Here is a 69,489-nt window from a genome sequence, read left to right as displayed (position 1 = left end):
TTGGAAGAAAGTTTCTTGGGTTATCTTAATCCTTGGTCGTCTGCTGGTTTACAGCCACTGGGAGATCTTTCTGACTTCAGCAGCGGGGCAGGAAAACCAACTTGGGAGGTGACTTAAAGGACCACCCTTCCCAGTTGGGGGAATTGTAAGCAGGACTCTTTATCTCGGCAAAAAAGCACAAACTTTGCTGTCTTTTGCACTTGATAGAAATTGTTGTGGATCTCGCTCACCCATGTGCCGCTTTGGCAAAACATGGGCCAACGTTCAGGATTAACGTGCGCATCTTGTTTTCTCGCTTTTTTTTTGGTCAGGTGATAAACTCCACCAATGGCGAGTTGAACATTGACGAGCCGCCAGGAGTCCCCTCCAATACCCAAATGGCTGAACGTACCGAGGTGGAAGTAGTGGAGGAAGCTAAGTATGTTTGCCGCACAAGCAAGTTTCTCTTTATGCTGTCTTGTGTGTGTGAAATACGTTTTGTGGTTTCCCTGTGTTTGATGCCTACATCCATAACCTGCCCTCAAACACTCCATTTTTCTTTTTTCTTTTCTTTTGCATGATAGTCACAACAGTGCTGGTGATGTTAGAGCTTCTTTTCACCTGCGATGCCTAGATAAACGTGATTTTTGACCCCAGCATGTATTGCAAATCGGACAGAAGTCATTCAGAAGGATATGCAAACTGGCATGTTGTAGCTTTCCAGTAAAACTTCCTCCACCTAAGAGGTTTAATCTGTTTTTAGTGCAATATATACGTAACTAGCTTAGCTTTTGCCAAGGGATACAAGCAGCTTTTAGAAGCCAGGGTTCCTTTTACCCTCTCACACTTAAAATCTGAGGCTGTGTGTGTTTGGTCTGTAACATGCTTGCAAAAAGTAAATAACCTTTGGGGGGGTCACATAAATCATCTGCTGTTTTGTCAATCACTTGCTGTGTGTTAGAAACTGTGTACTGGTTAGGTGCTGAAAAATAAGTCTGGTGTCTTAGCCGTTGCTTTCAATCTCTGTCCTCGGGTTGTGTTCTTCACAAGCTGTCACCTCTTCACAAATCCTGATGTGGGGTCTTCATCCAGAAAACACTGGTCCTTTCCTTTTTTGTTTCATAAAGAAGCTTGGCATGTGCCTAAGGAATCATTATAGGGAGAGGAAGTCCATAAAGGGTTTTGTGTGCTCAGGGCATGAAAACGTCTTCACTGACTCGGTCTGCAAAATCCCTCAGTGATCCGAGTAGCACTGAGCGGGCTTGGTGGCAAGAATAATCCTCAGTCTTCTGGGGAAGTGCGGAAGGTGGCCTGAAACGATCCTTACCTGCATGCCGAAGCAAGTAGTATCTGTAATCTAGAACTGGGCTTCAGCACAGAATCTCCAGCTGGCTTGCCGTTGCTATATTCCTTGAGGATGGTCTTCCAAAAGCCTCCAATTTCATCGCTAAAAGAAAATCTTTATAACTACCTTGAGCTTTGTAGAGTTGGGCAGAGGGGGGGATTAGTGTTTTAAAATTAATGGTTGGGGCCAATCTAGCGCTTGTCCTTTCCTGGTTTAGGGCTTAGCCAGCGTGGTGTAGTGGTTAAGAGCAGTGGTTTGGAGCGACAGAGGCTAATCTGGTGAACTGGATTTGTTTCCCCACCCCAACACACGAAGTCAGCTGGGTGACCTTGGGCTAGTCACACTCAGCCCCACCCACCTCACAGGGTATCTGTTGTGGGGAGGGGAAGGGAAGGTGATTGTAAGCCGGTTTGAGTCTCCCTTAAGTGGTAGAGAAAGTCGGCATATAAAAACAAACTCTTCTTCTTAGTGTTTGTCCATCTGCTGGCAGACAGTCTTTTCTGTAGGCGGAAGGGGGTCATTTTAGGTGTTTTAGGCTGTGAGATTGTTCCCATAGGCAGGGTGTCAATATTTGCAAGGAACGTTTTTCCTAAAGCACGCTACTACACAAAAAGGGTTTTAAGATTATTCTTAGCTCTGACAGTGTAACATCAGCTAAGCTCAGTTGAGGTCACCTTCCTTACAGCAAGGCCAGACAATTAAAAGAATCAAGACATTCCCCAAGCAAACTCTACTGTAGTAAACGTATTGCTGGACTTCAGCACAAGTTATGCAACCTTACTCTGAATTAACTCTCCATAAATCCGTGCATGCATGCAGAGGATCAAATCGGGCTGTAACTTTTTATGTATTTATGAGTTTGTGTGACTTGGACACTAAACGTTGCATAGCCAAGAAACCCATGTTCAGTTTTTATTTTTAATCAGGGCATGGCCTTCCTGTTCAATCACCCCCCTGCTCTTTTGGGACTGCAGATCAGTGGTAGAGCACCTGTTTTGCAGGCAGAAGATGCCAGGTTCAATTCTCCGGCGTTTCCGGTTGCAGGATCTCTCAGGCGGCAGATGTTGGGAAAGATCTGAGATCTGGCTGTTTCGGCCCTTTGCTCATCAAATCCTCCCGATGATCCTTTGGTTTTCCTTTAGCGTATTCCTTCTCTATCCCTAATTTCACATCTTGTTCTGCAACTCTCATCCCCACTTCTTTGCCACTTGCTGAGGCTTCCTCCTGCCGTGCCCTGCCCATCTTGAGCAACTTAATGAGATTAGTGCTGCTGATCATGAGGGAGGGACTGTGGCTCAGTGTTAGAGAACCTGCTTAGCATTCAGAAGATCCCAGGTTCAATCCCCGGCATCTCCAGTTAAGGGTCAGGAAGTAAGTGATGGGAAAGACCTCTCTACCTGAGACCCTGGAGAGCTGCTGCCAGTGTGAATACACAAGTCTGACCTTGATGGACCAAGGGATTCACTATAAGGCAGCTTCAAGTGTTTATATACTCCACTTGACCCTGCCACCACTACGCTCATAACTGGCATGGGCTTAGTATTCCATCTCTATCCTACGTCTGTAAATCCGGGGTAACTGGGATGACTTCCTTTTCCTGCCCTTTGGATGCTAGCCTGCCCCCCTTCCGTAGTTCCGAGATCTGCCCCCTTTTCTCCTCTGCTCCTTAGGATTTTAAAAACCCTTATCCTCTCTTTGTTGGCTCATTCCTCTAGAAAAGCATAGCTCCAGTTATGAAGAGGTTGTTCTCTCTCATTCCATCTCACTGAATGTGTTCTTTTCTCTTTTCTGGTCCTTACATGTTACTCTCTCCATCTCTGCTTCTTTTTGGTCCTCACAAAAACCTTGTTGGCCCCGCTCTCCCACTTAACTCTTTCCATAGTTCCTCTGCCATCTCTGTCCTCTCCCCCTGACTGTAAGCCCCCCCGCCCCCCAGGCAAGGAGTCTATTCCTGCTGCCTTTTCGTGTGCATAGTGCCGTCAAGTCGCACCCGACTCATGGCGACCCCTTGTGGGGTTTTCAAGGCAAGAGACTAACAGAGGTGGTTTGCCAGTGCCTTCCCCTGCACAGCAACCCTGGACTTCCTTGGTGGTCTCCCATCCAATTACTAACCAGGGCTGACCCTGCTTAGCTTCTGAGATCTGACGAGATCAGGCTAGCCTGGGCCATCCAGGTCAGGGCGCTGCCTTTTCAGCTCATGCTAAAAGCTAAACAGCAGGTTGGCTGTGGTTGCAGTAAGTCTGACCACTCCCAAAGCATTTGGGCCGGCGTGAGGGGAGGACGCCTCCTCAGATAACCAGCACTTTTAACTTCCTTCCAAACTGGGTGTATAAGGAGAGAGTTTTGTCCAGCTGCTACGTCCCATCAAAGCCCTAGGGCCTTTTCATCCCTTCTTGGCAGCTGTCTTCAGTATTTCCTTGGAAACTTTTCCAGGTACGTGCTCTAAACCAAAGGTTTTTGGAAATCTCTTCTCCTCCCATGGCCAACACCCCTTAAAGCTCACTCCCTTCAGCAATGAGATTCTGGTGCCCCGATACAGTTTTTCCATGGGCTGTCAGGAAAGCTCAGTCTCACTTTTATCTCTGCAACCATCCTGTCACGGCATTTCTCCCAGGCCAGCTCCCAAGCCAGCTGCAAGAGGGGCTGTGGCTCAGTGGTAGAGCATCTGCTTGGCATGCAGAAGGTCCCAGGTTCAATCCCCTGCATCTCCAGTCAAAGGGACCAGGGCTAAGTAGGTGATGTGAAAGATCAATGCTTGAGACCCTGGAGAGCCGCTGCCAGTCTGAGTAGACAATACTGACTTCGATGGACCGAGGGTCTGATTCAGTAGAAGGCAGCTTCATGTGTTCAAGAAGTTCAGGTGGGACCAGACAAGGCCAGGTGGATCTTGGCAGGCGGCTACAGATGCGGCGCTGCATGCTTGCATGACTCACCATGCCGTGCTTCCCCATCTCACGTCTGAACGATAAATGGCTCTTTCCTCCTTTTTTATGTGTTTTTATTTGTCTTTCTTTCCTTTCCCCCCCCTCTTCACATTTCCCTGTAGCTGCCTGAAAATACTCAACTTGTGGTGAGTCGCTCTCTCTAGTCCACGCAGAAGGGGGAGTGAATCAGAGTAGGTGATGGTTGGCCAGACTGGAGCCCAGCCAGTGATGGGGGGAGGGGGAGGGGGGACTTTGAAGAGGAGGCCTCCTTAAGGACAAGAACCTGTTCTTGCATTTGGCCCTGTATTTCTCCCTCTTTTTAAAAAGAACAACAACATAGACTTTAATTTGTGGACCAGCATCCCAGAAGATCCTTGTGCTGTGGTAGCAGCTGCTGCCAAAACAACGTGTTTTTTAAAATCTGTTCCACCAATCAAATCTCCAGTGGCTCATCAGAAGCCTTGCTGGGCAAAAGCCCCACCTGGCCCCACCCAGTTTTCTAAAAAACAAATGGCAGGAACCAAGAAAGGTGTCAGTGGGCACCGTGGCACCCACAGGCACCACATTGGGGACCCCAGCTCTGACCACTGGGCGAGAGTTTGGCAATTTCTCTTCAGCCTTTGCATTACCTGGCACTGAGTTTTACTAGCAATATTTGCAGTGACTGATTAGCTGAGGTCAGCAGACTTGCTTACCTTGGTATCACCATGGCTGGGGAGGTCCGCAGTATGTGAACAGAAAGTCCTCATGAAGAAAGCAGAGGGGCTGTGGCTCAATGGTAGAGCATCTGCTTGGCATGCAGAAGGTCCCAGGTTCAATCCCCGGCATCTCCAGTTAAAGGGACCAGGCAAGTAGGTGATGTGGAAGACCTCTGCCTGAGAACCCTGGAGAGCCGCTGCCAGTCTTAGTAGACAATGCTGATTGGGAAGGGCTATGGCTCAGTGGTAAAGAATCTGCTTGGCATGCAGAAAGTCCCAGGTTTAATCCCTGACATCTCCAGCTAAAGGAACTAGGCAAGTAGGTGATGTGAAAGACCCCTGCCTGAGACCCTGGAGAGCCGCTGCCGGTCTGAGCAGACAATACTGACTTTGATGGACCGAGGGTCTGATTCAGTAGAAGGCAGCTTCATGTGTTCAAAGAGAACCTCTAATCTGTTGCTTAACTTAGGATGCAGATCCAACGGGTGGACGCAGTCAGTCGCCTTCCTGTAATGTCCTGCGGTTTTGGGGAAGGAAGGTGGCAGTCTGTGTAGAAGCCTCTTAACCACAGGAGGCAGGGTAGCTAGTTGTTGGGGGAGGTCAGACATTGCATCGCGAGATCCACTCAACCTGTCCTGATGCAGTAAGCAGCAACTTCGTAGCTCCTGCCATGTCCTGGCCTGCCTGCATGAGTAATTTTTTTTTTTTTAAGGGGGAGGAAAGAAGCCAGTTTTGTCCTGTGGGAGGAAATGGTAGCCTTTTTTTTTCTGGAGAGCCAGATAGATTTGTGGAAGAGAAGGATCTTCGGAATAACTGGGATTTCATAACAAAGCTGCTCAGGTCTGTTTTCCCTGGTCCTGGACCTCGACCCCACCGAGGTCACAGTTCCGGTTCCTGGTCTTTCTGTCTCCAGGACGTGATGCCAGGTGATTTCTCGCCATGTGCTGTTTAGCGGCACGGTGGGTTCTAGATCTGGAAAGTCCACAGTCTTAGGCCATCATCTGGTAACATTGTCCAGTGCCTCGGAATGGGTCCCCCTTCCTTTTTCCCCCCTGAAAGAGAAAAAACAAAATTGGTTTTGTTAGATTTGCTATTTGGTAAAAAAAAAAACTATGGGATAGGGGCTGTGGAACACGTGGGGGGGGGAGCCAGCGTGGTGTAGTGGTTAACAGCGGTGGTTTGGAGCGGTGGACTCTGATCTGGAGAAACCAGGATTCCCCGCTCCTCCACATGAGCGACAGAGGCTAATCCGGTGAACTGCATTTGTTTCCCCCACTCCTACACACAAAGCCAGCTGGGTGACCTTGGGCTAGTCACACACTCTCAGCCCCACCTGCCTCACAGGGTGTCTGTTGTGGGGAGGGGGAGGGAAGGTGGCTGTAAAGCTGGTTTGATTTTTCCTTAAGTGGTAGAGAAAGTCGGAATATGAAAACCAACTCTTCTTCCTATTATTATTCTGCTCTCACTTGGGTTGTCAGCCTCTGTGTGGCACCTGATCATTTCCTGCTAATTGATCTCCGGTTGGCCGATATCAGTTCCCCTGGAGAAAATGGCTGCTTTGGAGAGTGGATTCTTATGGCGTTATACCCTGCTGAGGTCCCTTCCCAAACCCCACCCTCCACCTCCAAAATCTTCAGGTATTTCCCAACCCGGAGCAGGCAACCCTAGCTCCCATCCATGAACTTGAGAAACACGATGTTAGAAGTAGCTTAACAGCAATTTGTTGCATGCTACTGTCTCCCCCTCTGAGATCTCCCTTGAAGATTCATTTTCTCGGTATTATGAAGCTCCCTCGGCCTTTGACTACTCAATCAATAGACTGACATTCCCAACTTAATCAAATTAATTTTGCAAATGCTAGTTTTCTGCAGTCTGTTACCGTGTTGCAACACCCAGCGTCATTGCCTGTCCAAGGTTGCACACTTGTGTGCCTTTATCAGTAGGCTTATAGCTTTCTCATGTAGTTGATCGTTGATCATAATTGGAACACTAATTCCAAGCTTGCTAAGGAGTACAGTGTCACAGGCATGACCGTTCGTTTGGGCTGAATGAGCCATGCCTTCATAGCCCTGTGCCTTGTTCATTGATATAAACTGTAGGCAGTTGGCTATTTTAAGGCTGATATGCAGGGCGGGGTCATACCTCAGCGGTAGAGCATCTGCTTTGCATGCAGAAGGTCCCAGGTTCAATCCTCAGCACCTCCAGCTTAAAGGATCAGATGGGAAAGACCTTAACCTGAGACCCCAGAGAGCTGTTGCCAGTCAGAATATCCAGTACTGACCCAGGCAGACTAGTGGTCTGACTCTATATAAAGCAGCTTTGTATGCATAAAAGGTAATTGCTGTATAGCGAGCTCTCAAGTTACCACTTCTTAACGCAGGGCTTTCCCAACACTGCTCGTGGCTAACCAGCAAGCTTACCATTTTGTCATGTAAGGGGGGGGGGAGTCACCTTGTGGTAGGTTGCCAACCTCCAGGTAGTACAGGAGCGAACCAGTATAATGAAGTGCAAAAAATATTTTTATGAGCTACTGTGTTTAACAATTACGCACAAACAATTACACATACATATTAACAAGAAATCTTATACATCAACTATACAACCCATCTCATGGATGGTAAGACAAGGAATATATCTGAACAAGAGTGCAATGTCTCTCTTGTTCAGATATATTCCTTGTCTTACCATCCATGAGATGGGTTGTATAGTTGATGTATAAGATTTCTTGTTAATATGTATGTGTAATTGTTTGTGCGTAATTGTTAAACACAGTAGCTCATAAAAATATTTTTTGCACTTCATTATACTGGTTCGCTCCTGTACTAGTTTCCTCATCGGTTGATAATAGTACAGTGGTGTCTATTTTCTCCCCCAACCTCCAGGTGGTAGCTGGAGATCTCCCCCTATACAACTGATCTCCAGCTGGTAGAGATCAGTTCACCTGGAGAAAATGGCCGCTTTGGCAATTGGACACTGAGGCATCGAAGCCCCTCCCCTCTCCAACCCCCGCCCTCCTCAGACTCCGCCCCAAAAACCTCCCGCCGGTGGCAAAAAGGGACCTGGCAACCCTACCTTGTGGTGACCCTTTGACCCCACTGGCCGTTGGTCAGCTTGCATTATTTATTTAGTTTTGCGATTTATAACCCACCCTCTCCTGCCGAAGCCAGGCTTAGAGCGGAAAACATCATTTAAAATACATCAATATAATCGAAAATAAAATTATCCACCTCTACCATAGCTGCTGTTGGCACGGGGGGTTATTGTGTGCAGATGGGGATGGTGAAGACAGGGGGAACGGGCATTGAAGAAGTGACCTAGTCTGTCCCGCCGTCGTGCACGGCTGTTTTTCTTGCTTCATTTCATGACGAATTCATTTCATAGGTGAAGGCCACCCAGGGTCCACTCCAGGCTTCTCATGAGAAACTGGTTTGTCGGGTTCTGTCAACCATCCAGCCCGTGTCATCTTTAAGTGGAGGCCATCCGTACAGCAATAAGCCACCCCTAGCTTCACGTGTGCCTCTCCCAGGGGTCTTACAGATCGTCTATATTAAGAGCTTCCTTCGCTTCTGTTGTTGTTTCATTTTATCATTGATTAAAAATACACCATGTCGAAACCTAGATATGTCGAGTTGTTTCTCTGCCATGTGTTTTGCGCCCCCCCCCCAATTAAACAAACAGCCCTAAACATCAAGGATTCAAACCATACATCTCTGTTTTGTAATGGAGAGTTAAGTCTTGTATCTGCATTTGCTTAATTTGCATTACTTTATTCCATCGAGATACATGGACTTCCTATGAATTCTTGAAATACTTTGACCAGGCCTGGGACGTGGGGTGGTTTTAGATGGCCATGTGATTAACCCATGAATAGCAACAATGGGTAGGCATGTTTGTCTGTCTGTAGCAGTAGAAAAGAGCAAGAGTCCAGAAGCACCTTAAAGACTAACAAAATTTCTGGCAGGGTGTGAGCTTTCGTGAGCTACAGCTTACTTCTTCAGGATACTTCTTCAGAAAGCTCATACCCTGCCAGAAATGTTGCTAGTCTTTAAGGTGCTACTGGACTCCTACTCTTTTCTACTCTCCATGAGAAGCAAGTTTTTGAAGAGCCAGTTTGCCAATAAAGAGGCTCCCCTCTCCCTCCTATAGGGCCAAGGGGCTCTTCTCAAGGGCATAGGACACGTATAGCAGCAGTAAGAGCTGCCCCCCCCTCCTGAAGCTGGACATCACCAGCATTAGGAAGTATACTTCAGTTCTGCCCTCTCTTTTTGATCTCTGTCTTCGCGGCCTCTTTTCTTTCCCACATAAGTCAACAGAATCCACTCGTTTCTGTAGGAGGGAAACACAGTCTCTTTAATTAACAACCACATTGCCCAGTGTCCCAGGTTTTTTTTTTTGTTTTTTTTTTGAACTTCCTCGTTAAAAAAAAATCGGTATAGATCGTATCTGTCCACAGATGGAGAGCGAGACATGCTAATATTGCCAGCGGTACATCTCTTGGTATTAGGTATAGAACAGGGGTGTCAAACATAAGGCCCGTGGGCTGGATCCGGCCCCTTGAGAGCTCTTATCTGTCCCACGAGCCAGCTGAGGCAGCCACCCACCCCCCCACTCTCGATCTGGGCTGGCGAGGCATGGCCCGGCCCAACCAAGTGACATTTATGTCATATCCGGCCCTTGTAGCAATTGAGTTCAACACCCCTGGTGTAGAGGGTCCCACCAAAGGAAACTGGCTGTTGTGATATTAATATTGCAGAGGGTAACCAGTTTTGTGTGCTGTCGTGCCAGCTGCTTTTCCTCATCTTGTCCGTGGATGCCTCTCGTCTTCCCCAGCCCTTTTTCCATTGCTTTGAATGGTGCTGGGGGACTGTTGCCACGGCTTGCTGTTTTTGCATGAACTTGACTGTGGTTTTTTCCTCCAGCACATTGGACGCACCTCTAGGCTGCATGCAACGGTGAGAGCCAGCGTGGTGTAGCTGTTAAGAGCCATGGTTTGGAGCGGTGGACTCTGATCTGGAGAACCATGTTGGTTTCCCCACTCCTCCACACGAAGCCAGCTGGGTGTCTGTTGTGGGGAGGGGAAGGAAAGGTGTTTGGAAGCTGGTTTGAGTCTCCCTTAAGTGGTAGAGAAAGTCAGCGTATAAAAACCAACTCTTCTTCTTCCCTTCCCAGTTTTGCTTAATGGCTCTTGGAAGCCTCCCTTAATGGCTCTTGGAAGTTTCCCTTAAGTGGTAGAGAAAATCGGCATATAAAAACCAACTCTTCTTCTTCTTCCCTTCCCTGTTTTGCTTAATGGCTCTTGGAAGCCTCTCTGCTGGTTTTTTTCCCTCTAGCTGGGAGGCACGGGTTGAGAGCTGCTGCTTAGAACAGCTTTTGTCAAACAAGGAAAAGACCAACCACAAGCCACAAATAAGGGGGGAGGGGAATCCTCGAAACACTCTGCTAATTAAATCCGTGTAAAGATGAGGGTTTGTATTTTAACCATATATGTGGGGTAATTGGGAGAGGGGCTTCTTGGTCAAATTTTTAGTATTCAGTATTTAGGCCGTTAATTTGTAATTTTTTAAAAATTTGTTACTCTTTAATTGATTATTTACATAACTGCATATTACCAAAATATCAGTGCAGGTACCTCCTTGCAAGGATTGATAAAAGAACACAATGTCTTCTACGTGTGGGGGCCTAAAATCGGACACAATAAAACCTCCCATTCATTGCTAAACAGAAAAGTAGTCTTTAATATTCTTTTTTTTAATCATTTTGGGAAATGAGAATACAGCGTGTTCTCTATGGCAATAACATACCAGAGTCAAAATAGCTTCCAAGAAGCAAACGAGTTAAAATCCTATCAGGGTTGTGGAAACTCCAAATGCGTAAGATGGGGTGATGTGGATTTTGACTGAGCACAGAGAACTTTGGGTTTCCTGTCGCTTTCTCTGCTAGTAGGAAACCTGTTTCACTTATGCAGAAAATCTGCTGTCTTTGGATCTGGACTGGAAGAAAGGGCCATGCAGCTGTGTCTTTTTAATCAAATATGGCACAGGGAGGTGGGAACTGTTGCCTCAGGATGGCCTTGCAAAGCTGTGTGTCTCAGCTTTGCCACTGAATTATCGGGGTGGGGGAGCTTTAATCTGATAGTAAACCTTTAGTGATCCACTTGTAATGAATTAAACTGGGAGGTAAAAATCTCTGCTGCCCCTATTAACTATGCTTTAGCCATATTATTACAAATGTGATGCTTTGTGCACTACTTTGAGAATTCCAGATCTCCACCCTAAATCTTATTTTGAGGCAGAGTCCTTTGTTCCTGATGTTGTGTGATCGTTCTGTTATTTTCCTGTACTCCCCTTCAGTCTCTTAACTGTATTTCTATAGCACAATAGCGGCCTTTCTCAGCATGCCACTCTCCTTGGCTGTGCTTTGGGGCACCACCTATTTCATCAGGATCTCCCAAGATACTCTTCTTTCATCTGACTGACCCTGGTAGTTTGTTGGCCTCAGTTTTGTGTCTGCAGGCATCCTCCTTGTTCAGACCCAGCACTCTGCTGTGTTAATTTATCGTAATGTAAACAGTCCCCTCTCTCTCTACAGCACTTAGTTTAAAGATGGGCCATTCTGCAAGCTCTCCCTGCCCCATGGAAAAACGTTCAGAACTCTGGGGGCTTTGCTGGTCATAGGCTGTTAGCTGCTTGTGGAAAATACTAGTCAACCTGTAAGCCAGAATGGTGCATGGTAATTCTTTGAGCCTTTGAACCGTCATTATGGGGAGTGTTGGGGCAACATGCCCCCTGTCCTAGTTCATTGATCATCGTAGGAGAGGGGGTGGTGGTAGTATGGGTTATGGGGAAGCACGTGTGTGACAGTATCAGCTCATCCCATCCCACAGTGGGGAAGGAGAGGGCTTGCTGGAAGCCCCCCCCCCCACGGGCCTTGTATTGATTTCCTCTGTTCTTTGTGCTGCAGGTGCTGCTGCTTCTATAAGAGGAAAAGGAAGAAGTCTTCCCAGCGCCACAAATGACAGGCGTCTCCTTGAGGTCTTTGGGGGACTTTGTTTACCTGCCGTTCCTGCCACGTCTTATTGAACGGGGCTCCTCTTGGGGAGAGGATGAGAAACGAGGGGCATCTTAAAACCAAAAAAAAGAGAAAAGAAATAAAAAAAGAAAAGAAAGAGAGGAAAAGGGGGCAAAATTCCAAAATAAACACTCAGGTGGATTCCCTAACCGGTCTCCCTCGCTCACTTGCCCGCCTGAAGCTCCTTTTGGGATCGGGATCGCATCCTCTCGGGCAATGGATGCCCTTGCTGGAAGGCTTGGCCGGCTGGCTGGCCGCCTTCCTTTCTGTACAACAGTTCAGCAAGGGAGGGGGGCGTTCCTGGTGAATGTGCTTTGTGGTTCCTCCTCCCTTTTTCTGGTTCTCTCTCTCTCTCTCTCTTTTTTTTTTTTTTTGGCTCTCGATGTGATCCCCCCCTATCCCACACCAACAGAGGAGCTTGATTGACTGCGGGGCCAAGTTGGTGGCGACGGTGGTGAAGGAAGGCGCTTTCACAGGGAAGGCGGAACAATTCCTTGTTCTCTGATTCGCTGAGACCAGGTTGCATCCGCAACTTAAGACCTGGTCTTCTTCGGTCACCTTCCAGCAAATTCCATGGCAGTAAGAGAAATTGCAATCTTCCAGTTGCCTTGATTTTACTGGTTTCTGTGATGTCTGCCTTCTTGGAACAGTTATGGAGAAGTTTCTATTGTTCTAGCAGGACTGTGGTGGTTGTTGCACTTTTTAATTTTTTTTAGCATTGTTGTATGCATATGGTGTAAGGGGTGGGTGGGTGTTTCCCGCCCCCCCCTCCTCATGGGTATGAATGATGACTGAACACACCTTCAGCTTGTATTCAGCAAGTGCAAAGCTCTCCTCTTCACTTAGTTTTGTCCGCACTGTTTGGATTCTCTTAGGAGCACTCTGGGGTTTCTAGAGCCTCCTGTTTTGGTCGTGCACCGAAGCTTACTTGAATTTTCAGCTGCCTGCTCCGGCTGTCAGTGGACACCCCCCTCGTAGTGGTTTTTCCCTCCATTGGTGCCTGACCTCGCTTGCTTGGAATTGTGGGAGCCTTTCTGTTGGCGCAGGGTGAACAGAAGTTGGGTGGGTGCAGAAATGCACAGACAGATTTTTACCGTGAGTGCAGATGGGGAAACTGGCCATTTTGGGTGGTGAGTAAAGGGAGCAAATCTACACCTGAGATGGGCCGTTGTCACGGCCCATGGCAGAGTCATTGTGTGCAGGGCGACGGCTTCTTAAAACATGGCCACCTTGCATTTGTTGAACATCTGCTGCCCCGCGCTGGAAGTTGCAGACTTTCACATTGCAGCTTTGGATACGGCTCAGGATAAGCGTGGCAAATTTGGGAGCTTCTCCAGAAAGGCCAGGAGTGTCATGGGTTGATATTGACTTGAGAAGGCATCTGGGCTTCCGCTCTACAACGTCAGTGTCCCGTCTCTGGTCAGCAGCGATGCAGCATTTGACTTTGCTTAATAACCTTTCTGGCGCCTCTGTGATCTTCCTGTGCTCGGAGTGCCGCTTAGGAACATATTCATTCTTCTTCAGCTATTGACCATAAAATTTACTCCTAACTGCTCCCATTAGAACGTTTCCAGTGCTGTTTGCTAAAAGGAGCCTTTCTTCCCACATTCACCATAGGAAAATCGTGGCCTGATCTTTTGAGAAGGGAGATGCGGAAAGCTATTAAGGAAGTTCCAGCCGTGTGTGAGTCGTCTCTGCCAAGTACAGTCGAATTAAACGCTAGTCTCTCCCAATCCACTGAGTGCCTGGCACTTGAAATTTGAAGGAGAAACTCTCCTTCCACTCCATTTAGGCATTCTTTTTTTTCTCCGTCAAGGAGTAACTTAAGACTTTCGCCCCTGTTTTGTAAACTCCTGTTTTAAACACTTCTTTTTTTGGAGAAAAAGTTTGGCTGTGTTTCATTCGACACCTTCACGACTGGTGGCTTTTATACAAAATCTCTTACCTGTTTTGCTTCCGGTCCATTTCTCCATTGCTCTGGGGATCTGGATTTTGTTTTTTAATGGTGGGAAAATTAACAATTGCATATATGCATTAAGGGAAACTTCATACTTTTTGAGCAGGCTGATGAATGTTGAAATGTCCATAACCTGTTTTGCCTTGTAGTTGCATGTTTGGAAAGATGTACAAAACAACTAGCTAGAGTGTGCTCCTGCAAGAATGCTCTTGGACTCTCAGAATAAAATTGGATGATAAGAAGTTCTTGTAGGAATGGGAGAGGTTTAATGCGGCCCAGATGGTTTCCCAGAACTCCCCTCTCTACCATTTCAGCCGGCAAGCAGTGGCATCAAAGCAGAGAATCTGCAAGATGTTGGCCCCATCCCATGCTAGCACGTGCTTCCGTTTGGAGCCTTAAGACCTTGTCTGTGACGCAGCCTTGGGGTGGGGGTGGGGGAATCTTACGCTTCCCCCCCCCGTCAGATGCTTCTTGCTCCTTTTCAGAAGAAATTGCTTTCTCTTCTTCCCTTCTGAGCTGTTTTGAATAGAGGGCCACAGTCCGCTATAGCACAACTCATTTTCTTCTCTCGACGCTGCCCCGATTCCTAACCGGTGCCGGCTTTGCCTCTGGTAATGAGGAATCTCACTTTAATCTTAATTCTCAGTGCAACTAGCATTCCCCCCCAGTCTTGTGTGTTTTTCCAAGTGACTAATGGCCATACATTCTACTTGATTAAGACTGCCCCACTTCAAGGTTTCCTGCAGGCTGACCTCTGAATATCTTTTGCCCTATGTGAAAATATCAGCAAATAGCACAGGGCAGGGATTGTTTTAGTCCTCTGAAAAGCTGGGCTTTCCAGGAAGTGCTTGTCCAAAATCAACCTGCTCTTTTGCGTTTGGAAAAGGCAGCTTATCGGTATTTAGAGCAGGTATCCCCAGTTACATAACTGGGGGAGGGGGGAGATTTTAAATTGGCCGTGATCCAGAGTATGCCAGCAATTAATTGCCTTTTCATATGGTTTTGGGACAGATTAATCTTGCTGCTTTCTCTTGATCTCAAAAAGTAACTCTTACGTGAGAGAAATGCATATGTTTTACTCTCGACAGCAGGGATTCTCAGCTTTTGTTTGACCTCATGGCTAGTTTGGAAACCTGACTCCTAATTTTCAACCCTGTTAAAAATAATAACAACAAACTTACTTCCAAAACTCTAGATCCCAGGGGCACTTGTTCTTCACTATATCCTGCCCAATGTCTTGTCTAGTTTAGAACATACAACTTCATACAAAATCTTCCCTCTTCGGTGGCTTACAAAGATTTTCGGGATAGAGGGATGAAGTTTGTTCTTTCTGCTTTTTGAGAAATTGATCCGTGGTGGCGGTCCATAAATCTGTGTTTCTTTTGAGCATATATACGCAATGCTCTGTAGTGCATAGCAAGCTCAGAGAGGCCCCAATGATCATTCCCAAAAAATTGTGTCTAATTTGGAGACTGTTTAAACTGCCAGTTGCCTACTTCTCCAAAAGATTTGTGCAAAAACACTAAGCCATAAAATCCCTGTCTTCCCACAACACTGCTCAAGCTTCAGAGGAAAAATGATGTGTTTTCCTGCACTGCTTCCCTAGCCTTTGAGAAAGCGATTGCTTAGAAAGGTTGCTTGCTTTCCATCTGTTTCGAGGAGCAAAAGATCCTCCTTCCTTTCTTCCTGGCTGTTTTGCATGGTGCCTAGTGGTTATGGGGCCTAAGATTACTCTGTACTTTGGCAATTTTTCAGACGCTGTGCTTTTTTGTTCCACCTGTGCCAGTAAGTGACTGGAATGGAACTTGGTTTCTCAACCTCCTTTTACATAGATGCAGCGTAAATGAAGGTGAGAACAATTTAAGATCTGTTGAAGTAAGAATCCGGTGTACCCTGTACTGCCACATCCACAAGAAAATGTCAGTATTTTGTATGCAGCTGTGTAAAGCGGGGGCCTTGGGTCTGTGGATGAGCAGTAGATTCTTCTGTATGCTTTTGATTTGCTACCAGACTTTATTATCTCTACCCACTTCTCCCATCCCTCAGTGTAAGGAATGCAGATGGCGGCACTTCACTTGAGTACCTCACCACGGAATTCAGTCTGACTCATTATCCTAGGATACTGCACCCATGGAGAATGCAGTTTCCAAGACAAATTGGGGCGTGTACTGAGCCGGCTGCCTTTCCCTTGTTCCCACACTTCCTTAGGAAACATCCGGCGCATGCCAATACACATTTAGGCCAGAAGAAGGCTTGTAACGGGCCTCTTTTGGCCTCCTAGGGCTGTCTCAGGAAAACAATCACTTCCTCCCCTCTTAATAAATGCTTTTCCAAAATACATAAACTGCTGCATGGTATCCCCATGAAATATGGATCCTGTCTTCTCTGGGTTGAAGATGCAACTTTGGTACTGATGGCAACCTGCCTTTTGCAAGCAGAGAGGAGAAACAATCAGTATGTGGACCAAACCAAATGCTGCATTTTCCCCCAGACAGGGAAATCGCAGTTTTAAGTGGCTTGTTCCCATTGGAAACTTTGCAAAGTATAATTTATTATGTCTTGTTTCTTTTAATGTAGGCCTTTGTGCTTTAAAAATGGGATGATTGGGGTAATGAGTGCAACTCTTGTTACTGTAAAAAAAATCAGCTGTGAATCTTTTTTTAAGTATTTGTGTGCACATGTCTGATTCTTGTTGAAATGCTTTTTGATTTTTTTAATGTTAAAACACGTAATGCAACGTTTTATTCATGTAATCCTGGCACTGTTCTTGAGACTCGCTCAGCAGTGGACATGAAGCATAGTATTTTTTCACATGAATGTCAGTTTCAAAAATGGGTTTCAACCAGGATAAGGGCTTTATACACACCGGGCAGGAGGGTCGTCTGGCGCTGGCTGGGGTTTCGTTTTTTGCCAGGAACTGGATCCTGCTACTGATCTTTCTGATGTGCCTGTTTTGATGGGACATTGCAAGAAACGTTGTGTACCTTGGATACCCCTCTCCCCCCACCCCCGATTTGCACCCTTTTAATGTAAAATAAAACATCAACTTTGCTCTGTTTAATGTTTGTGTCGTCCTTTTTATTTTGCATTTTATAAGACTGAGGAGGGCAGGGATTGGAGAGGGGAGGGACTTCAATGCCACAGAGTCCCGTTGCCAAAGCGGCCATTTTCTCCAGTTGAACTGATCTCTATCGGCTAGAGATCAGGTGTAAGAGCCAGAGATCTCCAGCTAGAATCTGGAGGTTGGCAACCCTATAGCTAAAGCTGTAATTTGTCCTTGTAATTTGCTCACGAAGTCAGCTGGGTGACCTTTCTTCTGTTAGACCTCTCTCAGCCCCACCTGCCTCACTGGGTGTCTGTTGTGGGGAGGGGAAGGTAAGGTGATTGTAAGCCGGTTCGAGTCTCCCTTAAGTGGTAGAGAAAGTCGGCATATAAAAACCAACTCTTCTTCTTCTAATGTGTGAAGCAATCCAGCGTCCCCAAATTTGCTATACTATAATTCCCGCTAAAGCTGTAATGTGTGAAGCAGTTCAATCCCACAATTTGTCATCCTATTCTGCCAGCTAAAGCTGTAATTTGTGAAGCAGTCCAGCGCCCCCTAATTTGTTAAAAAGGTAAAGGTCCCCTGTGCAAGCACCGGGTCATTCCTGACCCATGGGGTGATGTCACAACCCAATGTTTACTAGGCAGACTTTGTTTATAGGGTGGTTTGCCAGTGCCTTCCCCAGTCATCTCCTCTTTACCCCCAGCAAACTGGGTACTCATTTTATCGACCTCAGAAGCATGGGAGGCTGAGTCGACCTTGAGCCGGCTACCTGAACCCAACTTCCGTTGGGATCGAACTCAGGTCGTGAGCAGAGCTTGGACTGCAGCACTGCAGCTTACCGCTCTTGCGCAAAAGTTGGCCGATAGCGCTCGCCGCCTACAGGTCACCGGCGGTACTTCAGCAAACAACACGCCGCCGGCCGCGCACGGCCTGCTGGGCAATGGAGTCCACCAGCAGCCCTCTCCCTGGGGACCGCTCGGCCCAATCGTCCCCCGTGCCCGCCCCTCATTGGCCGCCGAGGCTGCCCAATCCGGGCCTGGAAACGTGGCAAATCCTTTGTCGCAGACCTTCCGGCAGTCCTCCCCCCCCGTCCCCAGGTGGAACGCACCAATCCGCGCCGCCGAGCGGCCTCGCCCCGCCCCGGGATGTGCCACTGCTGACGGGGAGCGGGGGTGGGGGGGTCTTGCGGAAGGGAAAAGGGGGTGGATGCTGGCGGCGCGGCGGGCACTGTGGCCGGGCTGGCGCTGCGAGCGGAGGAAGATGAAGCTGCTGGCGGCCGCGGCCTTGCTGGGGCTGGGCGGGTCCCTCCTGCTGCTCTTCTTCCCGGCCGCGCACGCGGAGGAGCGCAAAAAGGGCCCCAAGGTCACGGAGAAGGTAGGCGGGACGCTTCACCCACCCCCCTACCGCCCCTCCGGAGCGAAACGCGGCGGCGGCGGCCCCCCCCCGCCTTTCCCTTTTAAAAGATGCTCAACCTAATATACTTCCTGCTCTTGGAATCACAGAGTTGGGAAAGGGACCGCCGGGGTCATCTAGTCCAACCCCCTGCACGATGCAAAAAACCCACAACTACCTCCCCCTCCCACACCCCCAGTGACCCCCCCACTCCACGCCTAGAAGAATCACAGAGTTGGAAAAGGGACCACCAGGGTCATCTAGTCCAACCCCCTGCACGATGCAGGAAATTCACAACTACCTCCCCCCTCCCACACCCCCAGTGACCCCCCCTACTCCACGCCTAGAAGAATCCGTTGGAAAAGGTACTGCCAGGGTCATCTAGTCCAACCCCTCATCTAGTCCAACCCCTCATCTAGTCCAACCCCCTGCACAATGCAAAAAACCCACAACTACCTCCCCCTCCCACACCCCCAGTGACCCCCCTAGAAGAATCACAGAGTTGGAAGGGACCGCCAGGGTCATCTAGTCCAACCCCCTGCACGATGCAGGAAATTCACAACTGCCTCCCACACCCCACACAGTGACTCTTATAAACCGCCTTGTGTAACCCCCTCCCTAAAAATGGTCTAAAAGTATCTAAGCCTTATTGGCAAATCTCTAATTCTTTTTTCCCCAGAGAAACCTATTCGCAGTTTGCTTTGTGGCCATGCATTTTTTAAAACCCCACGCCTCCATAGCCCCAATAAACATCTCATCATATCTGCTCGGTTTTCGGCATCAGCAGCTTGAAGATGCAATCTTGGCTGGGACGGCCTGTATAAGTACAGTAACGTGAAGCTGCCCTATGCCAGCTCGGACCAGTAGTCCATTTATCTCAGTATTTTCTACTGTGGCACATAGAAAACCCTGACCGAAACATGCCCATCTGCCGCTGAGGAATCTCACCCAGGACCTGGTTTTAACTAAAAATGACTGGAATTGAACACGCGTCTTTAGCATGCAAACTTCCGAAGCTCTGAAAACTGGGCGCTTCCTAAAAGAGGGCCAAGTGCCAACTTTGATATTAACCTAGGAATCTGTTTCATACTGAGACGGACTGTTGGTATGTCTAGCCCAGCCTCCTCCCTGAAAAACTATTTGCATGCTCCCACTATAGGCGGAATAGACAATGAAACTAGGCCTTATACCGCACTAGTCAGATAATTGGGCAGTCTAGCCTACTCCTGCCTGGCGGGGGTCCTTCCCATAATCTTCTGATTGAGATTTTTCTTTCTTAAAGCTGGAGAAGCCAGGGATTTGCTCTATTGCCCTTTACACAGTGATGGGAGTTTTCTGGTAAAATTAGAATTGGGAAATTTTCCTGATGTCCTAAGCAAACATGATCTAATTTAGCACATTTCATTTGATTTAGGTGGGTGAGTAAACAAATTTAAAAATCACTGCAGGTTAATTTTATATGCCATTGAACAACAAAACTTGTACTAAAATATTGCTTTTGGGGAGGAAATGAAGTGTGCTTTAAATGTTACATTTGGACAAATTCAAAGCTTTGTGTGGAAAATATTTTTTATGAGAATAAGACTTCTTGACATTTAAAGGCAATATAGCATGTTCTTCCCTTATGTCATTTAATTTGAGCACACCCAATGAACAGTGCAGGAGAGCCCACAAATGTTGAAAACAGATAAAAGGAAGTATTTCTTCACACAATGCATAGTTAAATTGTGGAACTTCCTGCCCCAGGATGTGGTGATGGCTGCCAACCTGGAAGGCTGTAAGAGGGGAGTGGACATGTTCATGAAGGAGAGGGCTATTCATGGCTACTAGTCAAAGTGGAGACTAGACATGATGCACACCTATTATCTCCAGGATCAGAGGAGCATGCCCATTATATTAGGTGCCTTGGAGCAAAGGCAGGACAATGCTGCTGCCGTTGTCTTTGTTTGTGGGCTTCCTAGAGGCACCTGGTTGGCCACTGTGGGAACAGACTGCTGGACTTGATGGACGTTGGTCTGATCCAGCAGGGCTTTTCTTATGTGGCCATCCACTCCTCTGTTTCAACAGAAGCTAACTTTTATCCACAGAGGCCGCTGGCAGTGCCACCCTGAGCAGAGTTACACCCTTCTAAAACTGTTCCCTTCAATGGACTTAGAAAGGTTTAACTCTGTTTAGGATTGCACAGATATCTGAGCTGAAGGAAGCTTGTCACAGAAAAGGGGACGGGCTCTGCTAGACCATAAAGGGGGCCACCATGTGTTGCAGCCTCTGTTTTGTTCCCCAGGTTTATTTTGATCTGCGGATCGGGGATGAAGATGTGGGGCGAGTCGTCATCGGGCTCTTTGGGAAGACGGTTCCCAAGACTGTCAAGAACTTCGTTGACCTGTCCACGGGAGAGGTGAGTTGGATGCTGGAACAGACTCCTGAGCTGTTTGCCGCTGCATCTGAGTGTAGGAAAGGACAGCGGAGGCCAACGTACTGTCGGTGTGCAAACTGCAGCAGCCTTGAAAATGGGCTACAGCCAAGCGTGTGGAGAGGTGTGTCTGCAGAGGGAGCCGCTGTCCTGCTGCATGCAAAGAAATGTCCCCTCTATTAAACTAGCATCTCAGTGCTGCTTTTAAAATGGCTACAGCCTTAGCTCTTGTATTCCCCCCCTCTGGGATACCTTATTAGGCTCTTTGGGTCATAGAATAAGAAGCAATTTGTCAGGCTCGGATCAAGCTGATTCCCATGAGGGAGTTGTTTGCGTCAGTTACCTCCTTCTGGCATCCCAGCTAAAGCGCTGGGGCTCCATAGGGGCTGATGGGAGAAAAAATGGAAGCAGCCTGAATTTTGCAAGCAAAGCATCTCAAGTTCCTTTCCTCTGCCAAGCTTAATTTCTCCCCTCTGCCTAGATCTCCTGCCCTTTATTTGGTGCTTTTAAGCGCTTTTGACTCGGAAGCAGTTGCAGAAAGACTTGGCCTGGGGTGAGTATGGCACGACCCCAATAAATTCCTGTTCCCTCTCTTCTTTTCCAGAAAGGGTTTGGATACAAGGACAGCAAGTTTCACCGTGTGATCAAGGATTTCATGATCCAGGGAGGAGATTTCACCCGTGGAGACGGGACGGGAGGTAAGGCGTTGGCCCATGTTAGGCCTAAGGTGGTTACCATTTGTTTTTGTCCCTGCTACTGGGAGGTGGACAAGAGACTGTATGGGGATGTTATTTTGCAGCAGCGGAGGGCTTAGCTGCTTAACATATTGGACGCCCTGCGTTCAGAGCTCCCAGCGTTTAAAAAGTTCACCTACCAAGCACGCGGGGGCCTGATGAGAACTGGGGCAGCAGTGCAAGAAGAGAGGGGGCTTTTCCCATCCCAAAAGGGCCCTTGGGAAGCGGTTTGTCACATTGTGACAATGAATATGCACTGGGGTCATCAGGATCTGGAAGACCCAGCTTCGAATCCCCACTGCCACGGAAGCTTGCAGGGTGACCTTGAGCCAGTCATTCTCTCCGCCTTACCTACCTCACAGGGCTGTTGTGAACATAAAATGGAGAGAATGACATGAGCTGCTTTAGGTCCCCATTAGGGAGAAAGGCAGGGTATAAATGAAGTAAATTATATAAACAAAACAGTTTTGATAGCAAAACCACACAGTTGGAAGCATAGAATCCCTTTACCTTGTGCTGAGTCCGTGATTCGGATCAGGAGTTCAGAGAAACGCTGGGAACGGCGTATGCAAAACTCTTAATGTATCATGCAGCTGTCGATGAGAGCATCTCTGGAGCGTGGCTGAACAGGTGTCACTCGATCCTTACGAGGCTTCATGTTTTAAAATGTCATCTTCTAGCACGTGTCCACATGTGTTAGGAGAGGGGGCCGTGGCTCAGTGGTAGAGCATCTGCTTGGCATGCAGAAGGCCCCAGGTTCAATCCCCGGCATCTCCAGTTAAAGGAACCAGGCAAGTGGGTGATGTGAAAGACCCCTGCCTGAGACCCTGGATAGCCGCTGCCGGTCTGACTAGACAATACTGACTTGGATGGACCTAGGGTCTGACTCAGTGTAAGGCAGCTTCATGGGGATAGGCCATGGCTCAGTGGTAGAGCCTCTGCTTGGCATGCAGAAGGTCCCAGGTTCAATCCCCGGCATCTCCAGTTAAAGGGACCAGGCAAGTAGATGATGGGAAAGACTGAGACCTTGGAGAGCCGCTGCAGGTCAGAGTAGATAATTCTGGTTTTGATGGACCAAGGGTCTGAATCAGTAGAAGGCAGCTTCACGTGCATTCATGTGCATTGAGCCAGTAGCAAGTAATGCAGATCCGACAGGGCAGCCAGACCTGTTGATTTTGAGAGGATCTCTGGATCCACTTCTCTCTTCTTTGTTCTTAAATTACTGTCACTGCTCCATAGAGATGACAGTGACATTTCTTCCAAAACGGCTCCCTAAAATAGATTACTGGGGATGGACTTAACGCAGCTATTTTGCCTCTGCCCTTCCAAATGTCTTAATAGTGCCTGAATTTGCTTATGTTAACTTTTCACTTTTCCGTCCCTTTTTCCTTCGGCGTTGTGCGTGTCGCAAATGTTTGGGTCTGTTTTAATTTGTATCCTGCCTTGAAGGAAAAGGAAGAACGGCAACATTTAAACATCTCAAGTATATAAATAACCTGTGGCAATTTAGAGGCAACTAGAGGCTTCATTATGTTCAGGGTGATGTTGTTTTAAATTCCCCTCGGGGTCCTTTCGTTGCCTAAAATGGCCTCCTTCCTCACGCCGGTCTCTCTTCATCTTCGAATCGCCAACAGCCCATGTTCATGAGAACGGGCCACACAAGTTTGTGGCAAAGTGTTGGGGTAGTGTGTAAACCGTGTGTCCCCCACAGGTCTCTTCTTCAGACACTCTAATGATAATATTAGCTGGACTTGTGAGGTAAATTTAGTCCCCCCTTTCATTAAATATCCGACTGGACAAGGCAAGGCACAGGCCAAAGCAAAACGACGTGTTTTATTCAACAGGGGAAAAAAATAGGTTTGCAGCACAGTTAAAAGTGCTGCATGTGGGAAAGTCTGAGGTAAAATAAACTCTCAACTGCGATCGAGCAGTTTACAGCCTTTTCCCCCGAGGGATTGAATACGGAGGAGAGACTTTTCCTCAGAACTTTTACCTCACGTTAAGAGGTTTAACTGAACCTGGTTACTGAAAACGCAGGTTCCCTCAAACGGGGAAGGTTTCCCCTTTCACACCACAAGTCTCTGGTTCTCTGAAAGTGGCCCCACATTTGGTTCTTCGGGTTTTTACTAGGATGCTTTTGTCACCTAAAAAACCCAGCTTTTCTTCCTTAAGCCAACCCAAATCCTACCTAAAACCCCAATAAAAACCCTCACTAAACTGAGGCTCTTAATCCAGAGCCGCAAATCCCTGCCTGAGGGCGGGGGGGGGGGAGGGTTTGGCCCCTCCCCCTTTTTAAACGGAGGCTCGCCCACCCACCCCTCCCGTCCAGTGGAGTTCCACGGACCCTGATTGGCTGACAAGTCCCTTGGATTTGCATGAGGCTGGCCAAAATCGCAAGGATTGGTTCAGGGCCCCAGGGTGGGTGGGTGGGGGAGGCGGGGCTTTGGGGCTGATTGCCACACCTCGCAGCGTATTATATTTGCGCTAAGAAGCCAGCCCGGAAGAGAAGCAGGGTCGGCCCCGGTTAGTGCTTGTGAAGTAGTCAATCACTGTACTTTTGTGACTAGGTTATTAGATTTTGTGATTCACTAAAAAACCACGTTACCTTATATAACCGGTCACTGTAAGCGATGATACAGCGTATTTTGAATTGAAAAACAATTCCTTTTTATTGTAAATACTTCAGAAACTAGTAAATGAAAAGATATTTGCGCAATATAATATGTTACAACAAACAAATATAGATCTGAATAGAATACCGTTACAAATCAGTTACCAACCCAGTAACCAACCCATCAGTGTTGGTGATTGACTACTTCATTGGGATGGGAGACCACCAGGGAAGTCCAGGGTTGCTGCGCAGAGGCAGGCAATGGCAAACCCACCTCTGTTTGTCTCCTGCCTTAACCCTACCAGGATGCCATAAGAAGCTAAGCGGGGTAGGCCCCGGTAAGTACTCAGATGGGAGACCCCCGTGGAAGTCCAGGGTTGCTCCGCAGAGGCAGGCAATGACCAACCCACCTCTATTTGCCTCTTGCCTGAAAAACCCTACGAGGTTGCTATAAATTGGCTGCAACTTGACGGACACCATCAAGAAGCTTAACCCCCTTTGCCCTCCTATAGGACGATGGGACAAGCTGGGTTTTTTTTAAATCTCTCTTCTCTGGTTGCCAGGTAAAAGCATCTACGGGGAGCGTTTCCCCGACGAGAACTTCAAGTTGAAGCACTACGGGCCGGGCTGGGTGAGCATGGCCAACGCCGGCAAGGACACGAATGGCTCTCAGTTCTTCATCACCACCGTCAAAACCTCATGGCTGGATGGGAAGCACGTTGTGTTTGGCAAAGTCCTGGAAGGGATGGTAAGTGGGACTCTTCGGGCTTTGCCAGCATGGTGTAGTGGTTAAGTGGTGGTTTGGAGCGGTGGACTCTGATCTGGAGAACGGGGTTTGATTCCCCGCTCCTCCACATGAGCAGCGGAGGTTAATCTGGTGAACCAGGTTGGTTTCCCCACTCCTCCACATGAAGCCAGCTGGGTGACCTTGGGCTAGTCACAGCTTTCTCTGCCCCACCTACTTCCCAGGGTGTCTGTTGTGGGGAGGGGAAGGGAAGCTGATTGGAAGCTGGTCTGATTCTTCCTTAAGTGGAAGAGAAAGTCGGCATCTAAAAACCAACTCTTCTTCGAGCTGATGTCCCTGGGGCCTTAATTGGGTTGTAGCATGTGGCACGTGCTGTGGCGGGGGGGAGACCAGGTCTAACTAGGCTGGAAGCTGCTCCATTGGTGGAAGAGGGTGTCTCTGTGGGAAGGGTCTGCCGAGCAGCAAGGCCTCCCCCCCCCAGTTCCCCGGCGCTCTCTCTTCCTAGGACGTCGTGAGAAAAGTGGAGAACACAAAAACCGACAGTCGGGACAAACCCCTGAAAGACATCACCATTGTTGACTGCGGGACCATCGAGGTGGAGAAGCCGTTCGCCATCGCCAAAGAGTGACCCGGGCCCCCTTGGAGGGCCGGAGTCTCACTACCAAGGGCTCGGGGGCCTGCGTCTGTCCGGAGGCCTCGTAACATCATCCTCCAGCAGTGCTCTTCTGGCTGGGGGGGGGGGGGCTCCATTCCTGTCACGGTGACTCATTCCATCAGCTACTGTGGAGATCAAGACCCTGATAAGCTTGTGGGGGGGGGGTCTCTCTTTTTTGTGGGGGGGAGGGGGAAAGAAAGCACATGGACCAATAAATGCAACCGTTGTGTTTTTTTTTTTTTTTAGAACTGTCTGGTTTGGTTTTCTCTAGGAGTAGAGCTCTGCTCACAACCTGAGTTCGATCCCAATGAAAGTTGGTTTCGGGTAGCCGGCTCAAGGTTGACTCAGCCTTCCATTCTTCCGAGGTCGGTCAAACGAGGACCCAGCTTGCTGGGGGTAAAGGGAAGATGACTGGGGAAGGCACTGGCAAACCACCCCGCAAACAAAGTCTGCCTAGTAAACATCAGTATGTGACGTCACCCCATGGGTCAGGAATGACCTGGTGCTTGCACAGGGGACCTTTACCTTTTTAGAGCATGGCTAATGTTCCTGGTTCATAAGAGCTTATGCCCCCAAATGAATTGGTTTAGGCTACGGTGTTATGGGAATCTTTGGTTTTGGCTTCGGCAGACAGGCAATAGCTAACCGCCCTCCAGAATTTATTTTCCACGTAACCCTTGAGAAAAGAAGAAAACACTGGGGAACACCGGAAGCCCAGCCCGATAGCAGAAGCTAGTATCTGCACAGACTTGTGGGGGGGGGGGGGGACTTGAATCACTTCCACTAACCACGGGTCTTTCCAGTTCAAGAATTTTTATTGCATAGCCCTTCTGGTTAAAAGACATCATTTACTGCACTATGTGGGAAGCAGAAAATGCCGCCAGCTACAGTGATTCACGTGACGAAGAGCCTTAACGGTGTTAAGTTTGGGAAAGAGGCTTACCCCACACACGTTCCCCCCAGAAAAGCCTGCACCTTTCTGGTAGGTCCCAACCACAATGTGATACATTTAAAAGGTTCTAACCAGTGCATTGTTTTAAAAGTTTGCACCACCTGTGATACATTTAAAAGGTTCTAACCAATGCATCGTTTTAAAAGTTTGCACTACTCATCTTTCTTGTGCAGCTCCCAGCAGCCACCACAGTGGTGTGCAGGGCAGGAAACACGCTATGCGCGTAAGGATTGACAGAATTGCACTTTGGCAGTAGTGCATCCCGATCTGCCATAGGTTGCCGGCAGGCCTTATCTTTTAAGTCCCTCTTCCATGTGATGCAACGGGCCAGGCCTTAGTCAAAAGCGGCTGTTGGCTCCGAAGGCCTTTCCGGGGTGCCCCTTAACTGAAGGCAAGGGGTGTGTGAACAGACCCACAGTGTGCTCAAGCAGCTCTGTGCCCTCTTCCCTGGGAAAGTGAAACATGGGGCATTTTCTACCTTTGTCCCCGCACTACAACGCAACTTGCATATAGCACATGAGCCCACAAGCCCTTCTCCCTTAAAGCTGACATTCGGGTGCCCAGAGCGTGTGTGTCCCCCGTCTGAGGGGGTAGGTTGTGTCTGGTTCATGGTTTTTTGGAACGGTCCCAAAGGAGTGCAAATGATATCAAGGGAGGGGAAGAGCTCTAGGCAGGACCTGGCCAGTTCTTGCTAAGATCTTCACGTCCATGCTGAAGCCCGTCTCAGGTGTGTAAAGGCCCTGCAGCACTCCGCTTAGGATAACATCGGGAAGGAAATCTGGGGAAAGGAAAAGAAGAGGTTAATGGGGGGGCATACGGCCTAGTGGTTGAACAGCCAAGTTATGCAGCAGGAGAACCTCCTGCCTGAATCTCAACTCAAACCCACGTTTCCGTCTGCAAATTGGGAGTAACTGATCGACCTTGCAAGGCTGATATACTAACAGCTTTTAAAAATTTATTGTACTCTCATGTTCTTGAAGTTGCTGAAGCCCCTTCCATCTGTTTCATAGACACACCATGGATTCCTTCTCCCCCCCCCCCAAAGCAAAAGCTGCAAGAAATAGTAAATTCTAAATCACAAAAATAAAAATTGGTGTAAGGTCGGAGTGGGTGGGGCACATTTTGACTTGTCTGCAGCTCCCTGAAGATGCAGCTCCACACTTGTTGTTCTCTCTCTCTTGCCCACCCTCAAGTCCAGTGCGGAAACTGACCCACTGCTACTCTAGATCAGGGGTCCCCAAAATGGCACCCGCCAAGTGTTTTTAGAAAGTGGGCAGGGCCTGTTGAGGCTTTTGCCCAGCAAGGTTTCCGATTGGCTATGCAGATTTTTTAAAAATCACAACTACAGCACAAGGATCTTCACTGTATCCCTGAAGGAAAGCTGTCGCAGATATTTTATGGCTGGCCCGATCTTCGGCGGCGTCTGTTTTGTGGTCAATTTATAGTTGTGCCCAAGTCCAAACATGCCCACAAGCTCAAAAAAGCTGGGGACCCCTGCTCTAGGTCTCCCCTCCCCAATCACCCCCCAGCCTCTTGATGGAGGAAAATTTTTTCCTCTTGGCCTTACCTGTAGAAGAGGGGAGCATATATGGATCTCTGCGGTAGCTTATGACTGGTCGGTGGGAGAGCCGGTAACTGGGGCTGCAAGGAGACACCATAGATTTTGTGTCCAAGGAAGCAGCCACAGAATGCAAAGCCGCTCCCTTTTTACTCCCTGTTTTCAGCAGGAACCGGCCATCCCCAGAGTCAGATAGCACATGCTGCCCCCCTGCCGCCAAATGAGCAGACAAGACCTCTTGCTCAGCAGTCTACCCCCAAAAACGCGGGGACGGACTGGCACTCACCTGACACCTTGCAAAGCCAAATCCCCCAGGGAGCTGCAAAGAAGAATAAAAAAAGCCTGCCATGAGAAAGGGATGCTTTGGCAGTGGGTTCAGAAGGAGACACCCGCCGCTCTGCCAAAAAAGCCAGCATCTGTGCCCTTGGAAAGAAGTGGCTACAGAGACTTAAAGACGCAGATCATGCTCTTACGGCTGGCTCCCTGAGATGGGGATTGCGGCAACCCCTAGAAAATAAGCAAGTGGACTTCATCTCCCCCCCACCCAACAATAGGCAGATAGGGCTTCGACTGCTGCGGCCAGAGAGAACCTCAAAGCAACTGACCAAGGGCCACAGTGTCTCCGGTGGATGCATCGCTGTCCCCCCCCCCCATTCTATTCGTGGCGAAATGCCCTCTCTGAGGAGCGCTCACCCGGCCTTAGAGTCTTGAGGGAAGTGCCAGAGCCTCAGGAAGTCCAGCAGATCTCTGGGGAGCTCTCTGTTGTACAACAAGATCCCCTGCAGAAAAGACAACCAGGACCGGTGAGGGAAGTTCTTTCCCCACTTACGCGCCCACATGAGACGTCAGCCCCGCAGCTTACCTGCAGGTAGGCTTCCAGGCCCTGGCGTCTCTGCTCCATCACCTTTGCCATCCAGTTGGGCACGTGTTTTGGGGGGAAGTCGGGGACTTTGCATCTCTTCTTGATCTAGGCGGGAGCACAGGAGAACCCGCTCAAGAATGAGACGGCACCCAAGGAGCTATAGAAAGAGCTATGGGGCCAGGCCTGGAACAGTGTCTTCTACATTTTTGGGCCCTTGCTTCCACTGACTACAGAGCAGCGTGGGGTAACCCCCCCCCCAAACCTTGCAGAATCCCATCAACCCCAGAGCTGTGAGGGGACTAGAGCGACTGCCCTATGAGGAGCGGTTAAAACACTTAGGGCTCTTTCGCTTGGAAAGAAGGCGGTTTAGGGGAGACATGACGGGGGTCTATAAAATTATGCATGGTGGGCAGGGAGAAGCTTTTCTCCTCTCATAATACCAGAACGCGGGGTCATCTGCTGAAGCTGAAGGGTGAGAGAGTCAAAACTGATAAAAGAAAGTCCTCACACAACCCAGAGTTAAATTGCGGAACTCCCTGCCCCAGGATGTGGTGATGGCTGCCAATTTGGAAGGCTTGAAGAGGGGAGGGGACATGTTCATGGAGGAGAGGGGTATTCACGGCTACTACTCAAAATGGATACTAGTCATGATGCATACCTCTTCTCTCCAGGATCAGATGAGCATGTCTATTATATTAGGTGCTGTGGAACACAGGCAGGACAATGCTGCTGCAGTCATCTTACTTATGGGCTTCCTAGAGGCCCCTGGTTGGCCACTGTGTGGACAGATTGCTGGACTTGATGGGCCTTGGTCTGATCCAGCAGGGCTTTTCTTATGTTCTTAAGTTCTTATGAGACAGCATTCCTCTCGGAGGTGGATGATGAAGTTGCATTTCAGGGTCTCTCTGTCCCACCTGGCTTGGTGCTTTTTGAAAGGCAGTCAACACAAATAGAAGAGCAGAATGTTCTCAGCCTTTCTGCTACCCCGGGGGGCAAAGTAAAGGTGTGCCCAGGCTTGCCGCTAACCCCACAGACCCATGATGGACATAGAAAGGGGTTCCCTAAACTGTTCCAGGCGGGCTGTGGCAGAGCGTGCGTGGGTGTGGGGAGGAATGGTACTCAAGTGCCTGTCCTTATCTTCCAGAGGAGGCAGGGCCAGGCCATAACGGTGATAAGAAAATATCCTCACCCTCTTATGAAGGGCGTGGAATTCACTGTAGCGCTTCTCCAGGGAGTGCTTCCGCCCGTTGCAGAAGACGTCCACCTTGAACACCTGCAAGGCCGGGGCAAAAGGCGCGTCAAATTCCCCACCAGCCTCTGAAAAAGGTCTCCCACCCAGGGCCGCCAGTCAGACGGTCAACCTGGCAGCAGCCCTGAACCAGAAAGGGCCGCATCCCGCCGCCGCTAAGAAGATCCTCTTGCTTCCTTTCCCACAATGCACCTCCAAACAGAAGCCAACTCAACTTGACAAAAGGCCTCTTTGAAAACAGACTTTGGCTGGGCTCCTCGAAACCAGGCGTGGGGGAAGAATGCTAAATAAACTCCGCTCAGCATAAAGAGGAGCCGAAAGGAGACCTTTCTTTCGGGTCTGGGTAGCCTTCACAGCTGGAGTGTGGGCACACAAGCCCGGCCGGTTTGCTCTGGTGACACCTTCGTTGGTTTGGGCTTACACGCAAAAATTAAGGTGGAAATCCAATGGGATGGTTGGGTTCTTGGTCAGAACAGAGGCCTAGTTTAGCCATCCGACCCCACCGTCTACCCATCCAATGCCCACTGATGCCACCCTGAACTACCACAGAAACGTGCACCCAGCGTGGTGTAGTGGTTAAGAGCGGTGGACTCTGATCTGGAGAACCAGGTTTGGTTCCCCACTCCTCCACATGAAGCCTGCTGGTTGACCTCGGGCCACTCACAGTTCTCTTAGAGCTCTCTCGGCCCCACCTATTTCGCAAGGTGTCTGTTGTGGGGAGAGGAAGGGAAGGAGATTGTAAACCGGTTAGATTCTCCTTAAAAGGTAGAGAAAATCGGCATATAAAAACCAACTGACAAGAAACTCTACAGAATCCTCAAAAGTTCAGAAAAGATACGTGGTACAGTCCTCGCAGGAGCATACCATCTTGGCAAGCAAGTGATGGAATCTGATTTGAGACCTCTCCCACATCAACCCTGCACTTGGAAAGCTAGCTCAGCAAGGCGAAGTCTATGTTATAACCCTTCTCCTTTCATGCTCCTCACACATAACAAGGAAGAACCAGTCTCCTGCCCAGTTCGGCTTTGGCCAAGGCTGTGCGCACACGGCAACAAGGAAAACCGAGCGATGTGATCCACTTTAAGTAAATAAAAATAAACTGCTAGGCAAAAGGCAAATAAATTGTCTCATTGCGCATGTCATTTGACTTCCTCCAGCCACAGGGAAAGTGTTTTTATTTTATGGCACAGCCAAATAGCTGTTCAGGCACTGAAGTCACCCTCTGGCCAAGCCCTGCCCATCTTGGGTTTCTGAGATTTCATCTACTGCCCTTACAAGCTTATCAAAATTCTCTCAGGACTAAAAGAGTGTCCTTTGTCCTTTTTAACCGGGACCACCCACCAAGTATGCAACATTCCCATGGAATGACACCCCACCTCCAAGCCACAAGTTTAGAAAGCAGAATATAAAAACAGTCCTGCAGCCAGATCTCAGGCAATACATTCAAGGGAACCCTTATGCCTCATGGCCATCCGCCAGCTCAATGCTGAAGTGAACATTATTTGCCGTGCGCCACTTTTTCAAGCCCTGGAGGAGCGGGATCGAAGATCTGGAGATTTATTCTCAGGGTAGGGTGAGCCGTATAAAACAACTAGCTCTTTGAAGAAGAAGAGTTGGTTTTTATACGCCGACTTTCTCTACCACTTAAGGCAGAATCAAACCGGCTTACAATCCCCTTCCCTCCCCCTCCCCGCGACAGACACCCTGTAAGGTAGGTGGGGTAGGAGCGTGACTGGCCCAAGGTCACCCAGCTGGCTTCATGTGGCGGAGTGGGGAATCAAAACCCGGTTCTCCAGATCAGAGTCCACCGCTCCAAACCACCACTACACCACGCTGGCAGTCAGAAGCTTGCAAGCAGGGGAGGAGTTTCTCAATGTCCTTCCCCCATCTGGGCCACTTGCATGATTTGTAGATCACCGGGGGGGGGGGATGTGGGGGGGACATGTTCCCCTGCAAGAATCACTGTGCTGGAACATAGCTTTTAAAAAGGAAAAGGGTTTTTCACTCCGTTCTGTGCCCCCTGCTAACATTCTGCTTTTCCTCCCTGGAGAAAGCCAAGCCAAGCCAGCCCTTCCCGGCACGGAAACGAACCGCCACCCACTTAACTAAGCAGAAAAACAACGGACTCTCTTAAGATTCTGTCTGCCGTGTTTTGATCGAGACACGTCATTGACTCTTCCTCCACTGGAACGAAGAGAGGCATCTCACGTCCCTGGTTTACTGAGTATCCCTTTTTTGCCTGCTTGCGTTTGCACGCCCCAGCCTGTCACAAGCCAGGAAGCGGAATCAAGTGATTTACTCATCTTTCCCAGCAAAACAAACTCCTCGACCTAGATCAAGTGTCTAGATCAAGGGAAGTAATACTACCACTGTATTCTGCATTGCTCAGACCTCACTTGGAATACTGTGTCCAGTTTTGGGCTCCACAATTTAAGAAGGATGTTGACAAGTTGGAGCGTGTCCAGAGGACCAGGATGGTCAAAGGTCTGGAATCCATGCCCTATGAGGAGAGACTTAGGGAGTTGGGTTTGTTTAGTTTGGAGAAGAGAAGGTTGAGGGGAGACATGATAGCCATGTTTAAATATTCAAAAGGAAGTCATGTTGATGAGGGAACTAGCTTGTTCTCGGTTGCTCCAGAGACTACGACACGGAGTAATGGATTTAAACTAGTAGAAAAGCGATTCCACCTAAACATTAGGAAGAACTTCCTGACGGTGAGGGCTGTTCGATGGTGGAATGCGCTGCCTCGGAGGGTGGTGGAGTCCCCGTCTTTGGAGGTCTTTAAGCAGAGGCTGGATGGCCATCTGTCGGGAGTGCTTTGATTGTGGGAACCTGCATGGCGGGGTGAGGGTTGGGGTCACTGGGGATGTGGGGGGAGGTAGTTGTTAGTTTCCTGGATTGTGCAGGGGGTTGACTAGATGACCCTGGTGGTCCCTTCCAAATCTATGATTCTATGACCTTCGCCCCTTGGGAAGCGCACAGAATAGCACCACCCCTTAGCATCCATATCAACCTTTGAAGCCTTCAACGCACTTCACCCCCGTTATCTTCTTGGCATCCTTCCACACAACCTTGTAAGGTAGGGCAGTATTGCAGACGGGGAGGGTCAGGGAGAGAGAGAGAGAGACTTGCTTAGGGGCCAAGAGGCACGGGAATGAATTTACAACCTACGCTTTCCACCTGCCTAAGTGAGAGCCAGCATGGTGTAGTGGTTAAGAGCGGTGGTTTGGAGCGGTGGACTCTGATCTGGAGAAACGGGTTTGATTCCCCACTCCTCCACATGAACGGCAGAGGCTAATCTGGTGAACCGGATTGGTTTTCCCTCTCCTACACACGAAGCCAGCGGGGTGACCTTGGGCTAGTCACAGCTCTCAGCCCCACCTACCTCACAGGGTGAGTGTTGTGGGGAGGAGAAGGGGATTGTAAGCCAGTTTGAGTCTCCCTTAAGTGGTAGAGAAAGTCGGCATATAAAAACCAGCTCTTCTTCTTCTAACACATACAACCACACCAACTCACCTGGAACAAACAGCAGGAGTTTATTTATCTATTCATTTATTTGAGTTAATGCATTTATTCCTCACCTTTCTCCCCATTGGAGACCCCAAAGCGGCGTACACCATTCTCTTCCTTCTCCATTTTATCCTCACAACAACCCTATGAGGTGGGTCAGGCTGAGAGAGAGCGACCGGCCCAAGGTCACCCAGTGAGCTTCTGCGGCACGAGCGGGGATTCGAACCCGGGTCTCCCAGATACTAGTCCGACGCTCTCAGCCATTACAGCACATCGGCCAGTTTCCCCCAGTGGTTAGAGTGTCAGAACAATGCGGGATGTGTACGTTTCCCCAGCAGGACAAACAATGGCTGCCGGGGGTGTCTCAGGTCTGGAAAATAGTAGTGGAGAGGGAGGCTGAACCCCCCCCCCCAACCTTGCCCTGGGGAGGGGCCATGGCTCAGTGGCAGAGCCTCTGCTTGGCATGCAGAAGGTCCCAGGTTCAATCCCCGGCATCTCCGGTTTAAGCGACTAGGCAAGTAGGTGATGTGAAAGACCCCTGCCTGAGACCCTGGAGAGCCGCTGCCGGTCTGAGTGGACAATACTGACTTTGATGGACCAAGGGTCTGATTCAGTAGGAGGCAGCTTCATGTGTTCAATCTAGACTTACCTGCCTTGTTTTTTTGAGAAAATGTCCAGCCTCCCAAGTAGCTGACCCCTAGGGAGATCTGGGCGCCAAATCCCCTCCTCCCCCTCAGTTTCCCCCAGGGAAGCTCACTGCGTGGCTGACCTCGGGCTGGTCGCTCTCTCAACCTGACCTACCTCACCACCTTGTTGTAAAAGCCTGTCAAACCTGGACGGGGAAGCTAAACCACGTCGGCCACCCCGAGTCTTCCGGAGAAGGCGTGAGGGGACCCTCGTTAAAAGGCTGGCTACTTTTCAGAAGAAGAAGAAGAGTGGGATTTTATATGCCGACTTTCTCTTCCACTTAAGGAAGACTCACAGGGCTTACAATCCCCTTCCCCTCCCCACAACAGACCCCCTGTGAGGTTAGGTGGGGCTGCGAGAGCTGTGACTAGCCCAAGGTCACCCAGCTGGCTTCATGCGGAGGAGTGGGGAAACAAACACCCCTCGTTTAAAAACATGCATGAAAGCTTTCGTGAGCCACAGCTCACTTCTTCAGAAAGCTCATACCCTGCCAGAAAATATTTTTGTTAGTCTTTAAGGTGCTACTGGACTCTTGCCCTTTTCTACTACATATAGCATATATTCAACACAAAAAAACAGCGACAATTTGTTGTTCACAAAGGACAGCTGGACATATAAAGGGCCCCATGACCTTCAAGAGCTTAGGGCCTCATCAAACCGAAACCCGGCCCTGGTTGCCAACCCCCAGGTGGTGATCTACTATTGCCCCTCGTTCTACTTAGAAGTCAATATACTCCAAACAGCAGCAACAGAAGATACCTGCTATTTCCACTACCAAGCCTGGACGTTATTGAGAGTATATCCATGTCTCCTTGGTGCAAGTTTAGCGAGATATTCGCCCAAAGACTTTTTGAATGGGATTCAGACATTTGTAATTACAAGTTGTTTATGATTTATCCTGCAAAATATTGCACAATGATTATATAATTGTATGTTAACTATATGCCTAAATTGAACAAAGACGTGTGTGTGCGTGCGTGTAAAGTGCCGTCAAGTCGCAGCCGACTTATGGCGACTCCTTTTTGGGGGTTTTCATGGCAAGAGGCTAACAGAGGTGGTTTGCCAGCGCCTTCCTCTGCCCAGCAACCCTGGACTTCCTTGGTGGTCTCCCCTCCAAATACTAACCGGGGCCGACCCTGCTTCGCTTCTGAGATCTGACCAGATCAGGCTAGCCTGGGCCATCCAGGTCAGGGCGAAGACATACTTTGCATTTATGGAATGCTGGTTTTTCTGCTATTTCTGCTAACTAACTGTATAGTTAGCAAACTAACTGGATTTGCTAACTAACTGTACAGCAGGCTAACCTTTATTTACCTACCCCCCCCCCCAGGGGGTGGCAGGAGGCCTCCATCTCCAGCCGGCAGAGGTCAGTCCCCCGGCCGCTTTGGCCACTGGGCCCCATGGCACCGAAGCCCCTCCCCAGACCCCCGCCCCCAAACCCTCCCGCCGGCGGAGAAGAGGGACCTGGCGACCCTGCAACCCCCCCGGCCGAGCCTCCCGTGCGCGCTTTGGACCTGGCCGGGCCCTGGCCTCTCCAAGCGCAGCGCCTCCGCTCACCGTGCGCGCCTTCTCCGGGCTCCCGTCCGGCTCGGCCGCCTGCAGCCCCACCCAGGGCACGGCCACCTCCAGCTTCATCGTCCCGGCTCCGGACTGCCGCCGCTGCCCGCGCCGGAGGGGGCTCATTCATCGCCGGCCACGCCCCGCCACGCCCGACCCCTCCCCGCCTTGGCGCGCCTTGGCTCGCCGCTGCGTTTTTACGCGCGGATGGCCGGCTGGGGCGAGCTTTCCCGAGCGCGCCTCTGCCGGCAGGGCGCCTCTGAGCGCGCGCAGAGCTCCCGTGGTCCCCCACTGGCGAGTCCCGCGCAGAGACCCAAACATTAAGGCTGCCGGCCTCCAGGCACTGGGGCAGAAACGCAGCACGTGGGCTCTAAGATTATTAGGGAAGGCAGAAGCAAGAGAGCTTAATAAAGGGGGGGGGGAGAGAGAGATTATAATACAGCACAGGTATTTTCTTATCTTAACCTCCAGGTGCTAGCTGGAGATCTGCTATTACAACTGATCTCCAGCCCCGTAGAGATCAGCTCCCCTGGAGAACATGGCCACGTGGGCTCTAAGATTATTAGGGAAGGGAGAAGCAAGAGAGCTTAATAAAGGGAATTTTTTTTATAATACAGCACAGGTATTTTCTTATCTTAACCTCCAGGTACTAGCTGGAGATCTGCTGTTACAACTAATCTCCAGCCCATAGAGATCAGCTCCCCTGGAGAACATGGCCACGTGGGCTCTAAGATTATTAGGGAAGGGAGAAGCAAGAGAGCTTAATAAAGGGGGGGGAATTTATAATACAGCACAGGTATTTTCTTATCTTAACCTCCAGGTACTAGCTGGAGATCTGCTATTACAACTGATCTCCAGCCCATAGAGATCAGCTCCCCTGGAGAACATGGCCGCTTTGGCCATTGGACTCTATGGCGTTGAAGTCCCTCTCCTCCTCAAACCCCGCCCTCCTCAGGCTCCGCCCCAAAAACCTTGCGCTGGTGGCGAAGAGGGACCCGGCAACCCTAGTCCCAGGCTGGTCTCCATTGGTTCCATGCAAAGACCCAAACACAGCAGAGATAATCCTGAATGATGTTAACCTGTTTTTGCAGCTTAAAAAAAAAAACCATTTATGCATGGTGTTTTTTGCTTTGGATTTGCTGTTCTCCAGATGCACATTTTCCCTATCCAAGTCCCCCAAACTCTGCATGGGGGCTTATTTTTGAGTTTTGAGAATTCGGGTGGGGAAAATGTGCTTCCGGAGAACGGCAAATCCAAGGCAAAACCTCCTGTGCATAAATGGCAGTTTATGAACCTGGTGATTTTCTGGCTATTCTTTCCCATGGGTCACCCCAATTAGAGCTGCCTTCCAGTGGGATTTCTTCAGAACATATTTGGGGGAGGGGGTGAACCTGCCCTAATTCCGCACCTATCCACCTATGTTTTGGCTGTTGGCCATACGCTTTTCTAGACAGCACCTATGCTTTGCCCACATGCCCCCATTATACACAATGCTGCAGGAGTATACCGCTGTTGAGGCTTCTAGGTCTCCAGTTTCAGGTTGGGGATTAATTTATCCCCACCCCACCCTCCCCCTTTCACAGTTGAACATCAACACCTCTTGTGTAGGGAACAACTGGGTCAGGCTAAAGCCAGTTTTTCAGCAGAACCTAGCTGCTTGTTGAAACTTCAGCATTGCCGTGGTATATTACATGACAGCCTAATTTTGCCACTCACTGCACAGACCAGTGAAAATGCAACCGGACACCTGAAGCTCTGTTATTTGCCCCCCTTTTGGAGCATGACTCTTGCTGTGAGAGATCGCTACGCCTTTTCCCAGAATACAGGCAAACGCAAAAGGTTGGATCCAGAAATACCCAAGCAACTCACTCTGAAAGGAGAAGCAGTTCAGGACCATGGGAAGAGAGGAAGCAGCAAAACAGATGTGGCTTTTTCTTATTTGGGGGGGGTGGGGAGAGAAATAGTATAGCTGGAGATTCTGGACCACTGTAACCCGCTACATCTGAAGAAAGCAGTCATGTGGCAGATCTCACCCACAGCATCTAGTAGAGCCAGTGTGTCGTAGTGGTTCAGAGTGTCAGGCTGGTATCCGCGAGACCTGAGTTTGAAATCTTCACTTGTGCCATGGAAGCTCAATGGACCTCCCTCTCAGCCTAACCTACCTCACACGGTTGTTGTAAGACTAGCATGGAGGAGAGAATGATGTAAGCCTTGGGTCCCCACCGGGGTACAAATGGAGTCCAACTCCCTTCACTCCAGTTTCCATCAGGCTATTTGGAGGAGAGGGCTTGAACAAACAAGCTGATGTAGTCAACAGTATGCTTAATCCTCTCCCAGATGCTAGAGTCTTGGGGTTTTTTTTTTCTCAAAAGCAGAGCATACTCGGTCCACTTCTCTCCTTTCTTCTGTGCCTGCACCCCCCCCCAAATCCTCTTGCAGTCAGCTATAGCCTCTTATGCATGTCTAAAACCAAGCAGATGGAACACCTCTGTAAGTTATGCCACGCTCCATTTTGCCAGCAAGATGCACAAAGGTAGCCTGCAGAAGGAAGGCACAGCCAAGCGTAACATTTTTTGTTTTCATAGTCCCTGCTAGAGGACAACAGGGAAGCAAAAGCAAGTGCATCTTTAGGCAGAGGCCTTTTCAAGCTGTGATTCACGGCTCAGCCGGATTTTTTACCCCCTATCACCACTGCAGCTGTACCACCCAGAATAACAAAATTATCGAGCCATATATAGTCAAAGTGGACAAGGATCATCCTTTTCCCATCTTGATCCCAATTCTACTGAAAGTTATACCCATGGGGTATGAGGCCGGCTAATTGCAAGAGAGAAGGGTGTGCACAATAATGCAACACAAGGCAAGTGTTTTCTCTCCCTGCCCCCACATCTGAGTCCAGTAGCACCTCAGAAGACCAACAAGATATCGAGGGTATAACCTTTCAAGAACCAAAGCTTTGGTATCTGATGAAGGGAACTTTGACTCTCAAAAGCTTACACCCTGGAAATCACGGTGCCCTTTAAGGTTCTACTGGGCTTGAATTGAGCTGTTCTACTACAATCCAACACGGCTACCCTCTCCGCATAAGAAAGGCCCTGCTGAATCAGACCAAGGCCCATCAAGTCCAGCTGTCTGTTGACACAGTGGCCAACCAGGGGCCTCTAGGAAGCCCACAAGCAAGACGACTGCAGCAGCATTATCCTGCCTGTGTTCCACAGCACCTAATATAATAGGCATGCTCCTCTGATCCTGGAGAGAATAGGCTATGCATCATTACTAGTATCCATTTGGACTAGTGGCCATGAATAGCCCTTTCCTCCATGAACATGTCCCCTCTCCTTTTAAAGCCTTCCAAGTTGGCACCCATGACAGCATCCTGGGGCAGGGAGTTCCACAATTTAACTATGAAACTCCCTCCCTCGCTCAGCTGTTCACTAGACAGCTGCTCCCAGCACACAGAAATAAAGAGACAGGCAGAGTCAGCCACCATGCCCTGATTTTAAGTTTTATTATACAGTCTTCATGGCATGGCGGGAGACACAGGAAGCTCTCCCTGGCCCCTACACCAAAGTCAGAAAAATACACATTAAACCCCTGCCTAAGCACAGCTACCTACGGCAGGCCTTGAGGCTTTTAAAGCAGGAAACTAGTTTTTTTTTTCTTCAAATAGGAAAATAGATATATTTATATGTGTGTGCATATGAACCTAAATGAAAAAAAATATACAGTTAGAGAAGAGTTACTAGCTGGGAAAGCCGCTCTTTCAGAGGGGGTTGATTCTATCAGCTCTGGGGAGGGGCAGGGAGGATCCGTCTGAAAGGCCAAGGAGGTATAATGTAGTCAAGGCAGCATCAGTCTGGGCTGGGGAGGCATTTGCTCAGTCTGGTTAGGAGATGGCCTTTGCCTCTGGCAGGAACGCATCCCAGTACTTGACAAGCTGCAAAGAGCACAAAGGAGAGAGAGGAAGATTAGCAAGACCCTGGAGAATCTCTGGGGAGGGTGGCCGATCCCTTCCACTGCCACTTGGGAGGGACTGTGGCTCAGTGGCAGAGAATCTGCTTGGCATGCAGAAGGTCCCAGGTTCAATACCCGGCATCTCTGGTTCAAGGGACTAGGCAAGTAGGTGATGTGAAAGACCTCAGCCTGAGACCCCGGAGAGCCGCTGCTGGTCTGAGTTGACAAGACTGACTTTGATGGACCAAGGGTCTGGTTCAGTATAAGGCAGCTTCATGTGTTCACTTCCCCCAGGCGAGAGAAGCCGTTTGGTCTGACTCTGTTACAAGGCACTATAACACTGGGAGGGGCAGTGGCTCGGTGGTAGAGCATCTGCTTGGCATGCAGAAGGTCCCAGGTTTAATCCCCGGCTTCTCCAGTTCAAGGGACCAGGCAAGTAGGTGATGTGAAAGACCCCTGCCTGAGACCCTGGAGAGTGGCTGCCGGTCTGAGTAGACAATACTGACTTTGATGGACCGAGGCTCTGATTCAGCAGAAGGCAGCTTCAAGTGTTCAGTGTCATGAGTGTTTGTATTTTTGAAGGCACTTCCCTCGGCCCCACAGCTTGCACCTTTCCATACAGAAGCAGACCGACACCTCGCGTCAAGAAGTGCCGGAGCCAGTCCTTCTCGCACAGGGCAGGGCCGCCATGCTAGACAGCCCACAAGTGCAGGCCAACGCCCACGTCTGATAGGGCCATCTATGTGCACCGTGCATGCACGACAAACAGGTAGCGTGCATTTTAGTGAGACACGCTGGCTTGCAAGGCTGACAAGGGCGAAGAACACCTCGCTGTTCGCTTGCTCACCTGCTGCTGTGAATGCAAGAGGGTCTCCAGGTACTTAGTCACGTTGGTCCGGAAGTCCTTTGTTTTTTCTCTCTGAGGGGAAAAAAAGGGTGCGAAAAAACGTACGAGCCAATTAGCACCTTTCCACTGGGAGGAGCTGGGATTTAGAAAGCAACCTCAGCAACTCCCTTCCTCCACTTGTACAACCGCATCTACACTATTCATCTACACAATCCCGCAACACAAAGTGAGCTAGTCCTGAAGCTGATGCGACATGAGCTGAGCCGGCAACAGCTGTTCTGCAGCCACAGCTGCTCGGGCGGTTTCGTGCTGGAGGTTAAAAGCAGACACCTGCCCAGTTGTGCATCCAACTGGGCGCAAGAGACCACACCAGAGAGCTGATCTGAAACAGATGCCAGGAGTTGGTAAGAACGTAAGAAAAGCCCTGCTGGATCAGATCGAGGTCGCGGACAACCAAGTGCCTCTAAGAAGCCCACAAACAAGACGACTGCAGCAGCATTGTCCTGCCTGCGTTCCACAGCACCCAATATAACGGGCACGCTCCTCGGATCCTGGAGAGGGTATGCATCATGACTAGAAGACATTTTGACTAGTAGCCATGAATCACCCTCTGAACATAAGAAAAGCCCTGCTGGATCAGACCAAGGCCCATCAAGTCCAGCAGTCTGTTCACACAGGGGCCAACCAGGTGCTGAAGTGTTTAGTTTATTCAATTTTACAGTCCTTAGAGCAAACATAAAATGTTTGCAGGTACATTGTCTTACCTAAACCGGCAGTATAAAACAATACCTTTTGGTTAAAACACTATTCAAAACATTGTGTGTGTGTGTGTGTGTGTGTGTGTGTGTAAAGTGCCGTCAAGTCGCAGCCGACTTATGGCGACCCCTTTTTGGGGAGTTTTCATGGCAAGAGACTAACAGAGGTGGTTTGCCAGTGCCTTCCTCTGCATAGCAACCCTGGTATTCCTTGGTGGTCTCCCATCCAAATACTAACCAGGGCTGACCCTGCTTAGCTTCTGAGATCTGACGAGATCAGGCTAGCCTGGGCCATCCAGTTCAGGGCATTCAAAACATTACTCTCTTCAAAACCTGGTAAGCCATATAAAATTAAACAATCAATCCACTCTACAACTTTCCACTTCTATTTAAGATTTCCTATAATTAAATACCATTCTACGAAACTTGGCCACTAACTTTGTTACCTGAGAAAATTCATCCTTAAGAAGGATGCTAACTCTAACGAATTCAGGATAACTAGTGCTCTTTCTTAAAAGAGGGCCAAGAATCTTCTCCCTGTCCTCCCTATAGTAACCTGGTGCCGAAGTGTGTCATTCTTGTCAAATCTTTATCATTTCCTTTGAGGATGCAATTCTGCTAGCACGTTGGCAAACATAAGGGGAGACCTCGGCATGAAGGAGTAAAAAGAACGGCTCCCCTGTCCAACGCTATTTGTGAAGCGTTCCCGCTTCCAGGCCTTCCCAGCAGTGGGAAAAGATTTTGCACTCCGCCCCGCCTGTTCCTCAGTTCACAACGCAAGCGGCTGCCCTCTCCCAACGCGATCTGCACTGTACCTCGAACCGCAACACCTCTTTGCGGAGAACTGTCGAGACCCGCTCAAAGTCCCGTTCGTACTGCGTCACTCGCGATTCCCACTGCAGAAGAGAGGCAGTTGTGACAGCGCGTTGCCAAAAATATTTACAGGCTGAGATACATGGCAGAATGGAAAATTAAATGCTTTGCCTTAGATTCAAAGCGATGTTAGATTGTTAGAATGGAGTCTGTTGAATTAATTAACAAATTAGTTATCGGGTTGACGCTATAATTTTTATCTTTTATTATTCTGATCCGGGAATGGGACACACCCAATGTTAACCCCTTTCCCTATTCCTTCTGTATCCCTCAAATAAAATAAAGTTTTTTTTAAAAGGTGCATACGCCTGCCCTTTTAATCAGGCACTTTTCGTCAAAAAAAAAGCACCACCACAAATGGCAAGGTGTATTCTGAGCGCAAGCGAATCCTCTAGAAATTTACATTCCAGAACACAGAGAGGAGAATCTGTAAAGTTATTTTTTAAAGCCAAGAAGGCTTGATAAAACCGACAGGCTTCTCCACTTAACCGAAAGGGTGTTCTGCAGAGCAAGGAACGCGGAGGCCGATTCCAGAGCACCACAGCCCTCGGGTGCGTTCTGCTGCTTATCACAACAGCCCAGCTGCGCGCACACAACAGAAAGAGAACAGCTCCAGCTGCCTGGAACCGCAGGGTGGTGGCCAAATTGCTCTTGGAGGGGGCTGCAAACCTGCCACACACAGCTCTGTGAGACCCTCCCCCCCAAAGCTGAAGAATCCCACAGATCTCAGTTTTAAGAATGGCAAGTTGGGAAGATAACCCCAATGAAGCCTGCATGCCCAGGAGGTCACTAAGCCCCCCCTATTTCCCCCCCTGAAGGCCCAGCCTAGATCACCACTCCCCGACTTCTGGTCAGCGCCTCTCAAGAGCAGCGTGTAGCACAAACTTCCTGCTTTCCCCCTTTTCCACCATTGCATGCATTTGGACCTATGTTCATTTTACTATAAGCACAACGCTGAAATTGTTCAGGGGGAGGACTGTGTACCCACCCCACCCCTGCAATACAGCAGTGCTTCCCCATTTCCCCAGGAGCTGAACACTACGGACCACTCCTTTTCCTGAAAAGGCATAAGAAAATCCAAGCGACTGGCACAAGATAGAAGCCCTGGCCGTCTTATTTGTGGCTTGGAGCAGTATGTAACAGTCCCATGGCTCGCCCATCTCCGCTTGCCCAGGCAGATTGTTATAGATTAGAAGGAGGAAGAGTTGGTTTTTATATGCCAATTTTCTCTACTTTTTTAAAAGGAGAATCAAACGGGCTTACAATCACTTTCCCTTCCTCTCCCCACAACAGGCACCCGGTGAGGTAGGTGGGGCTGAGAGAGCTCTAAGAGAGCTGTGACTAGCCCAAGGTCACCCAGCTGGGTTCATGCGTTGGAGTGGGGGAAACTAACCCGGCTCACCAGATTAGAGTCCGCCGCTCGTGTGGAGGAGTGGGGAATCGAACCTGGTTCTCCAGATTAGAGTCCACCTCTCCTAACCACTACATCTCACTTAGTCCAGGTCACATGTTTCCCGCTCACCTCTGAGATCTCCTCCTTGGCTTGCTGAAGCTTGTCCGGTTTGTTGGCCCACAGCAGCCGGGCCTCCGCCTCCCGTTTCTTCTGCAGCATGATCTGGGCGTCTTGCCAGCGCTGCCAGGCCTTCATCCGCTGGTCGAAGGCACCCTGTCGGGAAGGAGGGCGGGAAAGGGCAGAGATCAGCAGTAGCCTCTTACTCTCTTGCCATTTCTTTGTTCTGTCCACAGATACAAAGGGTTGTGTCAAACCAGGACAGGGCCCTTCCCACGTGAACACATGTGAACACATGAAGCTGCCTTATACTGAAAGATCCTTTGTCCAGCAAGGTCAGTATTGTCTGCTCTGACCGGCAGCAGCTCTCCAGGGTCTCAGGCAGGGGTCTTTCACATCACCTCCTTGCCTGGTCCCTTTAACTGGAGATGCCGAGGATTGAACCTGGGACATTCTGCATGCCGAGGCTCTACCACTGAGCCACAGCCCCACCCTGTTTGCAGAACAAGAGACTCTCCAGAGACAATAAAGTGTGTGTGTGTGTGTGTGTGTGTGTGTGTGTGTGTGTGTGTGTAGTGCTGTCCAGTCACTTCCAACCTACGGTGACCCTATGAATTAATGATATCATTAACTACCTTGCTCAGGTCTTGCAAACTGAAGGTCGCAGCTTCCTTGCTAGCAGCAAAGAGCCAGCGTGGTGTAGTGGTTAAGAGCGGAGGACTCTAATCTGGAGAACCGGGCTTGATTCCCCGCTCCTCCACATGAAGCCAGCTGGGTGACCCTGGCCTAGTCACAGCTCTCTTACATCTTTGCCTCCATTTTATCCTCGTACTGACCCTATGAGGTAGGTTAGGCTGAGTGCATGTGACTGGCCCAAGGTCTCCCAGCGAGCTTCGATGGCACAGCGGGGATTTGAACCTGGTTCTGGGTCTCCCAGCACGGAGTAGCGGTTAAGAGCAGCGGACTCTAATCTGATGAACTGGGTTGGTTTCCCCACTCCTCCACATGAAGCCAGCTGGGTGACCCTTGGGCTAGTCACGGTTGCCTCCGATCTCTCTCAGCCCCACCTACCTCACAAGGTGTCTGTTGTGGGGAGGCGAAGGGAAGAGGATTGAAAGCCGGTTTGAGTCTCCCTTAACTGGTAGAGAAAGTCAGCATAAAAAACCCAACAACTCCTCCTCCTCATAATTCTAAACTCTTGTAACCCCTGATATATCTTGGGACTTCTGCAGCAAAGTTGATTTTAATAGCATATACAGTTCTTTTACTTTATTTAGCCAATCTTTTTTTTTTTTTTTTTGCAGTCTTAACTTTGACTTCTAGATTTTTGCAAGCCGTAACCTCGCAGCAGTCAGTAGATATAAAGCTATGGTTTGATATTGTTTTGGAATAGGCACTGTATAATTAAGCAAAAGAATTTATATATCTGATCTGGGGAGGGGAATGGAAGGCGATTGTAAGCTGCTTTGAGACTCCTTGCAATAGAGAAACGCAGGGTACAGAAACCAACTCTCATTATTATTATTATTATTTGGGGAGGGGGGAGGCTTCACTTGGCACGCTTAAGAAGGCAGGTGAGGTGCGAGGACCGCTTACCCGGACAACCGAGAGGAGGCGGACGTAGTCGCTCAGCAGCTCCGCCAGGAGGAGGAAGTCGTGGCTGGCCTGCTCGTGATGCTGCTGCTCGATCTTCTCCTCCACCTCTGCCAGCTGGGAGAGAGCCCGGGACAGGGCCGTGTTGTCCTCGGAACTCCCCAGCATGGCCAGGCTCTTGGCAAACTGGGCCGTGTTCACCGACAGCTCTAGCGGGGAGGACACATAACAGACAGCGTCAGCACAGCCGGAGGGCTGCTAGAGAGGGCGCCTGTCAGGCCTTGCTACTTTGCAGTAGGGGTTTGGCTGGCAAGTGTGGGCCAGAGGCCCCGGCTGAGCTCCTTTCGCTGTTAAGTTTTAACATCTGCAGACCAGAGGCTGGCCTCCTTTCAAGGCCAGGTGCTGGCTGCTGGTCAAGGTTATGTTCTCATGCTGACTCCTGTTTGTTCTGTTTTATTATGGCTTTGAGGCTGTGAGAATTGTTATCTTCTAGTAACCTGAAGGTTCACTTGTATCACTGCTTTCACTTTGAATGCTTTTCAACTGTAACCAATCTGCTCCACAGTTATTAACACCCTTACTTGCGTGAGGGCAGTCACCTTCTGTAAATCTGTCTTTTTGCTCCTAATAAATTAGCATTGCTTAGGATCCTGCCTGAGCCTGTCTGTTTATGGGAAGCTAGGGATGGACGCCTGAGTGTGACAGTGCCACACAAAGGACAGAAACCTGCCGGGAGGCATCCAAAGAGATGCGGAAGGCACAGGGGATCTTTGCTGGCCTTGTTCTCATAGCCAGTTCCAAGCTTCCCAAATGTTCACGTGGTCAAGCAAAAGAGCACCAAACGTGGCAGAGCAAGCAGGGTTGGGAGGAAATGCAGGAAGACTGCGTTGCCCTGTGGAGATGCAATGATTTAGGTGGGCGACAGCCTGCATTTCTCAGGTGAGAACATGAGTCTTGGGTGGCAGATGCGTTTGATGCAATTTAACCCCTTGTGAACACGACACAAAGAAATCCACAATTTGCTTCGCACCCTGACACCTAAAGGTGCCAGCGAGTAATGTAGCAGGAGACTGAAGAGGCTGCAGAAAAATTCTGAGGGCCGGGACCCTGATTTATCAGTCTTGGTGTCAAAGCTTGCATTCAGTTCCTTGCAGCGTGGCAGCTCTTCCCCCTCCTCACATGAACACACGAAGCTGCCTTATACTGAATCAGACCCTTGGCCCATCAAAGTCAGTATTGTCTACTCAGACTGGTAGTGGCTCTCCAGGGTCTCAGGCAGGGGTCTTCCACATCACCTACTTGCCTAGTCCCTTTAACTGGAGATGCCGGGGATTGAACCTGGACCTTCTGCATGCCTAGCAGATGCTCTACCACTGAGCCATGGCCCCTCCCGTAACAAAGTCAGTATTGTCTACTCAGACTGGTAGTGGCTCTCCAGGATCTCAGGCGGAGGTCTTTTACATCACCTACCTGCCTCGTCCCTTTAACTGGAGATGCCAGGGACTGAACCTGGGCCCTTCTGCATGCCTAGCAGATGCTGTACCGCTGAGCCATGGCCTGTCCCCATGAAGCTGTCTTCTACTGAATCATCAGACCCTCGGTCCATCAAAGTTAGTATTGTCTGCTCAGATCGGCAGCGGCTCTCCAGGGTCTCAGGCAGGGGTCTTTCCCATCACCTGCCTGCTTAGTCCCTTTAACTGGAGATGCCGGGGATTGAGCCTGGGACCTTCTGCATGCCAAGCAGAGGCTCTACCACTGAGCCACAGCCCCTTCCTGGAAGCTTCCCCCCCACTGGCTAAAAACCACAGGAGTTATTTCCCTGTTGGCCATGAAGAGGAGAGAGCCACCGTTCTACAGCCTACCCAAGATCTTACATGCGCAAAAAAAAAAAAAAAACTTGAGGAAGATTTTACACCTGGTTCAGGTGTCCCTGCAACCATTTCCAGCTACACAGCATGGAGTGCTGCTTGGACATTTATTTATTATTTTAAATTTATATCTCGCCCTCCCCAGCCGAAGCCAGGCTCTGGGCAGATAACATTAAAATCAGCCTACAACACTAAGCATTACCTTTCCTGTGGTTAACTAGCAGCTCTACAACAGCGTGTAGCTTCCGCAGCCGCTGCTCCTCACACTCCACCTCCTGAAGCTTCTCCTCAAACCACTGAAAGGGAGAGACAGACGCCATGTTCTCGTCTGAGAGGAAGTCCGGTTTCGATTCCTGCAGGTTCGCGTCCCCCTTTCCAGAAACGTCGCCCGAGGTGGGGGAAGCACGTATAGAGGTTAGATGCTCAGCGGGAGCCACTCCAAGGAAAAAATTGAAGTACTTACGATGTCGGATTCGTTCATCTTGATGGTCATCTTGCTGACGGCGTCGGTGGCTCTATTGAACATCTTCAGCAGGCCGGCGCCGCTTAGCGTCTGGGTGCTGATCGCTCGGGGTAACTGTAAGAAGGTAAACGCTGATAGAATCATAGAGTTGGAAGGTACCACCAGGGTCATCTAGTCCAACCCCCTGCACAATGCAGGAAATTCACAACTACCTCCCCCACACACACCCAGTGACTCCTACTCCATGCCCAGAAGATGGCCAAGATGCCCTCCCTCTCATCATCTGCCTAAGGTCATAGAATCAGCCTTGCTGATAGATGGCCATCTAGCCTCTGCTTAAAAACCTCCAGGGAAGGAGAGCTCACCACCTCCCAAGGAAGCCTGTTCCACTGAGGAACTCGCTCTGTTAGAAAATTCTTCCTAATATCTAGACAGAAATTCTTTTGATCTAATTTCAACCCATTGGTTCTGGTCTGACCTTCTGGGGCAACAGAAAACAACTCAGCCCCATCCTCTATGTGACAGCCCTTCAAGTCCTTGAAGATGGTTATCATATCCCCTCTCAGTCTTCTCCTCTGCAGGCTAAACCTACCCAGCTCCTTCAGCCTTTCCTCATAGGACTTGGTCTCCAGACCCCTCCCCATCTTTGTTGCCCTCTTCTGGACACGTTCCAGCTTGTCTACATCTTTATTAAATTGCGGTGCCCAAAACGGAACACAGTACTCTGAACTCGTTGTGCTACCAAGCTCTGAGCTAACTCAATTTTGGAGATAGTTTCAGTTCAGATACCTTTATTGGCATATCCAACATTCATCCAAGTACAGTAAGGACATAACATAACTTATTAAAAGGAAGAGCGAATTGCCATCACACCAACAAAAAAAATAGCCACAATTTCTATGATTTTAGGGTCCTGGTTATTAAGAAGGGTGAGAACCTCTGAACAGTTAGAAAATCCCTCCAACTGAATCAGACTAGTATTTAAGAGTTTTAATCGTAATCTGTGATACTGAGGGCACCGAAGAACAACATGTTGAATAGTTTCTGTCTCTTCCATAGAGCAAGGACACAGTATATCGGGAAGGGGGACACCAGTATAACGGCCAGTTAGTAAGGCTGATGGTAATACATTAAGTCTGGCTAGAGAAAAAGCCCTGCGCATTTCTGGAGTATACAGTTGATATAAATACGTGGCAGTTTCACCAGATTCAGGGAATATTCCATGGCGGTAAGCATGTCTTAGTAGCAGACTCATATAATAAATGGAGCTCATGTTGAAGTAAATTGGCTCTTATAAAAGGCCGCAGATTCAGTAACGGAGATAGTTTCACAGGGTAGCCCTGTTGGTCTGCGGTAGGACGTCTAGGTTGGAGTCCAGTAGAACCTTAGAGACCAACGTTGTCAGGGTATGAGTTTTAGAGTCATCGAAGGGGGCCCTGGCTCTCCAAAGCTCATACCCCCAAAATCTTGTTGGTCTCTAAGGTGCTACTGGACTCGAACCTAGGTGAATTTTTGGACTAAGAAGTTGCACAAATAAAGTGTGAAGGAACTCAGATTGTAAGTACTCTTTGTTTTTCTTTTTGTTTGTCTTTGTTTATTTCCCCCGAAATAAACCTGTCTTTTTGTTTATTTCCCCCAAAATAAACCTGTCTTTTTGTTTATTTCCCCCAGTGTTCCCAGATCCTGACCTTTGCATTACCCTGAGGTTTTGTGCCTTGCAGAAATAAAAGTCTTGTTTAGCTTGGGGGAGCCTGCAAAAGCCCTTACCCGCCTGCCTGGCATGCTACTGAGTGATACCCCTGCGAGGTCAGCTTCGGGCAACCACGCAAGAAGGAGGGGGGCTGGATTTTACCCAAAGTGGTGGTGGCGGTGGCCAGAACGGGAGGGGTGCAAAAAACAGTAACTAGTCTTGCCCAAAATGTGACAGAGACCATGACGCCCCCACCCCTTATGCAAACTGTATTTTTAAAAATTATTATTACGGTCCATAGACCACGCATAAAATGTTTGCAATTAAATGGCGTACCCAAATCGGCAGAATAAAACAATTCATTTCATTAAAACACTATACAAAATATTACTCTCTTTAAAAACTGGTGAACAATATAAATTTAAACTATATAAAAAGAATATAAATTTAAAGTATCTCCCCTCTACAACTTTTCATTTCTATTTAGATTTCCTATAATTAAATACTATTCTACCAAACTTGGCCACTAACTTTGTTACCTGAGAAAATTCATCCTTAAGGAGGATGTTAACTCTAACGGATTCAGGATAAGCAGTGCTCTTTCTTAAAAGAAGGCCAAGAATCTTCTCCCTGTCCTCCTTATAGTACCTACACCTGAGAAGGACATGTTCCAGTGTTTCTTGTTCACCACTGTTGTAGGGACAGAGTCTTTGTGAGCCTTATGCAAACTCCCCCAGATCACCTCTCATTCTGCAACCGGCTTCTTTGCTTCGGCTGAAACTGTGGTGGGAGCCTTGAGCTACCCCACGCCAGCGATTTGGAAAGTATCAGTCCCTTAAGTTCACGTAAAACGCACATGAAGGACTTCCTTACAAGATGGGCAGTTTCACCAAAAAGCCACGTCAAAAGCACAAGAATTCCTCCCAGGCCCAGACAAGCACGGCGGCAAACCAACCTCGTCTTTTTCCAAGAATTCCCGAACATCTGGATCCTGCAGCATCGTAGGGTGACTGACGGTTCTTTGAAGATACCTGGAGAAGATTAATATGCAAGGATTTTGTTTTGCTCTTCCCCTAAAAAGAGTGTGTGTGTGTGTGTATACACACACACACACTTATATATATACACACGGACAAAGATAATGTGTGTCACAGAAAGACCTAAGAGTCCATGTTTAGGGAAGTTTCCTATAACGAAACTTGTTTGGGCGGGGGGGGGGGGAATATTGTGATTTGTAAACTCAAAACAGAAAAGCCTTTACAGAAGTTATGGAGACTGTTTTGTGGGGAAAGCAGATTCGGGTAACAGGGATGTGGAGGCAACGGCAGATTGCTGCGGTGCAAACAGATTCGGGAGCAGGTAGCGGGAGAGGAACTTGGATGGGGAGGAGTCGGTCCTTCTACTGGCTCTGTCCCTCACCAAACAAAGGTGATTCTACAGTGAGGACATGAGGGTGTAGCCCCTGGGCATCCGCTAGGTAGTGATTTCTGGCTCTCCAGTCCATTCAAGAGTTACACTCTTACTGTAGAAGATAATCACAGCTTGAGCTCTTGACATTTCAAATGAAAAGAATCCTTTCTGAGATCATCACCACCAAGGGAAGGGACAGCCCTAGGAATGAAGAACTAAAACTGAAAGGATGCTGCTTCCTCTATCAGTTATCCCTTTTTGGGGGACGGGAGGGGGAGGAGCATATAAGGAAGCAGCTTTCAGGGTCCGAACATTGTTCGCACCGCAGGGCTAGAAGAAGCACACCCTTCCTGAATGTATTCAAACCTGCTTTTGCATGAAAGATATGCTGCTTCATTCATTATGGGATAAAGCCTGGGCGGTTCAGGAGCTGTAGCAGAATAGGGACTGAACAAGTTTCCTGCGGAAACTACTCCAGACATGTGCGGCCGAAGCAGGTGACCCTTGGCTCCACTGAAAGAGGGAGCAGATGGGCTGCATCACCGTTGCTTAGTAAATGCTCCACATGCACAAAGATCCTGGGGTTTGATATCCAGCGCGTGTGTTTGTTCTAAACAGGTATTGGCCTGTTGGTCTGGTGAAACCCTCTGCTTAGAACAACAGCCAATTAAGACGAGGTCAGATGAAGAAGAGGTGGTTTTCATATGCCGACTTTCTCTACCACTTAAGGGAGACTCAAACCAGCTTACAAACACCTTCCCTTCCCCACAACAGACACCCTGTGAGGTAGGTGGGGCTGAGAGAGCTCTAACAGAGTTGTAACTAGCCCCAGGTCACCCAGCTGGCTTCATGTGTAGGAGCGGGGAAAACAAATCTAGTTCACCAGATTAGCCTCCGCCGCTCGTGTGGAGGAGTGGGGAATCAAACCCGGTTCTCTAGATCAGAGTCCACCGCTCCAAACCACTGCTCTTAACCACTATACCACACTTGCTTGGCAAAAGGTCTGACAAGTTACACATTCCCTTAAAGAAGGAAGGAGGCCATGGAACTGTTTGGGATTTCCTACAAGGGCACCCGTGGTCAACACCCGCAGGCCGCACGAGGGCCTTACGCACCTTTCCAAAGCAGCTCGTCTTTTTTCTAAGAATTCTGTGGAGGAGGAGTCTTCTTTCCCAACTTTTACTTTGGTCATTCCTAAAGTGGGGGGTGGGGGAAGAAAGGTGAGAAAAGGTGGATAGCTAAACGCACACTGCATCTAAAGAGGGGCTGTGGCTCAGCGGGGCAACCTCACCTATCAAGCTCTTCTCAGGAGGCGGCGGGACTATGACTCCGTTCTGCCCATGCTTCTCCGACAGCTTCTCATACAGGCCCAAGAAGTCGCTGAACCGCCTTTTCACCGAGAACTGCTTGCTCCTGAACATCGGCAAAGTGGTCTGAGAAGGAACAGGAAAGACAGGAAACACGAAAACAAGGCCATCAACAAACTGTGCCTAACCAACAGCAAGAGGTGTCGCGCTTCAAAAAAGGCTGAAGCCACTGACAAATTCCATTTCCCAGTCCCCACCCTCCTGTGCCGGGAAAAAAATTAAAGTCTATACTATGCTGATTTCCCAAATGCAAATGCTACTGCTTCTAACGTGAAAGGCATTATGTAAAAAAGTTGGCAGTTAACCTACAATATGCCTCATTCAGTACATTTATGCACCAGAACCATATCCATGTAATACCTTTTCATAGGAACCAACCAAAATATCTGGCTGGGGCCAATATTTATATATTTACCTTCGTTGCTATTTTACTTTGTCTGAATCTATAAATTTACTTGGTTTATACCCTGCCTTTCTCACAATGGCTAACATCATTCTCCTTCCTCTCTTTTATCCTCACAACCACCCTATGAGGTACATTAGGCTGAGAGGACATAACTGGCTCAAGATTACCCAGTAAACATCCATAGTAGAGTAGGGATTTGAACCCGAGTCTCTCAGATCCTCGTTCTAACCACTGCACAGCACTGTTTTTTGGATTTTGCATTTGCCTATCTTGATGTCTACAACCTTTTTCTTCAGCATATTTATGAAGTGCGAGTTTGTCAATCTTTATCCCAAGAACAATATATTTTATTTCGAGCAAGGACTACGTCTCCACAAAAGCCTTACAAAACAATCCAATCATTAGAAGAAGAGTTGCTTTTTATATGCCAACTTTCTCTACCACTTAAGAAAGACCCAAACCTGCTTACAATCACCTTCCCTTCTCCTCCCCACAACAGACACCATGTGAGGTAGGTGGGGTGAGAGTGTGATTAGCCCAAGGTCACCCAGCTGGCTTCGTGTGGAGCAGTGGGGAAAAAACCAGTTCACCAGATTAGCCTCCGCCGCTCATGTGGAGGAGAGGGGAATCAAACCTGGTTCTCCAGATCAAACCACCTCTCTTAACCACTACACCATGCTGGTACCCAAGCGTGGTACCCGTGTGGTCAGAATTCAAAAGATTACACAACAGGGCAGTGGCGGCATGCGTGCGTGTGTTCTACACTCCTCTTTCCTTTGAGCAGACGACCTCCGTTCTACCTCCAAAACTGCTTTCAAGGCTTTCTTTGCTTTTGCCAGAGTTGGGTTCAGGAAACAAAGTTCATCCAGGAAACGAGTTCTAAAGCTTTCTGTTTATTTGTTTAATTAGGTTAATACGTACTGCTTCTTTGGATTCTGGCCCTCAGTTTTGCCAGTTGGCAAAACAGGCCGGGGGGGGGGGGGGTTTGAAGCTGAAAATAGAAACTGTCAACATCGCGGCCAACACAAAGGAACGCCGTTATGCTTGTTGGGGTTGTGAATCAATGAAAAGATTTTTAGGTCATTGCCTACCTTTTAAATGACCTATTAATTGCTAAAGCCACGTGCACTGGATCAAAGCTTCCATACAGATGATTTTTTTTTGAGACACGAGTCTGATGAACACAAAGCTACACCCCAACAGTGTTAGGAAAGACAATCTTCAATATTTTTGTTCCCACGTTAATGAAATTCACCAGATCCGAAACAATCTAAAAAGGGGGGCGGGGCGCTTCATTCTCAATGCACCAATTAAGCACACTGGTTCGGAAATGAATTGTCAGTTCAGATATGATTTGTTCCTATAATACAGTTAATTTTACTGATCATGCTGAAAGAGCCATGGAAAGCCAGCGTGGGGCAGTGGTTCGAGAGTCGGACAAGGATCTGGGAGAGCCAGGTTCGAATCCTCCACTTTGCCGTGGAGGTTTGCGGGTGACCTTGAGCCAGTCACGCTCTCTCAGCCCGACCTACCTCAGAAATGAAGGAGAGAAGTTAGCCGCCTTGGGTCGCCATTAGAGAGAAAGGTGAGGTATAAATAAGCAAGAAACAAGGAGTTTCTTAGAACTCAGTACACTCAGCAAAATTTCCAGTTTCCTTATGTCAGCCTATGGGGAGTGGCGGCCTGACTTTTGCTATGCATTTTTCTAAGCCACACACAGCAGTATGAAATCCTACAATTTTAGCCCCCCCCCCCGGGGGGATCCGCATACCCTTGGGAAAGGGACATAACGTTGGAGTCTCAGGAACGTGCTCCCTTGAAGCAGAAAGACTGCCTCATGCATCCTTCCTTCTTACAGGAAGCCAGAATCAACAGGGGAGGGAGAGGAATGGAAGAAACTGACATATTATTATCGCCCTGTCCAAAGGAGCTGTGGCATTGATCAATTCTGCTGAGAGTGCACGATGCACCATTACTAAAAGGCCCTGAGAAACCTCTAGCAGCACTCTGCAAACATCTCCGTCAACCCTTCAAAAAGGGAACAAAAAGGGGGCAGCTTTTTTCCTCCTGAACAGATTGTAACCAAGACGAGTGTCAAGGAACACTGCCCACACACAGACACAAAACCCAAGATGCAGCAAGATCAGAAAAGCAAATCCTACACAAGGGCTTTGGTGAACATGGCGCACGAAATATGAACAGCCGTTTCAAGGGAGGACTGCTCAGTGGAGTGCAAGAATTTGGTGACCCCCCTCCTCCCCAAAAAAACACTCCTCCAGCGAACAGCTTTTTCGACTGTTCAAATGACAGCCAGCAAACAACGCTGTTGAGGTCTGTTTCCTATCGGTTAAGATCACGGCATCTCTGCCAAAGAACATTCCCAGCGCTTTAGAGAATCAGGAGCACCGAGGTTAGCCCTCAAGTAAGGGCAAACCCCAGATCTGGAGAGTAGAAGAGCCCGACCTTGTCAGATCTTGGAAGCTAAGCTGGGAAGGCCCCTGGTTAGTATTTGGATAGGAGACCACCAAGGAAGTCCAGGGTCGCGACACAGAGGCAGGCAATGGTGAAGAACCTCTGAGCATCTCTTGCCTTGATAACCCTACAGGGTCACCATAAGTAGGCTGCAACTTGATGGCACTTGTCCACCTTCAAATAGACTAGTGAGACAATATTCCTGGAATACTGATGATTTCCAGTGCGAGATAATACCCAAGGCACGGCTAAGAATTTCCGCAACTGGAATGAACGGGTGTCTTATAGGAAGCCAGTTCTCCTGCCAGCATTGGGGTCTGCTCACTTCTTTGCCCTTCCCAGTATGACCCGACAGAGGACATACCTGCGTCGAGACCTTGTAGGTGACATAGGCGTTCATACCGTCCCCTGTGGAAAGGAGAAAACAAGGCGTTTCAGCAGAGTCAATGGTACACTACGATCCCATAATGGTAGCAAAGATCTCCTCCTAGTGGACAACACTTGAAGCAAATAAATTGGTCAACAGAACTGATTTCTGGGGCAATTGTAGACCTCCTCCTTTCCGGGAAGTTGGAGGGTCACTTCACGTATTATATAAACCTTGCTCTTACAACAGGCAAAGATGACAGCACACCTTCAGCATGGGTCCATTCTATGAGAATTTCAAGCCACTGTGGCTATAGGTATGTACATGCAGCCCCAAAAAAGGAACGCTTCATTAACAAGTACACACACACTCATCATGGTGTGAAGTACCCCCAAGATGGAAGTTACTTCAAGAAAGAGGAAGAAAACGCAAAGCTGGTGGCACCTGAACCAGATGCCTCCAACACACATTCCACAAATCCTCCTCGGCTCCCAACCAATTTCAGACGCAAACCACATCAGGATAACATCAAATACTCATCAAAAAGGATGCCACATGGGGTACTATATTCCACATCTGTTGCAACCTTGTGGAATTTCCTAACACTTTGAAAAACGCACCTCACCCTAACCTCCAACTGGCTGAGCTGCTTGGACAAGCATAATTTATGCAAAAACTGCACGTATAAGAAGTGGTTCATGAATTTAAAGTAAACCTAAAACAGCAAGTGGAACATCTTCTCTGCCCTGAACGATGAATCAGTTTCAGATCAAGGCGGCTAACTGCCACTGATGCCAAGAAGATTCTGAGAAGTAAAGCGGAGCTGGCAGCCAACCCTGTGATGCCTTAACAAAGGCATGGCAAATTTTGGACGGCATCTAAGAAAAACAAACAACAGCAATACATGGAATTCAACAGGGTTCTTCAAGAGTGTTTCAGCTTTAAAAAAACACACAAAAAACCCTCAATATTACAAAGCTGGATGACTCAAAAGACTGAACAAAACTCCTCCTTACAATAATGATAACAGAGTGAACACTACAATCTTCTAATGTTGCGAAGTTTCAGGTAGTTAGACCTGAATAGATGAGCAAGATTAAATAGATGAGCTCAATAGATGAGCAAGATTCGTGTCCAGGAAACGAGATTTCCAGGGGATAAGCCATGGCTCAGTGGTAGAGCCTCTGCTTGGCATGCAGAAGGTCCCAGGTTCGAGCTCCGGCATCTCCAGTTAAAGGGACCAGGCGAGTAGGTGATGTGAAAGACCCCTGAGAGACCCTGGAGAGCCACTGCCGGTTTGAGCAGACAACACTGACTTTGATGGACCAAGGATCTGATTCAGTATAAGGCAGCTTCATGTATTCATGTGTTATATGTTCAGGAGTCAAAGCCTGACAGTATCTAAAGAAGGAAGCTTTGACTCTTGAAAGCTTATCCCCTGGAAATCCCATTGGTCTTTTAGGTGCTCCCAGACTCAAACCTTGCTCTTCCATTGCAGTGAAGAAACCCTGCCACGATCAGCAGAGAAGCTGTCCTCACGTGCCCTGGAGAAACAACTGGGAGCAACTGATCCGGGACCACAGATTCATACCACTTCTCCAAACTGTTTCCTGGCCCACCAGTTAAAGTGGAAGGTTGGACAAAACTGACCAGTTGTGGGAACTTTTACTGGAGGTTCATCAAAGACAAAGGGGTTGTTTCCATCAAGCAAGTCACGCCCAACGCAGGGAAAGGGGGGGTGGATTGCCCAGGAGTTCTTCCTTCTAGCTATCCCAACCGCACACACAGCGGGATGCTGACAGTTGAAGCTTTTACAAGGGCTGCTCCTCTGCAGTGCCAGGTTCTTCCTGCACTTCCTTACAGACGTGAGTTAAGGATAATTAGCAGCTTGTTGTACTGCTAGGATCTGGGAGAGCCTCCGCACATCTGCCCTAGGCTGAACAATCGAGTGATTGTTAATGGCACCGAAGGCAGCTGAGAAGCCGGCCGCGAGAAGGCCAAACCGCACACAGCTCGCGCCTCTGAGTAGAGAGAAGCCTTAAGCAAGGAGCACAGTATTCCCCAGGTGTCGCCTCCTTTCCCGTATCGAGAGTAGCAATTCGAAAAATGCACCAGGAATTCTCTGAAGCAAAAAAGGCCCGCTGAAGCTGCTACTGATCTGAGGACAACAGAGGGCATTTCAAATGCAGCAAATCGATACACCTTAATAAGAACATAAGAAAAGCCCTGCTGGATCAGACCAGGGCCCACCAAGTCCAGCAGTCTGTTTACACAGCGGCCAACCAGGGGCCTCCAGGTAGGCCACAAACAAGATGACGGCAGCAGCATTGTCCTGCCTGTGGTCCAAAGCGCCTAATATATTAGGCATGCTCCTCTGATCCTGGAGAGAATAGGCATGCCTCATGACTAGTATCCATTTTGACTAGTAGCCATGAATCGTCCTCTCCACATAAGAATATTAGAAAAGCCCTGCTGGATCAGACCCAGGCCCATCAAGTCCAGCAGTCTGTCCACACAAACAAGACGACTGCAGCAGCACCATCCTGCCTGTGTTCCACCACACCTAATATATTCGACATGCTCCTCTGATCCTGGAAAGAACAAGTAAGCATCATGACTAGTAATCCAACATCCTGCCTAGAATTATCACTGCCCTGTCTCTCTGCCCCTTTGGCTTCCAACTGGGTGCACATGTGTAGTAAAGCTCTCTGCGCTGCCTGGCATGTTACAGCTGGCTACCTTAACATGTGCCCAGTGGTTCAGCTACCACTTTCTAAATGGCCACGGCAGGCCTGATTTCAGTTCTCCTTCTGCACTGCCCATGTAGATTTGAGTGCTATCAACAAATGCTTCTGGATTCTAGGCCAAAGCAAGACTGGCAGTAGACAGAAATCAATGCAGCTTCGCCCCACCCCAGTTGTGTCCTTTCGCTCCCCCTCCATCAAGACTCACCGATTTTCTCTGGATCACTCACTCCCACTGTAAGCTCAAATTGGTCTTCCTGCTCTTCTTCTTCCAGCTAGAAGAAGAAATACACTCAGGTCACAGTTAACAGAGAGACTTCCGGCAAGACGTGTACAGAATACTGATTTCGCACTCAGGACTTTTATTACAAACTTGATGGGCAAAAGGAGGTGGGGGATAAGAGAAGGTCATGGCGCACTGCAGCTACTCCGTCCATCCAGCAAATACACATAAGGACTTCGGACGACTGAGTGTTACAAGGCAAACATTCGAGCCTCTTAAAAGATGTGCTGAAAACACAGCTGGCAGAAGAGTTACGTATAAAGAGTTTTGTTTTATAGAGTTCATCTGAAAAGGTTTAGACTCTCCCTCCACCTGTGAAAGCCAGCGTGGTGTAGTGGTTAAGAGCAATGGGTTGGAGTGGTGGAGTCTGATCTAGAAAACCAGGTTCGGTTCCCCACTCCTCCACATGAGTGGCGGAGGCTAATCTGGAGAACCGGGTTTGTTTCCCCACTCCTACACACGAAGCCAGCTGGGTGACCTTGGGCTAGTCACAGCTCTCTCTCAGCCTCACCTACCTCACAGAGGAAGGGAAGGTGATTGCAAGCCGGTTTGATTCTCCCTTAAGTGGCAGAGAAAGTCGGCATATAAAAACCAACTCTTCTTCTTCTCCTGACTACAGCATGCTGATGCTAACAGCGCCAAACATTTGAGTTCAGCCGACCGTATCCCACTTCAAGGGGAGTTCTGTCGACTCTGCTAACAAAATACTTTTCCATTTATGACTTCTTTGCAGCCTGGTTCCCTTAAGGTCATGCTGGAATCCAGTTTTAATTGTTAGGATCCTCAGACCTCTTCCTCAAGATCACACGAGAGAGAGAAAAGGAGAGGGCCTTCTTTGTGTGTCCATAACTGTTCTCGCAACTTGGGCCAACACTGCGCTAGACTGGACGTAGCAGCAGGCAGAAGGAATCAGCAAGCAAGGCCCAACTTGTGGGATGCTAAAAGGAAGAAAGTCACCAAGCTCCCCTACATCGCCATTTGCCCCCCCCCCCCCGAGGATATGGTAAACAATTCCATACACAACACAGAAGTATATACCTCCTCGTAGGTTGTGGACTGGTGCGTGGAAGATGAGTTTGCTGTTCCCTCTAGAGAAGGGGTAGGACTAAACACGGGAGCAGCCTCCTTCTTCTGGTTGTTCTGTGTGCTATCCAGAGACAGCTCGACAGTGGCGTCTACGAAAGGATCAGAGCATAAAATTTTGTGCTGTTTTTGAAAGCCCAGTTCCTCCAGGACACGATAATTCTAGCCAAGGAAACTGCTAGAAGCTAATCTCTCTGAACAAGAGGATCGGAATTCAGCCGCAAACCACACAGAAATATAAATAAAACTATACAAAACTAACATCTTCTGGGCATGGACTATGAGTCACTGGGGGCGTGGGGGGGGAGGTAGTTTGGAATTTCCTTCATTGTGCAGGGGGTTGGACTAGATGACTCTTGTGGTCCCTTCCAACTCTATGATTCTATGAACAGCAGCGATACACAGCACAAATATGTATAGGAGAGACTTGCTTAAGGAACAGTATTCCCCAATTAAATCTTCCACTATCGGCATCTACAAAAAAATTTTTCCCAGCAACACAGCTAAATGCTGGTAATCCCCAAGCTCTTTATAACTTTACAGCCAGTCAACTGTTTTCAGAAACATACAGAAAATTAACAGTTTCCACCCAGGAACAAAGCAAGAGCTACATCGATCCAGATCGGGTGACTGGCTTTCCTGTTTGAAAGCTTTTGTATTTCAAGAAATAGATTCAGCAGAAAGGTCTTAAGGTAAATTTTTAGATGTAGACTTGAACCCAAATATAGGGCACCCGCCAACCAGGGTGAAAGTGCTCTGAGATATCTAAAGTGATCGAAGGGAGGTTTCAGCACAAAAACATCCCAGCCACGAACAGGCAGAAGCTTCATGCTAGCATTAGGAGCGCAGCAGAGGTATTTGCCTGCAATCCTCAAATACACAATTTAAACTCTCTGAAGATAGTTTTTGGTTCAAATAATATTGATGCCTTTACAGAAGGGGTATCAAAAGCCCAATTCTGGCCAGGTATTAATCACTCTAAGTAGGTGTTCACAGGAGAGATGCCAGCAGACAGGCTTGAGAACAGAAGAAGGATAAAGTATTGTCGAAGGCTTTCACGGTCAGAGTTCATTGGTTCTCGTAGGTTATCCGGGCTGTGTAACCGTGGTCTTGGTATTTTCTTTCCTGATGTTTCGCCAGCAGCTGTGGCCGGCATCTTCAGAGGAGTAACACTGAAGGACAGAGACACTGTCCTTCAGTGTTACTCCTCTGAAGATGCCGGCCACAGCTGCTGGCGAAACGTCAGGAAAGAAAATACCAAGACCACGGTTACACAGCCCGGATAACCTACGAGAACCAAAGAAGAAGGATAATTCTGGCAGAGTGTCTTAAAGGTAAAGGTAGTCCCCTGCGTAAGCACCGAGTCATTCCTGACCCATGGGGTGATGTCACATCCCGATGTTTACTAGGCAGACTATGTTTATGGGGTGGTTTGCCAGTGCCTTCCCCAGTCATCTTCCCTTTACCCCCAGCAAGCTGGGTACTCATTTTACCGACTTAGGAAGGATGGAAGGCTGAGTCAACCTTGAGCTGGCTACCTGAAACTGACTCCCGTCAGGATCGAACTCAGGTCGTGAGCAGAGCTTTTGACTGCAGTACTGCAGCTTACCACTCTGCGCCACGGGGCTCTTAGAAGTACCTAAACCAGGAGGGGCATGCACTTAAACGGAATTGTTCAAGAGAGCATTTTTAGAAAGCGAACAGGATTCTAACTTTAGCGCCTGAGAATTGTAGACAGTTTTCTTTTATTCTTGCAATGTTTGTTCTATGCATCATACTGCTCTATTACATTGTTTTCTAATTCTGTAATCCAGTTTAAAAAAATAAATATTACTGTTTTAATGCATTGTTGTCTCATTCGGCAAATTGCATCGAATCTCAATAAAGTGGACTTACTATGAAGTAAACATGCAAACCCTTTTCTCCTTGGGTAGCCAAAGAATATGTAGCTGCAATGTCTTTCTTCAGAACGGTAATCTTTAAAGCATACCTGCAAATAAATCCTGATCATCTTGGTCTTCGTGCACACCGTTAGTTGTGGAACTGTTTCTTACTGGTACAGGGGACCCCTTCTTAGGAGACATTGGCTTACTCTAGAAGTTCAGACAAGAGTACATTGCATAAGTTGCAGAGTTAAATCCATCACTGAAGTTCAGGCTTGGGAGGCCAACCAAAAAGCCTCAACTACACCCCTCAGCCACAGCGACACATCAGGTTGGACACAGCTCTACCAAACACAGAGGTGATGTTTATATTGTGAACAGGAACTGAACTCCTTGCAAAGAAAAGTCATGCTCGAAGACCTTCCTGTTTCGTTTCTTACAGTACGTTTCTTTTTCAAACACTGCAGAGAATAAGTCTCTACCTCACTCTCTTTGGCAGGGCAACTTCAAACACTGGTCGGTGCAACTTTACACTGTTCAGCCACTGTGGCGTTTGGCGTATAAAGGCCCGCTTGTCTACCGACAGCTTTCTGAAGACACAGCGCTCCAGCACCCGGAGACAGCGCTGACATTGTCTGCCCAGCTGAGCTGGCAGTTTCAAAGGGGAGCAGGAACAGCATCAGAGGCACCACGGACAGACAGCCATCTAAAGCTGCCCTGTCGCAAGAGCAATGGGGTGGCTGGACCAAACTGCTAAAAGCAGACAGAGGCATTGAAGGGCCCAGTTGCCTGCAGAGCTTTGTTTCTTGAGAAGCCGAGCCACGAATGGCCTGGGAGAACAAATCTCTATTCAGAAGATGCCCCTGTAAGTTTTTGTGTGTTCCATGAACCCACCTCTGTGAAGCTACAGTTAAAGAACAAAGCCCTTCTATTAAGCCAAAATGCGGGGCAAAACATAACCCTACCAAGAAGAGAGATTATACTGTCTGTCCTAAATAGGAGTTAAAAAACAACAACCAAAGTTCTTAAAGATCTACAGTAATTGCCAGATCAATTATAGAAATTGTTTTATATAGAGAAGATTCACTAGCGCTGAACATAATTAAGTCAATCTTCTCCTGGCATTATGGGAGAGGCGTAGCAGGGTTGGTGCAATTTCTGCAATTATTATGCAACTCCCTACTCTCAAGCATCAGGATTATTTTATGCCTGCAGTCTCTTATGAAGACTGCTTCAGCAAACAGTGCGTACACAATTTCCCTCCAAAAGGACATTTTTCTCTAGAAAGGGAAAGAAGAGCTGTATTGTGTTCCCGGCTAATGAGCTGCCTACCCATGTTCAGACAGTAATGCTAACAATACTGAATCAGGTTACACCAAACCAGGATCTGAAGCCACGGTTTGAAATGTATTAAATACAACACAGATTTACAGGACATATTCTCAGAGTTTTTTAAAAAGAAAATTTATATTGCCGGGACAAGTATAGCCAGCTAAGAGGGCATCTCAGACCAAAGTTCAGAGAGTAGGAAAAGGATGAACAAGTTATAACATAGCTCATGAGATAAGGACCCTTCAGTTTTCTCTGTTAGCACATTTCCTTAAGGTTGCTGTTTGTAGTCTCATACAAATCTAATCAGGAGAGAGGCTGGTTAACTCATTTCAACATTATTAGGCTTGGCCTGTGACGGGAACTCTGCCTATCTCATGTTGTACGTACTACACGATCAGTCCCTATGGATTGGGGTAGTGAAGGAAACATAAACTCAGTTCTGACATCATACAAAACTATGGTTTAATTACACTAACTTTGATCAGTAGCATGGATCAAAATCAGAGTCACACTAACACTAGTGAGTCAGGCCACATCAAACCTGGATCTGAAACCACAGTACAATATTTATTAACCACAATGATTCTTCACTATAGTTTCATAGGGTATACGAATGCAGACATACTGGCTTGTTCCCTGGTAACGCCCTCCCTGTAACATGTCGGGATACCAAGTGAGACTCAGAGAGGAACAGCAGAGATGATGAAGGCAGTATTTGTAGAGCAAAAGCAGATCTGAACAATAATCTGCGAGCCAAATTCTGGTTTCACAAAATGGCCATGGTTAAATTAAAGAATGGTTACAGGTTATGTCTGAACCAAGCCACAGAGTTTTGCCAACGGGGTCTTCCAAGACACTGCTAGGAAGGAGAAGCAGTTGTAGGATCCCAGGTTAATGGATTACACAAGCAGCCTCCTTACGTCACGAAGACCTTCAACACAAACAAAAGTGGACGACCATGCTGGCCAAAGGTCTATTAGGAATTATTATTTGAATAGTTTGAATTATTATTTGAATTATTATTTGAAATATGCAGTATACAAAATTGGTAGGATGCAAAATAACTTCAGAAGTTAACTAGCAGAGTGAGAGATTGAAGCCCTTTTCACACAAGTGAGGCTCAGCAGGCAGATGATAGTTGAGGAGAGGAAAGACCAGTGTCTTCAGAACAGAAAAATGCTACAGGTAAGTGGATAAGTACCAACAGGGAAATCACAGGAAAATCCCAACTCCTTTGTTAGTCTTTAAGGTATAACACGACTCTTGGTTTTCTGCAGTCAAAATAAAGAGACTTGTGACACCTTCAAGACTAACCAATTTATAAAATAAATAAACAAAAAGGGTAAAAAAACAGAATAATTATAATCTAAGAGAGCTCTCACCGGAGGCCAACCACTGGAGGAGGGGGTGACTCAAAGGAGATGGGGGTGGTGGGTATATTCTATATTTTATTTTGCTTTTCTTTTGAATATAATATTATAATGTATACTAAGTTGTTATGTAAACGACTTTTATATAGCTAATTTATAGGTTATTATAAATGATTAAATAGTACAGATTATAGAGTTGAATTAGACTCAAATAGGGATAGAAATTGTTAAAAATATCAAATGATGTTATATTGTATCCTATACTTATCCTTTTTCTTTTTTTTGTTATCACTTTTTGAAATAAAAAAAATTATTAAAAAAAAAAGACTAACCAATTTACGGGGCATAAGAATTTGCAACTCAGAGCCGGTTCTGATAGATGCATGAAGTGCATACTCTGGCTCATGAATACTTACGCCCCCATACGTCTGTTACTTCTTCTTTTTTAAATAAAGAAGCTTGTGGCACCTTTGGCGAAGAAGTGACACGCCCACATAAAATCCAGAAGGGCTGCCTGTACGGCTCTGCTTGTAGTCCAGCATTCCCCAACCTATGGGTCTCGCCCCAAAAAAGTTGAGTTGCAAAGTCTACAGGGTTCTGGGCTTTTACAGTTTTATCCATTTGGGCGTGTCCTGACCAAACACATCTGGCAACCTCCGCTGCAGCCCAAACAAACTATAAAATTACTTTTGAAAAACAGCAACAAGAAAACCTTGGCATCCACCCACTTCCCGCATCAGTTTCCAAACCAAGAAGTGGGGGGGGGGATAACTTTTAAACCTAAGCGTTAAAACTTCCTTAATTTTTTTTGGGGGGGGGGGAGGAGGAGAGTCCCTTGCCATGAAAACCCCAAAAGGGGTCGCCGTAAGTTGGCTGCGACTTGAGGGTACTTTACACACATACTTTTAGGAGGAGAGAAAAGGGGGCAAGAGAAAGAAAAGGACGTGGATGAGAAAAGTTTCCAAGACAATTTAGCCAAAAAAATTTAAGCTTCCAGCATCAGTTTCCAAACTAAGAAGGGGGGGGGGATAATTTTTAAACCTAACCTTAAAACTTCCTTAATTTTTTTGGGGGGGGGAGGAGGAGAGAAAAGGGGGCAAGAGAAAGAAAAGGACGTGGATGAGAAAAGCTTTCCAAGACAATTTAACCACTAAATAGCTTCAAGCATCAGTTTCCAAACTAGGGGGGGGGGATAACTTTTTAACCCAAGCCTTAAAACTTCCTTAATTTGGGGAGGGGGAGGAGAGAAAAGGGGGTTAAGAGACAGAAAAGGACGTGGATAAGTACAGCTTTCCGAGACAATTAGCCTGTTGAAGGTTAATCAAGCTGAACTAAAAGAGCAAGTTCTCCATAACTTCAGCCTCACTTGAACACAGCGCACACCCGGGCCTTGAATAAAGTACCCCAGGAGAGCCTGACCTCGAGTGAGCAAACAGAGACGCGACAAGCCCCCTCCCTCCTCCTCCTCCTGTCACTCACAGCGCTGCCGATGAAAATGTCCTCCCCATCCGAGTCGCTCTCCGGGGAAGGGGCGCCGCCGGCCGCCTCCTCCTCCGCGCCGGGGAAGGGCGGCGGGAGTCGGTCCGTGGGGGAGCCGCCCGACGCCATGGCCACGGCCGCCACGGCTGCCCTGGACGACCACTTCCGGCGGCCGCACAGCCCCCGCCGGAAGCGACCAGAGGCGGCTTTGGCGTCGCCCGGAGCGCGAGGGGAGAGAGGCGGGGCGCTGTGCAAGGGGCGGGGCTCCAGCGCGGGCGGAGAGGAACCTTGAGGCCCGGGCGGGGCTTAGCATGCAAATCGGGAGGGCGGCGGAGGCAGCGATTGGTTGAAACGGAGCAGCGAGCGCGTGGCCCTTCCGCCCTCCCTGCCTGAGTTTCAATCCGAGAGATGCTTTTGGTGGGGCTGGACCAGCTGTAGGGTTGCCAACCTCCAGGTACAGTTAACGTTTGAGTCACTCACAGCGGCTAGTTATTTAGCAAAGATTGCTTTTCATTGCATTCATGAAAATGTGTGCAATGGAAGATTCAAAATGTAAGATTCAAAATACACTTTTGAATCTTACCCCTTGTGGGAAGCAATATGCATCCAGCACTTTGAAATACTATTAAGATGTGCAATATAAGAGGAACTTTATTGTAAGTATGTATTTTATTATATAAATTAACCTCATAGGAGATTATGTGTGGACAATGATATATTTAATTTAATGTTTTTTAAATAGGAAGGACTGATGAAGAATTCATATTCAAAGAATTTGAAACGGACGTATCCTCCATGAATTTTTTCCTCATTGAATATTGATATTCTACCTACCTGCATTGAGAAGAGCGCAGAAGAATGATGTTTGTACTCTCTGAGACACGTCATATATAAACTATTCCCTTTCTTCCTTCACCTTTGAGGTGGTTGATTGTATGTTTGCTTTACTTTTGAATTTGTGTGTTGTATACATTTTATATGTGATTTAGAATATTGATGTATAAGGTTAGACACAGTAGCGTATAAAGATATTTTTGCACTTTAAATTTGATTTCGCTCCTGTACTGATTTCCTAACCTCCAGGTACTAGCTGGAGATCCGCTATTTCAACTGATCCCCAGCAGATACAGATCAGTTCCCCTGGAAAAAATGGACGCTTTGGCCATTGGACTCTATGGCGTTGAAGTCCCTCCCCTCCCCAAACCCCCTCTCCTCAGGCTCCACCCCAAAAACCTCCCACCTGGCAACCCTACCCATCTAACCTGGCATCCTCTTTCATACCAGATGGCCTGGAGGACCAAACCAGAGGTCACAGAGGTTAAGCTCACCCCCCCTCCCAGTGCTGCCCCTTAACACTGGGATTCAATGGTTGCCCACCTCTAGCTCTTTTCTTTGGTCATCTTGGCTAGCAGCCTTTTGGGGAGACTATCCTCCAGGAATGTCTTTTTTATTTTGCCATCAAGTTGCAACTAACTTATAAAAAGACCCTGTGGGGTTTTCAAGGCAAGAGGGGTTCAGAGGTGGGTTTGCCATTGCCTGCCCCTGTGTAGCAACCCTGAACTTCCTGGGAGGTCTCCCATCCAAATGAAAAGCAGGGCTGACCCTGCTTAGCTTCCAAGATGGGACCAGATCAGGATAGCCAGGTTGGACTATCCTCTAGGAAACTCCTGCTTAAAGCCATTACACTACATCAAACTCCATGACTTAATAATCTGTGATAAAGTACTTCTGCCCATCCACAATATATTACCTATCAGCTGCACCCAAGTACTATTGCTGTGGCAGAAGGAGAAAAAGTTCTGTCCACTTTCCCCCCACTCCATCCATAGCTTTATAAGTTCTGTTGTGTTTTTCACTTTCTCACTTCACTGAAAAGTTTCAGATGTCTTCAAAGGAAAGGTGCTCCAATCCTTGAGTTCCCTCATTGCTGCTGCCTATACTTTTTGACCTTTGGTTTAATCAACTCATTGCTATGTGTCCCACCCCCACCATGTTGCTATCTTGTGCAAGCAGCAGAGATAAAACTTTGAACTATAACTTTAGTGTTAGACTACTGCCAATTTTTTAAGCACAAGCAATTTAACCCTCATAAGCAATCACTCCAGGGCACAACTTCACTCTTGGATTTAATACTTATTTGGACAGGGCTCAATGAAAGAAGAATCCTGGCTTGCAGCTTTTCCAACTCTACAGCAAAATTGGCCTAGGGCCTGTTTGTTTGGGCTGGCAAAGGAATTGCTTAAGATCAGGGAAGTCTGAGCCCTCTTGGAGAGGAGGATCGTTCTATACCTTGAAGGGATGAGAAGGAAATCCTGCTGCTGCTGCAGTTACTACGGTAGCAAACAACTAATTTTGACATTTCTAGCTTTCATGAGCACAAGCAACAATGAAATGTACAAAGTACAGGCAAAACAATTTTTGGTCTCCAACCTTAATCATAGGCTATTATAATATGCTGCAGTGCTGGTAACATTATGGGGGTTTTATAGTCGGTTATGCAATCCACTTTCACCCATGTTTTGGAAAGAACCACTTATTAACCTACCTAGTGAGCTTAGTGAAGAGGTTCTAAAGCTTGCTTACAGAAGCCACCAGAAAAGAATGGGGATTTGGGGAGAGGCTCTGCCAAAAGTGCTTTCAAATCAAAACACAGACACTGCAAAGCTAAGGATTAGCTACTCAGAACTCAATCCCATCACTTGCAAAAGGGATTTACAATCTAGGAAGGTCCAGGCTAGTCAGATCTTGGAAGCTAAGCAGGGTCAGTCCTGGTTACTACTTGGATAGGAGACCATCAAGGAAGTCCAGAGTCACTACGCAGAGGCAGGTAATGGCAAACCACCTCTGAACATCTCTTGCCTTGAAAACACCATGGGGTCCTCGTAAATCAGCTGTGACTTGACGGTAGTTTCCACCACCACCAAGTGTGTTTTGGATTGCAACCTAAACCCAACCACAGATATTCTGCCATTTCAGACCAATAGTTCAGCATCCTGCCTACAAATATGGATCTACCCCTTGTAGTACACCTGGGCTTTTGCCCAAAAAGTAACTATTCAGAGCCCTTATTGCAAAACGGTGGTTGATACATGAAGCCACTTTATACTAAAGCAGACAGTGACAGGTAAGCAGAGAAAGATCTTTCTCAACACCTATAACTTGGAGAGATGGTTTAATTAGAGAAATCAGGGCTTGACCTTAAGGTATTTTTGCATGCAACACACATGCTCCATGGCTGAGTCATGTCTCCTCCCTGACTCCAGTGTAGCTTTTTTGTGGCTGCAAGAGGTGTTGTGACTCTGAAAGGAGCCAAATGCAAGTCAGTGGGACCTGAACAGAAAGCAGTGGGGTTACCACCCAAGACATCAGAGGCTGTGTAAGCTATGCTCTCTAAATAGAGTACAGGAATTATGCACAGTCCTGGAGCCAATGCAGAGTAGTCTCTCCCCGCCCCAAGTCGTATCACAGAGTCACTGCTTCCCACAAGTGTTAGATCTAGTCAGACAGGTTTGGGGGATAAATGCAAAACTTGCTTACTGGATGCATGATTGGGATGCACTCTCAGACACCTGGTGCAACAATCCTTACAAACAACTTTAAAGGGAGGGGGAGAGATGAGCCAGACTCAGATGGCAAGAAGTACCTGAAGAAGAAGAGTTGGTTTTTATATGCCGACATTCTCTACCACTTAAGGAAGAATCAAACCGGCTTAACAATCACCCTCCCCACAACAGATACCCTGTGAGGTCGGTGGGGCTGAGAGAGGGTGACTAGCCCAAGGTCACCCAGCTGGCTTTG

At 48.2% G+C, this 69,489-nt stretch overlaps 4 protein-coding genes across 4 annotated transcripts in view; 2 read left to right on the top strand and 2 right to left on the bottom strand.

Moving 5' to 3' along the window:
* Window positions 1-12,087, top strand: part of CSNK1G1 (casein kinase 1 gamma 1) — a 25,804-nt gene extending 13,717 nt beyond the window's left edge. The window contains exons 11-13 of the mRNA XM_056865896.1: window positions 312-418; window positions 4,371-4,394; window positions 11,907-12,087. Of these exons, the coding sequence (XP_056721874.1) occupies window positions 312-418; window positions 4,371-4,394; window positions 11,907-11,961 (186 nt within the window). The 3' untranslated portion in view covers window positions 11,962-12,087. The remainder of the gene's footprint in view (window positions 1-311; window positions 419-4,370; window positions 4,395-11,906) is intronic.
* A 6,136-nt stretch (window positions 12,088-18,223) lies between these two features.
* Window positions 18,224-25,623, top strand: PPIB (peptidylprolyl isomerase B). The gene is made up of 5 exons (XM_056865898.1): window positions 18,224-18,391; window positions 20,694-20,807; window positions 21,427-21,520; window positions 24,731-24,915; window positions 25,418-25,623. Exons 1-5 carry the CDS (start codon window positions 18,224-18,226, stop codon window positions 25,538-25,540), a joined length of 684 nt encoding a protein of 227 aa, XP_056721876.1. The 3' UTR covers window positions 25,541-25,623.
* Window positions 25,624-27,166: 1,543 nt separating this feature from the next.
* SNX22 (sorting nexin 22) lies at window positions 27,167-36,068 on the bottom strand. Its single transcript, XM_056866072.1, has 7 exons — window positions 35,943-36,068; window positions 30,129-30,212; window positions 28,940-29,044; window positions 28,771-28,856; window positions 28,364-28,396; window positions 28,087-28,160; window positions 27,167-27,297 (listed from the first exon to the last, which is right to left on the bottom strand). The coding sequence occupies exons 1-7, from the start codon at window positions 36,066-36,068 to the stop codon at window positions 27,167-27,169; spliced, it is 639 nt and encodes a 212-aa protein (XP_056722050.1).
* A 3,676-nt stretch (window positions 36,069-39,744) lies between these two features.
* Window positions 39,745-65,820, bottom strand: SNX1 (sorting nexin 1). The gene is made up of 15 exons (XM_056865893.1): window positions 65,692-65,820; window positions 61,618-61,720; window positions 59,583-59,719; window positions 58,470-58,536; window positions 55,515-55,558; window positions 52,197-52,338; window positions 52,021-52,099; window positions 50,451-50,526; window positions 47,806-47,919; window positions 47,545-47,638; window positions 45,478-45,683; window positions 43,894-44,037; window positions 42,314-42,394; window positions 40,744-40,815; window positions 39,745-39,879 (listed from the first exon to the last, which is right to left on the bottom strand). Exons 1-15 carry the CDS (start codon window positions 65,818-65,820, stop codon window positions 39,829-39,831), a joined length of 1,539 nt encoding a protein of 512 aa, XP_056721871.1. The 3' UTR covers window positions 39,745-39,828.
* Window positions 65,821-69,489: the final 3,669 nt, after the last annotated feature.

The sequence above is a fragment of the Euleptes europaea genome, chromosome 20, assembly GCF_029931775.1.
Source record: "Euleptes europaea isolate rEulEur1 chromosome 20, rEulEur1.hap1, whole genome shotgun sequence".
NCBI lineage: Eukaryota > Metazoa > Chordata > Lepidosauria > Squamata > Sphaerodactylidae > Euleptes > Euleptes europaea.
Note: the sequence above shows the minus strand (reverse complement) of the source record. Positions and strands in the feature narration are given on the sequence as shown.

What these genes read in the sequence shown, in the direction of transcription:
- SNX1 (XM_056865893.1), bottom strand. Translation starts at nt 65,820, where the DNA reads ATGGCGTCGGGCGGCTCCCCCACGGACCGACTCCCGCCGCCCTTCCCC. An exon ending in GAGTGATCCAGAGAAAATCG is followed by an intron (nt 55,559 to 58,469) that starts GTGAGTCTTGAT and finishes TCCTTTCCACAG; the next exon opens with GGGACGGTATGAACGCCTAT. An exon ending in AAGAGGTGTTGCGGTTCGAG is followed by an intron (nt 40,816 to 42,313) that starts GTACAGTGCAGA and finishes TTTTCCCCTCAG; the next exon opens with AGAGAAAAAACAAAGGACTT.
- PPIB (XM_056865898.1), top strand. Translation starts at nt 18,224, where the DNA reads ATGCTGGCGGCGCGGCGGGCACTGTGGCCGGGCTGGCGCTGCGAGCGG. An exon ending in GCCCCAAGGTCACGGAGAAG is followed by an intron (nt 18,392 to 20,693) that starts GTAGGCGGGACG and finishes TTTGTTCCCCAG; the next exon opens with GTTTATTTTGATCTGCGGAT. An exon ending in GCAAAGTCCTGGAAGGGATG is followed by an intron (nt 24,916 to 25,417) that starts GTAAGTGGGACT and finishes CTCTCTTCCTAG; the next exon opens with GACGTCGTGAGAAAAGTGGA.
- SNX22 (XM_056866072.1), bottom strand. Translation starts at nt 36,068, where the DNA reads ATGAGCCCCCTCCGGCGCGGGCAGCGGCGGCAGTCCGGAGCCGGGACG. An exon ending in GCCCGGAGAAGGCGCGCACG is followed by an intron (nt 30,213 to 35,942) that starts GTGAGCGGAGGC and finishes CCGGCCTTGCAG; the next exon opens with GTGTTCAAGGTGGACGTCTT. An exon ending in CCTCAAGACTCTAAGGCCGG is followed by an intron (nt 28,397 to 28,770) that starts GTGAGCGCTCCT and finishes TCTTCTTTGCAG; the next exon opens with CTCCCTGGGGGATTTGGCTT.